This window comes from Alosa pseudoharengus, unplaced genomic scaffold (assembly GCF_046254945.1).
Source record: "Alosa pseudoharengus isolate Yale_2024_CS ecotype anadromous, Long Island Sound unplaced genomic scaffold, YU_APseudo_1.1 YU_APseudo_1.1_scf_16, whole genome shotgun sequence".
NCBI lineage: Eukaryota > Metazoa > Chordata > Actinopteri > Clupeiformes > Clupeidae > Alosa > Alosa pseudoharengus.
This window is the reverse complement of record NW_027468630.1, coordinates 31,220,890-31,292,978: the sequence shown is the minus strand read 5'-3', so window position 1 is coordinate 31,292,978 and position 72,089 is coordinate 31,220,890. Positions and strand designations below refer to the sequence as shown.

At 39.9% G+C, this 72,089-nt stretch overlaps 1 protein-coding gene and 3 long non-coding RNA genes across 4 annotated transcripts; 3 read left to right on the top strand and 1 right to left on the bottom strand.

Annotated features, from left to right (window-relative positions):
- Positions 1 to 7,531: 7,531 nt before the first annotated feature.
- On the bottom strand, positions 7,532 to 9,009 carry LOC143126325 (uncharacterized). Its single transcript, XR_012987459.1, has 3 exons — positions 8,842 to 9,009; positions 7,933 to 8,013; positions 7,532 to 7,638 (listed from the first exon to the last, which is right to left on the bottom strand). It is a non-coding gene; the product is annotated as an uncharacterized LOC143126325 (long non-coding RNA).
- A 12,274-nt stretch (positions 9,010 to 21,283) lies between these two features.
- Positions 21,284 to 23,376, top strand: uqcrfs1 (ubiquinol-cytochrome c reductase, Rieske iron-sulfur polypeptide 1). Its single transcript, XM_076287721.1, has 2 exons — positions 21,284 to 21,558; positions 22,623 to 23,376. Exons 1-2 carry the CDS (start codon positions 21,348 to 21,350, stop codon positions 23,231 to 23,233), a joined length of 822 nt encoding a protein of 273 aa, XP_076143836.1. The 5' UTR covers positions 21,284 to 21,347; the 3' UTR covers positions 23,234 to 23,376.
- Positions 23,377 to 36,881: 13,505 nt separating this feature from the next.
- On the top strand, positions 36,882 to 41,568 carry LOC143126324 (uncharacterized). The gene is made up of 5 exons (XR_012987458.1): positions 36,882 to 37,092; positions 38,171 to 38,249; positions 38,869 to 38,937; positions 39,060 to 39,168; positions 41,504 to 41,568. It is a non-coding gene; the product is annotated as an uncharacterized LOC143126324 (long non-coding RNA).
- Positions 41,569 to 56,395: 14,827 nt separating this feature from the next.
- Positions 56,396 to 58,135, top strand: LOC143126323 (uncharacterized). The gene is made up of 3 exons (XR_012987457.1): positions 56,396 to 56,702; positions 57,147 to 57,236; positions 57,965 to 58,135. It is a non-coding gene; the product is annotated as an uncharacterized LOC143126323 (long non-coding RNA).
- Positions 58,136 to 72,089: the final 13,954 nt, after the last annotated feature.

Sequence of the window (72,089 nt, the reverse complement as noted above, 5' to 3'; positions counted from 1 at the left end):
GGCGACTGGTTGCTCCTCTATTTCAGATTCTTCCTCTGATTCAGGGTCAAATATGCTGTTCAACACCTATGTCTCCATAGTATTTCCACCTTGGCTGTTTCAGTGAGTGCTGTCGGCCATGTTTGCGTCTTTGCTCGGGAGCTTCGCTCGTTGTAAACCAACCAATCAGCACGCAGTTCATCTAAATATTCATGAGCATACCATACAAGGAAGAAAACCTCTCGTTTCATTCTAGGGCTTTCAACCAGGCTTGCATTAGGGCACATAGAACAGCACATATGCCATTTTCAGCCCAACCAATGTTACACACCCTATTCAGAGACCTTAAGGACCAGCACAAAATACCCTATATCATCATTCTATCACCCCTTTAAGCCTAGGAGCGTCGTAAAGTCCCTCTTACGAACGTCTTAAGATTTGCAGACTGTTTCCCAAAACCATTGTAGCTTAAGAGCGTCGTGAAAACACTCGTAGATCTTAGAGTGCTCCAGAGTTATCGTAAGAGCGTCTTAACAGTACTTCTCACTGAGGTCACCAACAGGACATACAGAGGAATTACAACTTAGAATACATAATCCAATTTACGTTCCCATTCTTTATTGTGTTTACCTGTGATGAATCAGATTTTAGCGTGCAAAATAGCATAGCCTACGTTTAATGGTCATAATAATGTGATGAAAAGCGGACAAAAATGCAATCAAGTTATGAAACGAGACGTTGCCAGAATAGTTTGACATTGTCTTTGCTAAGTGAAGGTTATATTTTATTAGGCCTATGAGGTAAAAAGCAGAGAAGGCAACATGTGGTTTAGTCTGTACTGCATCAAAATCTAAGCCTACACATTTCCTCACTTTCTCGACTTCTAACTACAATTCGACTCCTAATTACAATTATTTATGTCTGTGTGGTATATAACCTATACTTGGGATGCTTACATGCAGATGTCAAAGTGTTTCTATTTTCGTATTGATGTGAATTAATGTGTAGATCCGAAGTTTAAATGGTAGGCCTATAGCTGTGACGTGCAGTCACCTGACATCACCGTCAAATTAGAGGATATTTCAGAACTATTAACGTGGACAGCTCCCCTTAAGAGCATCTTAAGAGAAGTGCACGCGCGTTCACGCTACGAGCATGTTCGGGAAACAGTCGGAAAAAACAAACGAACGATCTTAAGATGAATCGTAGAAAACCCTCTTAAGAGCGTGTCCCCGTCGTTATCGGGAAACTGGGCCCTGACATGTAGTTTGTTAGAATTCAAAATGGCGGAATCTCATTAGTACCCTGCTGATTATGTAAAGGTCAAGGATATTGGTAATTTGATCATTTTATGGTGAGATTTACCTTTACATATTTATCAATATTTTAAGATAAAAAATGACTTTGTTCAAAAAACGTAACATTTCCGAAAATTGTAAAATGTAGTTTGGTGTAAAATCGAGCAAAAAATGTTTGTATCACAATTGATACAGCAGGTATTTAGTGGTAAATCTTTCAATGGACATAGTTATTTTTTTCTGGATGTTATATTTATATTATGTCTTCTATAGTCCATAATACAGTGTTTTAATGAATCAATTACACAATTTACAGATTGAAATGTGATATTCACAACAAATAATTAATAACTCTTATTCATAATTCATAAATATCTATGCTATGGCTAATTTATAGATGGCTAAAAGGAAAAAAGGCTAAAAGGAAGTTCTCTACTGAATATGTCCTGAACTTCCTTGATGGCAAGTTGAGCGACATACAGGGCCTTGTAGAGACAGATGATGAAGTGGAAGATAGAAATTGGACTTTTGGATATCACTCCCCAAGGTCAGGTGAAACACTGGGATCGGAAGACATATACGTTATGGTTCCCAGACCAACCATTGTGGAGACCTACGACAAATTTATGGGTGGTGTGGAGTTTTTGGATATGCTCTCTGCCCTGTACTAATACAGCATGAAAACCAGAAGATGGTACTTGTATATTTGGTGGCATAGTGTCACAATGGCTCTGATCAATGCCTGGATCCTGTACCGAAGAGACTTGCGGGCACAAGACCAGGAGAAAGATGCCATGCCCCTGAGAAGGTTTCAGGCCTCAGTTGGCTCTTGCCTGATAAGAGCAGGAAAAGGCAAAGTCAGGCTCTGTAGGCCACTGTCCTCTCCATCACATTCCCCTTCGCCACACTCCTCACCATCACAAACACATACCCCACCACGGAAAAGGCCACTATGCAGTGTTCCTCCAGATGTTAGGAGAGATGGGGTTGACCACTTCCCATCCTGGGCACGACAAAGGTGCAAGCACTGCAAAGAAACTCCTCACTTCTCCTATGTGTTCGGTGTAAAATGCAATGTCCACCTCTGCCTAAAAAAGAATAGGAACTGTTTCCTTGCTTACCATTTGGCAAAGTAAAGGAAAGAAAAGACTGTCGTTTCAACGTTCAAAGATGCAGATGTTATACAAAGAAAGAGTTTTTGAAGTTCAAAATGAAAGAAAAGGATGGAAAAAGCCAGCTGTTTAAAGAAAGATTTGAATGTTATGGATATCCAAAGATCCCACAGATTGCAAAGTTCTTGTTATTGCCCAAATTGTGTGTAATGCGCAAAGTATCAAATATGATACAAACAAAAAACACACTTGCAAATTATTTTTGTTATTTATTTTTTTATATTTTGTTAAAGGGCCTAATAGAGACTTCAGATTTAAAAAAATAGAATTTTCTGTCCATTATTTCTTGGTTTAGGCATTAAAGGGGAACACTTCAAACCGCTGAGTTGGAAGCCTGGGCTTTTGCTTGGCGCAGTGGTTAGAGCGTTTGTCTCCCATGCCGGTGTGTGTGTCAAGGTGGCGGGTTCGAGGCCCGTGAGCGGCGAACGCACCGACATTGTGACACTTGCATAGTTATATTTTTTAAAAACATTATTTTATTACATTAAAAAGGAAAGCAACAAAACATTGCTCATGGCATAATTTTGTGAAACCATTGAGCCTTCTTGAAGTGTCACGGGCCTAATAAACACAGATGAAAGAAAATGCCCAGTGCCCACAACAACAAATGCTCAAAGAGGTGGTTTGATTATGTTAGGGAATAAATACTATGAGTGTTTTTGTCACAGCACTAATCTTTCTATATTTGCCATTGGAAAACATCTCAGTATGGGTGGTTATGGTAACTTGCTCCTGGTATTGTAGCACATGTTCTTCCCACTGAGTGCCTATAAGGTATCTCATCCCAGTTTCTACTCTCAGTCTGACTTGTAAAGTGAGATCTCTGATTAGAGTAGAGGGCAGTGGATTGTTGAAGGAGTTGTAACACAGTGATCATGGAGTTGTAAGGAGTTGTAACACACCTAATCACTGTGTGAGGTCCACCAGCACAAGGAGTTCATCCAACATTTTGCATTCATGGTACACTACACTGTAAAAAAAAAAATCGTAAAAAAACGGTAATTTTCTGGCAGCTGGGGTGCCAGAAAAATACTGTGAAATAACAGATAATTACTTTCTCATAAAAATACGGTTATTTTCCATAATTAAAATACAGTTTGTAGTTGTAATTTTAACAAGATTTTGCCTTATTTTCATGTTGTTTTTAATGTTTAATTAGAAACAGTCACATTTTTAAACAATGAAATTACACTGCTTAAATTGAAAGAAATGTGCTGTTCTTAGCTGGTTTTTAATGGAAAAAGGTTGTATAATAATTTATATTTGATGTAATATAACAGTAAATGGACATAAAATAATGTGATTCATCTTTCAAAACATGTAAAAAAAATGTTGAAAAACATTGTCTTGGGTTTACAATTGCAATAATTTACTTTTATTTTTAGATCACATCAAATGCATATTTAGTTATTTTACATTTGTTTTTAACATTTACTTAAACATTTTGTTTTAAAACAATGAAATTACCCATAAAGATGGTAAATTAACATTGTAATATGAATAATAATGCTTAAATTTACAGAAATGCGCTATTAGTTGGTTTTAATGGCTTTATTTTATGTAAAAAGGCTGTTTATTACTTTATATTAGATGTAAAGTAACAGTATACAACAATAATTTGCAAACAAACAAAAAAAAGTAAAGAAAAAGAAAAAGTTGAGTTACCAATTTACAGTAACATTTCTATCCAAGGCATCCATAACTTGGTCACCATAGTCACCATACATGGATTACAAACTTACATTAAACCTCACTGAAATGAATCCATACTCTATCCAAGGCATCCATAACTTGGCCAAGTAATCCACAAAATTGATAACGCTACATAATAGCTTACATGAAACCTCACTGGATATTAATCCATAACAGTCTGTAACTTGGACAAAGTATCCATAATTTGTGAGCACTTCTTATTCCCTACACTCTTAGTCTGCAATTCTGGTGATCAGTGTGAGAACCTTTGGACTGACTGCAAGTTTTCTTTTGGTGGCGTTCCGCTCCACTTTTGATCCCTTGTCCGGATTTATCTTGAAGAGGCACCTGTCAAATGAAAAAAAAAAACTTTAGTCACTGTGGACTGTACTGTAATTTAATGTTTTCATACATTTGCAATAAGGTTACACAACAGTGTAGACAGAGCTTGCTTGTGAAAGAGTGTTTGGACATACAGGGAACTGTGGAATTCAAAGATATCAATAATACATTGTCCTACTCCGTGTATGGGTCGATCTTTCATCATTTCATAACTCAATCAGAAAAAAAGAGAAAACAAGGTTGTTTTTCTTCTTACAATAAAATCAGAACATTAAAATGAAGTTTTTGATATTATTTTGTTATGTGATATTTGGATAAATACAGGAATTGCTTGGAAGATTTGTGGAAGTGCAGGTGCTTTACTTTCAGCCTACATGCACAGCAGAAAAGCCTGACCGGAGATCTGCCTGCCGACTGCAAGACATGTCTCCTAGACCGGGGAGGAGCCAGCACCATCTTCAGTAATGTCCCTTCAGGTCCATCTCGGCAGCTCCATGCTGCTTTTCTCCGCGACCCAACTCCACCTCCTAGTGGGGCCTCCTTAGTGGCAGTGCTGGTTCCTGTCTGGTCTGAGTGACTCCTAGCATGAGTGTTCATGAGCAGCAGGCTGTCAGGCTTCCCTGCTGTGAATTTACGCTGAAGGTAAAGCACCTGCACCTCCACAAATCCGCTCAGGTTAAGGTTAGTACTGAATGTTTTATCTTTAATTATTAACATTTAAAAAAAAAGTGCACTGAAAACTCGCATTATTTGGCCTCTGTACTGTTAAAGGAACACGCCACCCAATGTCAGTAGTAATATATGTTCTTACCTTAACTTTCACGAGTTGAGTCATACCTCTCCCGTGTCGGTACGTGCACTGAAGCGATCTGGTGCGTGGCGCGAATGTGTTAGCATGTTGCTATGCTAGCGGGCTCAGACGTAGCCATAGAGGGAGGAAGATAGCAGTAATCAAAAACATCCACGTTTTCCCTACTTAAATACAGTTGCACGAGAAGTTGATAACAACATGACAACATGAAACGTGGCGATTTTCCAGGCGAATAAACAGGAGAACTACAATGTGTGGCGCAATAGCACTTGGGGGTACTTAGCCCTAGCGTAGTAATATTAGTGAACACCTAATTGTAGATCCTATCCACCACAGAGCTGCATCGACCCCTCAGCCTCCCCCTCCGAGGTCCAGGTAGTGGTTAAGTAGATTGTGAACAATCATGGTTATAACATGCATTGTGAAGGGTTGTGATAACAAGCAGAAGTATTATAGTGATTTCATGTTTCATAGAATTCCGCTTCGCTGCAAACGGTGGATAGGATCTACAATTAGGTGTTAATTAATATTACCACGCTAGGTAGAAGTACTCCCAAGTGCTATTGCGCCACACATTGTAGTTCTCCTGTTTATTTGCTTGGAAAATCGCCACATTTCATGTTGTGTGACCTTACACATTTTTTTATCAACTACTCGTGCAACTGTATTTAAGTAGGGAAAACGTGGATGTTTTTGATAACTGCCATCTTCCTCCATCTATGGTTACGTCTGAGCCTGCTAGCATAGCAACATGCTAACACATTCGCGCCGCGCACCAGAGCGTTTGAGTGCACGTACCGACACGGGAGAGGTATGACTCAACTCGTGAAAGTTAAGGTAAGAACATATATTACTACTGACATTGGGTGGCGTGTTCCTTTAATGAGGGCAGAGGTGGGCTGCAAAAAAAGAGATTTTCAAGTGGGCCCTGAGTTGACAAAGTTTGGGAACCTTTGTACTTATCATTTCAGCACTTGAGCAGTGCTCAGTTGTACAGTATGTGCATTATATAATATATATAAAATCTCTCGATGGGCAGCACCCGTCGCTCATAGTGCCCCCCACCTCCCCCCAGACACCAAAAATGAACCTACCTCCATAGTAATGTCATATACCAGCTGAAAGCTGAGGTTCTCAACAATCGATACAGGTAAAGCTTTCCATGCAAAAAATAATATTTATTAGATCTAAAAATGTCTTTAAATACCCTACCCCCATATGAAGTTCGTAAGAATCCATAGATGTAAAATATCGGCATTGTTTTGTTGACAATATATCGAGAAATCGTACAAGCCAGCACAAACAAAAAAGATGCATAACGAAAAAACAAAACTTTAACTTTTTTTTCTGAGGGAAAACAGCGATTTGAGTATGATGTCCATTGTTGTTGCTGGCTTCACAGTAGTCTATGTGACCAGGAGACCATTCCGCATAGTTTGACACCACCCATGTCTCTGTAGGACCAACGGGAGTCGAGAAAAATATATTCTAAGCCAATGAGGCACGCGAGCCATGAATCTGTCATCCAACGTTGATGGGCCAATAGCGTTGCTTCTGAGTGAGCTTCCGAGGCGGGACTTACATGTCCGTGTAGCCAATGAGCAGACGATTTCAAGGATATGCAACACATCCCCGCCATCCCAATTCCTTCCCGCGTTATGCGCAAAGAGGCTTGTAATTTCTTCATAAAAGTGATTCTGTGCAACAGATGCATATACTCACCAGAAAGGTGCATCTCGTCAGACTGTGTTACTGGACTTGTACTGGTACTGCCTCTGCTGAACTGTTGGTTGCTCTGGTTGCTTGGAGGACTGTCCAAGACATCTTGTTGGCCTTAATAAAGGGCAGATAGTAGTAATACTTAACCATACAGACATCACATAGCTCAATCTGGGTATATTAATACCCAACATAATTATATACTCAGTAGCCAATTGACACATTTCAAACTGTTCCTTTCTCAATATAATGCAGTACAGTACACCACCACTAACACCCACTATGAAATCAATGATGAACAAGGTATAGTTTAGTGATCACCTTTTCAAAAACATCAACAAAAATGTAGAGAAGATTCTTTGAAGTATAATTCATAGTAGAACTTCTGTATTGGAATGCATTCATTTGAACAGGTGTACCTAATGAGTTTGACTATGCACATTTTTCTAATGTCAAAGTTGATTGTACAAATTGAAACACATACTTGACTTTTTGAGCAGTGACAGACGTTTCCTGGCTTCAATTGGTCTCAGGAAAGAAAGGAGGTCACTCTCCTGCAGGTAGCTCAGGTCTTCCAGGTCTCCTAAACCTTGCAGACGCTCCAGCAAAGGCAGAAGTGGGCTCTCTATATCCATGATATCCAAACATTAGTGTCAGATTTTAACTTTTAACTTACTCTGAGTCAACAATGCTATGCTTAAGTGAAATTACCCTTGTCCCAAAAGCTTGTACACAGGCAAAGGATAGTAATCTAGTTTCTGCTCAGGCTTCCAACATTTCATGCTCTGCCTTGCTTGCTTTACTTCATACAATGCAAATGCTGGCATATAAGACACGTCATGAGGTGTAACAATAAAGTACACATGCTGGTCCTGAATCACAAGCATGAGCTCAATCTGTCGGAATTCAAGTGCCTCACCTTGGTTTAAACACAGAAAGAGTCCCTTTTTGTACTGAGAGCCTTTCCACTGCACCTTGTTAGCTGACTCAACATTGGGTTCTGTAGAAAAGGCAAGAGGGGTAATAATCGATTATTGTTCATTGTTGCAGCTCTAAACAAATGTTCGTCTTTCTCTCCGTCTCTGTCAGTTAGATCACAAATGCAAACGTAATGGCTCACTGTTAAGTGGTAAGCTAACGTTAGTGGCTGGTCGTGACAACGTTGATGAAACAAAACTAAGCATCTAAACATCTTTTTTTTTTAAAAATTAAACTTCGCGTAGGAGAATGAGAGAGGGAGAGTGCGCAGGGCATAGCAAGAAAGGCTGCATTAGTTAAGTAATTAACGTAGGTCTATTAGAAATAGCGGGGACATAGGCTATTTGAGATATTGAAAATGTGACGGAGGCGCACTGGTGCGACCAGAGAAAAAAAAATAGTCGCACTAAGCAGATTTTTGGTTGCACACTGGAGCCCTGAATAAACTATCCGAACATATTTTTGCTAAAACTAGTAGACTACCACACCGTGGCTGAACGTGTTATTTCAGCTTTCAGCAAAGTTCAACCAAAGTCCTATACCTAGCTAGTGAACAGAACTAGCAGTTCCATTCACGTTTAGTTTACTGTGCTAACGTTAGCTAGCTAGCTGGCTAGCTAGCGAAGTTAACGGGCGAAAATAAATAATGTATTCTGTGCCCAAGAGAGTGTTTCATTGGCATCGCACACTAACAATGATACCGGTAATAAAAATAGCACACAATATATAATTACACAACGTGAAGACGCCGACAGGCATGCTTTTGTCATCATAGTTAGCTAACATGAGTAAACTCGGAGGCATGGTGGTAAATAAACCTAATGCTACTCAGCTTCAGTTTGATACTTACCTTCTAGCTTCGTCCTTCCTCCAGCCTTGACATCACTTCGAAGTCGACCAAACGGGAACCGCCGCGCGATGTTGTTGGGTTGACACCGGTTTAGTGTTAGTTCAGCGTAACTTCAAAGACTGATGTTCCCAACAGCCTTCTCAAACAGATCCTGTTGACCAACCCAAACGGGACCCGCGCTTTTCAAAGCACGTACTCCAATGACATGTCGCGTTTTTGTCGTCACGTTGTTCCGGTTCAGGTGCCGTGAGATGTTTTTTTGTTGTTTTTTGGTGTACGTGTGTGTGCAGGCAGACGTTGCATATTAATGATCTGTCATAAGATCTGTTCTGACAGAATGTAATGCTTTTAAATGGTAGGGTAGGTTAAAGGAGAATTCCGGTGTGATTTTGACCTAAAGTGTTTTGAAACATGATACCGAGTGTGAACGTATGTCTCATAGCCCATCTCGGCTTGTCCCCTGCACTCCGAAATCTGGCGCTAGTTAGCCGATGCTACCAACAAGGCGGTCAATGGTTGTGCCTCGGCATCGGCATAGCCATGCAAATAAATAACTGTTTTACACCATTTACGAGGCTCAATGTATCTCCACACTTCATTGGCAGACTTCCAAGGGCCCTGACATTTAAAACGAGACATTGAGAACTTTGAAAAAGCACTGGTAGTTTACTTACAAGACGATATATACAGACAGTATCTTCTCGAAGTTTAGCGTTTGCAGCCATCTTGAATTTAGTCACGATAAGTCGAGCGACGAGTAAGAATGAACAGGTATGATAAGGGATCAGATTCCAAAAATAATTCCGTGGAAATGCATGGATTCCAGTTGCTGCTACTGGAAGAAACTGTAATCCATGCATTTCCACAGAATTATTTTTGGAATCTGATCCCTTATCATCAGGGCCTGAAGTTAACTTTTTTGGCCACCAGCCACTGTGGCAGGTGAATTTTGAAATCCACCTGCCACAGTGGTTTTTTACCAGCCAAAATTATTTTGTGCCCAAAATAAAGGTGAACGACTCAGAAAATGCATAAGAATGGTTCTTGAACTTGTACAGAATACACATTACAGTACTCAAGTAAAAGTAAAAAAGTACTTTGTTAATAAATTACTCAAGTAGGTCTAACAAGTTACTTTTTTGTAGGCCTACATTTTTATATTTTTGATGGACCTTTAAAGGGATACAAAAGTATCCTTTATGCCTATTTGCTTTTCTCCTCTGTAGGCTAATCATATAGTCAAACATATTTTAAAAGCCCAATTGAAATATATTTTATTTAATATACTTTGTCATAGCCAGAATAAGCATTACGTGGCTATGGATTGAAAAGCAGTCTTCCAATACATTGCAGCTGATTCTTCTGCTTTGCATTGCTAGAAGTCTGGTTATAACTCCACCATACAGACAATGTAACCTAAAAACAATGGCTATATTATGGGTAGACCTATATTTAGGCTATAATAGCCTAGGCATATCCACTCGGGCAGAACGACAGAGCAGGCTATCTGTTTTCTCAGCCGACCGTCTCATGTCATGTCCTGCAACATAAATGAATGCTAGGCTTTTTCTAACTTGTATGCTCGATTTCCAGTGCATTTGATTTGCTTGTAAATTAAGTTGTAGGCCTACTTTCCTTGTCCAATGTGATTGTTGAACGATGCTTGCCAGAAATGAATATACGTGAAAGTTTCCGTGTCATGTCATAGCCTACCTCTAGTCTCGTTGCTCTGGCAGCCTCGCCAGAAGATGCAGCAACTGTACCTCATTGTGTTAACTGAGCTGTTAGCTAGGCCAGGCATTACTTTTATAATCGTGGTCTAACGCATTCTGAAGCCCTGTTTCTTTTCTCCTGGGAGAGGTGCGCTTTTCCCTCTTCGAGATACTTTCTCCAATAATAAACTTGTACTCGTAATGTAAGGCAATTGAAATGTAGCGGAGTAAAAGAGTAGATTATTGGCTCAAAAATGTACTTGAGTAAGAGTAGAAGTAGGCTACCGTTTTGAAAAAGGAAAGTCGTTTGCCGTTCCTCGAAAAAAAAATGTAACGCGTTAGGCTACTACCCACCCCTGCAAATGGGTTTGATCTCGCTTTCTCCGAGCCTACAAACGGCAATCTGGACAGTGCATCTCCTTGCTCAGTGTTGTGTTGTCTTATTGGCTACCCGCCAACGTGGCAGGTACATTGACAGTTTCACCCGCCAATCACAAAAGTTACCCGCATTTGGCGTGTGGGCGGGTGCCAATTTCATGCCCTGCTTATCATACCTGTTCATTCTTACTCGTCGCTCTACTTATCTTGACTAAATTCAAGATGGCTGCAAACGCTAAACTTCGAGAAGATACTGTCTGTATAAATCGTCTTGTAAGTAAACTACCAGTGCTTTTTCAAAGTTCTCAATGTCTCGTTTTAAATCTCAGGGCCCTTGGAAGTCTACCAATGAAGTGTGGAGATACATTGAGCCTCGTAAATGGTGTAAAACAGTGATTTATTTGCATGGCTATGCCGATGCCGAGGCACAACCATTGACCGCCTTGTTGGTAGCATCGGCTAACTAGCGCCAGATTTCGGAGTGCAGGGGACAAGCCGAGATGGGCTATGAGACATACGTTCACACTCGGTATCATGTTTCAAAACACTTTAGGTCAAAATCACACCGGAATTCTCCTTTAAGGAAACAGATGAAAAGCATACAGCCTAGTTGATGTGGTTTTATCCTGGTATTGGCCTCCTTCACTTTCCCTATGTCTGTTTAGGGAATATAAATGTTTCAATATAAATGTTAATAGCCTATAATGTTAATAAAATTAATGTTACCATCTAGGAAATTACAGTAATTTTAGTTATTTTCAACGAAAACATTAGTCACTTAACAAAGAAATTATAGTAAAATTCCTAATTAAATAGTTATTTACTTTTAATTTCTCAGTAACTTTAAATTATTTTCTACTTTTTTTTAGAGTTTTAAAGTTGAATTTTACAGTTTATTCCCTTAAATAACAGACAAATATTTGTGAAATTACGATATATTTGTGAACGTATTTTAACAATAAATATATGGATTTCTAATAGGATTTTTTTGTAAAAGAACAGGAATATTGTGTGTTTTCACAGTTACAGTGATTTCATGTTAGTTTACATTTGACATGTAAAATCACAGTCTCTTTTTGTAAATTAAATGGTATTTTAAAAATACAGAAAAAAATCTATAAAATAAACAGTAAAATTCTGTTATATTACAATTTTTTTTTACAGTGTATGCAAGAATTTCACCTTAATATAACCTTTACGAAACCAATTTGATAGTAAACTAACTTGTAATAGGTGAATCGTGCACCTAGCATAGTTATCATAGACGTAGCTACCGAGAAAACCAGCCATGCAACTTCAAGAACGGTGGCCTGACAAATCTCGCGAGAATTGTGAAACATTACCTTGTCAGTAGATATAGGAGATAGTAGATATTGCCAATGTTGATAATCCTTCACCTCTACAACAAAAGCATTTTCATTGTGTAGCCTATAGGGAGAACAAGTCATGAGAGATTTGCTATTTACAACACCAGAGTAAAATATTGTAGCGTCAGTGGATGTACATGTCTGATTTTGAATGAGTGTCTCCCAGAATGCAGTGTGAGTGAATGCTATAATGTGTAATGTCGGTTATAATAGTTGGGGGCCAAGCAGCGAAGCTGCGAGGCAACCCATAGTGATTCTACGTATTCTTATTATTATTATAACGAAACACTCATTTGCCATTGAACCATACAGTAAAAAGTTGAGAAATTTGGCACATTGATTCGTTACGGTCATATGTTTAATTTATCAAAGTTTCAAGTCTGCACCTGGAGTGCTCTAGCGCCACCAACGTTTCAAATGTTGAATTGCATCTATGCATTTACCGTACATCACATTTTGAACATTAAGGTATATTTGGAATCCTTGGATGAGACCAAACTCGACGCACCCCATGACGTCAATTTCCGCCATGTTGGATCTTCCGCCATATTGTATTTCATCAAAAACACTTAAAAGTCATCAAAGGTTATAAAGTTTGTCCGATTTTCACGAAACTTGACGCAGATGATCTTCAGACCATGACTCACAAATGCATTGCTTTTTGGAGCCATATTCAAAACCCATCGCCCGTCGTGACCAATCAAGTTTGGCGGCAAAGCCGCCAAACAGGAAGTGAAGTGATCTGAGCAAGGCTTTCGCGTATCAACACCAAACTCAGTACAGGGTCTCAGGACCCAATTAGGAGGAGGCTCAATACATTTGATGACTTTTGACCTATAGGTGGCGCTATAATTAGCAAAATTACGTTTTAGCCTGTAACGGGTCATGTGTTTGGAATTAAAGCATATTAGTGATATCTGTTAATACCTTGAAAGGTCCTTAGGCCGACACATGCCAACATGTGACATCAACATAATTGATTCGACCGCCATATTGGATGTCATCAAAAACACTTAAAAGGCATCAAAGGTCACAAAGTTTCTCCGATTTTCACGAAACTTGACGCAGATGATCGCCAGACCATGACTCATAAACGCATTGCTTTTTGGAGACATATTCAAAACCGGTTGCCTGTGACGACCAATCAAGTTTGGCAGGAAGTGAAGTGATCTCAGCAAGGCTTTTGCGTATCAACACCAAACTCAGTAGAGGGTCTCAGGACCCAATTAGGAGGAGGCTCAATACATTTGATGACTTTTGACCTATAGGTGGCGCTATCTATATATATATATATATATGCTATATGTGCTTTCACATATTGAAACCAAACTTAGTGTATGGACTTGGGACCTCATCCTGAGGACAGACAATAATTTTAGCAACCTTTGACCACTAGGGGTGCTATAATTTGCATCACTTTCTCGTATCAACACCAAACTTGGTATGTGGACTCGTGACTACAACCTGAGGACGCACAATACATTTGGTGACTTTTGACCACTAGGGGTGCTATAATTATCAACACTTTCTCGTATCGACACTAAACTTGGTATGTGGACAAATGACTACAACCTGACTACGCACAATACATTTGGTGATGTTTGAGGTATGCGTATGTGTTGGGGGTTATTGGGGTGTGTGGGAGAGGAGGTTTATCTGTGTATATGTGTGTGTATGGGACAGGGGGTTAATTGGGTGTGTGTATAATGTAACAACATTGTGTTGCCATGACAACTCCTGCTCAACTGCTTGGCCCCCACATTGCTGCTTGCAGCTATATTTGTAGTTGCGTTTACCATGTTGTGTATTTGTTAGTGTGTTAGTCTCTTCGGTTGTAGCTAGACTTGGGTATCGAATATCGCGGATCCTTAAATAGTCTTAAATACAACTGAATTTTCGAAAGAGAGGTATTAAATGTGCGTATGGTACCGCCAGCGAGGGCAAGAGAGCGAGTGATGTCTCAATCCAGTTTCGTGTAGGCTATTTAAAACGCAATTGTATAAGTGAATAGGCTATTAGGCTACGGGAGGAAGTGTAGTGGTTGCAGAGTGAAGATGTTTTTCACGGATAAATGTGGTTTATGTGTGGTTAAATGTGTGAGAACGGTAATAATACAGTAGGCCTATGTAGCCTACAAAATAATATGCCTGACGTTTTCGTGGTGTAGCTGAGGCCAGAGAGATATACAGGTAGCCTACGTGGAATAAGGAAGCCTACGGTAGAATGAGCGGAAGAAAGAGCGATAGGTTGGCCATACGTTCGAATTTAGGCCGGACATATGGATTTTAAAAGCCCTGTCAGGCGTCCGGCGCAGCCTCAAACCGGACACTCATTAGTTGTCCTTTTTGGATTTGCGCTTGGCATCTAAAATCGTTGCTCGACGCAGCATTGTACGCGAAGACTGCTGGTCAAATTATGTGCAGTGCTTCACAATCAGGAGGAAATACTGTATGTTAAAGGAGAATTCCGGTGTGATATTGACCTAAAGTGTGTTGAAACATGATACCGAGTGTGAACGTATGTCTCATAGCCCATCTCGGCTTGTCCCCTGCACTCCAAAATCTGGCGCTAATTAGCCGATGCTACCAACAGCTTTTTCAGTTGTGGTGCTTCGGCATCGGGCTAGCCATGCAAATAAATCACTGTTTTACACCATTTACGAGGCTCAATGTATCTCCACACTTCATTGGTAGACTACCGAAGGCCCTGACATTTAAAACGAGACATTGAGAACTTTTAAAAAGCACTGGTAGTTTACTTACTAAAGGGCTTTTAAAATCCATATGTCCGGCCTAAATTCGAACGTATGGCCAACCTATCGCTCTTTCTTCCGCTCATTCTACCGTAGGCTTCCTTATTCCACGTAGGCTACCTGTATATCTCTCTGGCCTCAGTTAATTCCAAAAATAATTCAGTGGAAATGCATGGATTCCAGTTTCTTCCAGTAGCAGCAACTGGAATCCATGCATTTCCACAGAATTATTTTTGGAATCTGATCCCTTATCATACCTGTTCATTCTTACTCGTCGCTCTACTTATCGTGACTAAATTCAAGATGGCTGCAAACGCTAAACTTCGTGAAGATACTGTCTGTATAAATCGTCTTGTAAGTAAACTACCAGTGCTTTTTAAAAGTTCTCAATGTCTCGTTTTAAATGTCAGGGCCTTCGGTAGTCTACCAATGAAGTGTGGAGATACATTGAGCCTCGTAAATGGTGTAAAACAGTTATTTATTTGCATGGCTAGCCCGATGCCGAAGCACCACAACTGAAAAAGCTGTTGGTAGCATCGGCTAACTAGCACCAGATTTTGGAGTGCAGGGGACAAGCCGAGATGGGCTATGAGACATACGTTCACACTCGGTATCATGTTTCAACACACTTTAGGTCAATATCACACCGGAATTCTCCTTTAAGTTGTTCTGTTTGCATCTTTCCAGCGTGTGTTGCTGGCCTAGCCCAGGGAAGAAAATATCTGTCTAAGTTATAATAGCCCACCTGTAATATCTGCCAGCAGCTTGCTTGCCAGCGTTTCCCAGTAGGCTAGGCCTACTTCGCAAAAGTTGTGAACTATAACCGCATATTTTTTGAATGTCGGCGACTGGCTACATAAAAAAAAACGTGCGTTCATAATACGTGCGTGCTTGAGATGAAACCAGCAGTTTTCAGCAGGATCATGCGAGGAGGACCTGTCTCTTAATTCATTTAAAACAAGTCAATGGTTTTACAATGTTTTAGTCAAGCTTTGGTTGGTTTAGATACAACTGGTATGCAAAATGTAAAGTAGTGGATTAACTTTAATTTGCTGTGCTGCATATTAGACAATAGTTGCACATCGTAAATTATATAAAGTAGGCTTATTAAAATATGTAAATAGCTTAGTCTAACTTTGAAAAAAATATTGAAGGGAATCCAGTCCAGTGCACATGTCTTTGGCAAGTAGCCTAGGCTACTACAGACACAGGTGCTGTCAGCCTCAGCAGTAAGCAAAACCAAATATGTACAGCCAGCTTCAAAAGCAAGCAGCCCAGACCCTAAAATTGGGCATTAATAGCTTTGAGGGTAATTCACACACAATTATTTTTCTTTCGCCAAAATATATTTGGTAACTTCTGTAGACATCCAAAATGGGGTGGGGGTTAAAATTAGTAGGAAAAAAAAAACTATTGCATAAACAGTCATATATATCTTTTTGCCGTGGTATAGTCTTAAGTTTCATTTAGATGTCTTGAAAAGGTCTTAAAAGTCTTTACATTTGCACTTGGAAAATGTGCAGATACCCTGAGAAAGACCGTTGGTTAGCTAGCTCATTTAAAATATCCTAAACTTTTTTTGACCCTGCCTCTTAAAAAAATCGGAATCGAGAATCGTTAGGAACCGGAATCGAAATAAGAAATCGGAATTGGAATCGGAATCGTTCAAATTCAAACGATACCCAACCCTAGTTGTAGCCTACCTCATGTGTTAAACCCTTGTGTTGATGTGTGTGGTAAACCCTTATTGTGTGTTACATGTGCGGCTGAAACTACCCCCGTGTTGCCCTATGAAATTGTCTGTGTTTTGTATTGATGCCTGTTCCAATAAATTACCATCCTGGCCAAAGGTGATTCTTGTCTGCGGGTGAGATTGCTACAATATAAATATATTGCGACTCTAGAGGGGCTCTACAGAAGCCAAAAATACCTAAACCGGCATAGTGTACCTTTAATGGATTTCCCTTCCAAACTAAAGTAATTCTATTCCAGTTAATGCACGAGTGTAGACAAAAAAGAAACCCAAAACTATTCACAAAAAAATCTGAAGCAAGACATTAGGCTGAGGCCTACACATGATGCAACACAAGTGTAGGTCTACTTATTTTATCCCTTGAAAGTTTAATTAGGGTTGAGCAATGAATCAGAACATTTTTATTTCATTCGTAGAACAAAATAATAGTGATCATACAGTAGACTATAGTCTTTACAACTTAAAATAAACTATAGTATGCCTAACCTGAGCCGAGCAGATTATGTTTGTTACAGTTACTGCAGCAATTAAATCTGCAGTAGCCTAGTTATTTTTCAACAGGAGAAATACACTTGACATCACAACACAGTTGATATTGTTTTCATTACGGCTGTCTGTTTAATTGCGCTTAGACTGGCCTTGGTGTCGTGAGTTTTTAGAGGGGGTGGTGTTTTTAAGTGTAGCTGGACTAAGTAGATTGTTAACGTTAGCTTTACTGAACTCAACTGGTTTTTTTCTGGAGCTGCGTCCGCACTTGCTGTAAGTTTTAATTGTATGGGAGTCTCGTGTTGTTAAGGGATTTGTTTATGTAGTTGTCATAGTTACAAGTTGGTAAACTAGTTATTAGCCGTAGTGGTAGTTGATATTGTTTTCATTACGGCTGTCTGTTTAATTGCGCTTAGACTGGCCTTGGTGTCGTGAGTTTTTAGAGGGGGTGGTTTTCCGCGTGATCAATTAGGACTAGCATTTAAAGTGGTTATTGTGCTGGAGCGTCAGCGGAGGCGTCAGCGCTCGTGTGCAGCCGTCCTCGTGTGAAGACTTACTCGTGTCAAGACGAATCGAGTCTACCTGCGACGAGTCCACCGAGCAAGGACACAAGCAAGGCACCTCTCAGATAAGTTTCACTCTTGTCTCACCTTGTCTTGTTAGCTGACAATCCTTCTAATAATGTGCCTTCAACATATCCCTGTATCCGGTCAGGTTAATAAGCGTACTGGTGTTGAAAGGCAACAATCAGTTCAGCAGGCTTGTCCTACTTTTTCTGTAGGGTTGTGGAATTGCCAATCTGCAGTGAATAAAGCGGACTTCATTCCTGCTCTGGCCTCACAGTTATCTCTTCAATTGCTTGCGCTTACAGAGACGTGGATTAGGCCGGAGAATACTGCCACGCCTGCAGCGTTGTCGACCAGTTATGCTTTTTCGCATACCAGTCGTTCGTCTGGTAGAGGAGGCGGGACAGGCTTTCTCGTCTCTGATGATTGGAGGTTTACACAGTTGCTGCCTGCTCAGGTCCACAACTCGTTTGAATATCATGCCATCATGATAACTGAACCATACAAATTATACTTGGTGGTTATTTATCGCCCTCCAGGACAACTTGGGAACTTTGTGAACGAGTTGGACATTCTACTGTCTGCTATTCCAATGGATGCATGGCAATTATTAATCCTTGGCGATTTTAATATTCATTTGGATAACTCGTCTGCAATTGACTTCCTGTCCTTACTCTCCTCATTTAATATCACACGTGTCCACAGTCCTCCTACTCACAAGGCTGGTAAAGATCGATCTTGATTTAATTCTGGTACGTAACTGTAATACAGACAACGTTTTGGTTAATCCATTACATGTATCGGATCATCACTTTATCAGATTCTCTGTGCGTCTCCTGGATAACCCAGCAGCTCCTCCTCCGATAATTTCGTTCCGGCGTAATCTCAGAAGCCTCTCAAGTGACCATTTTGCAACATTAGTAACATCTGCTTTACCTACTCCTAGCTCATTCTTGACACTTGAGGTTAATGACGCTACAAAGACTCTCTGCTCTACACTGGCATCTTGTCTGAATGCAGCATGTCCTCTTTCCTCAAGACCTACTCGTTCTAAACCTCGCCATCCATGGCTGACGAACAGTATAGTCTCAGTACGAAAGGAACTTAGAGCTGCTGAGAGGAAATGGCGTAAATCCAAAGATGGAAATGATCTTAGTAACTACCAGTCTTTGCTGTCATCCTTTTCATCCACTGTTACACTTGCAAAAAAGGCATTCTATCAAAGCAAGATTGAGAGCGCCACTGACAGTAGACAACTTTTTTCTACTTTCAAATCTCTCCTCAATCCTCCACCACCACCATCAACTACTTCACTGTCAGCAAATGACTTTGCAACATTTTTCACTGAAAAAGTTGCTAAAATAAGTGCTCAGTTTGATGCTCCTATAAGGAGGGCTTTGCCTTGTGTTAGTATGACCCCATCATTTGACTCTTTCTCTCCTCTTGATGAGGAAGCAGTCTCTCAATTGCTTCAGCGATGTCGTCCAACAACATGCCCATTAGATCCTGTCCCGTCCACTCTTCTACAGTCTATCTCACCCGCTGTTCTACCAGCAGTCACACATGTATTTAATGCTTCTCTCAGTTCTGGAATAGTTCCTTATTCTTTTAAACAGGCTAGGGTTACACCTCTGCTAAAGAAAAGTACACTTAATCCAACTGAGGTGAAGAACTACAGACCTGTCTCCCTTCTTCCTTTCTTGTCAAAGGTTTTGGAGAAAGTGGTCTTCAAGCAAGTTTGTGACTTTCTTCATCAGAATAATCTACTAGACCCTATGCAGTCTGGTTTCAAGAGTGGTCATTCTACTGAAACTGCTCTTCTGTCTGTGACTGAAGCATTGAGAGTAGCTAAGTCCTCTGCTCAGTCATCAGTATTAATTCTACTAGATTTATCTGCAGCCTTTGATACTGTTAACCATGACATTCTCCTATCTATACTATCTGAACTGGGAATTTCTGGAAAAGCTCTTGACTGGTTTGAATCTTACCTTAAAGGGCGTTCTTTCAACGTGTCTTGGCAGGGACAGGTATCTAAGTCTCATGCCCTCACCACAGGTGTGCCTCAGGGATCAGTATTAGGACCCTTGCTTTTCTCTATTTACACCACTTCCTTAGGTGATACCATTCGCTCCCATGGATTTGACTATCACTGTTATGCAGACGACACTCAACTTTACCTGTCTTTCCCACCTGATGACTCTAGTGTTTCCCACCGGATTTCTGCATGCCTTAAGGATATTTCAGCCTGGATGAAAGATCGGCACCTTCAGCTTAATCTCTCAAAAACAGAGTTTTTGGTGTTTCCAGCTAAAACAGCTATTCCCCAACAGATTAACATCCAGCTTGACTCAACTTCACTGACCCCAACTAGATCGGCACGAAACTTGGGCGTTGTAATTGATGACCGACTTAACTTCTCTGAGCATATAGCTTCTATTGCAAAATCATGCCGGTTTATGCTTTACAACATTAGGAAGATCAGACCTTATCTGACACAAGATTCCACACAACTTCTTGTTCAGACCATGGTCATCTCTAAGCTGGACTATTGTAATTCACTATTAGCTGGCTTACCCGCTTGTGTAACAAGATCATTACAGCTGATTCAAAATGCTGGAGCACGCCTGGTCTTCAATCAGCCAAAGAGGACACATGTAACTCCTCTCCTAGTTACTCTCCATTGGCTCCCTATAGTAGCCAGAATTAAATTTAAATCTCTCACTTTGGCCTATAGGACACTAACTAGATCTGCTCCTAGTTATTTTAATTCAATAATCAAGCCTTACATCCCCAACCGCCCACTGCGGTCTTCTGGTGAGCGTATGTTGTGTCGACCAGTCATAAAAACTGGGTCTAATTCCAGACTCTTTTCTTCAGTGGTTCCATGTTGGTGGAATGAACTGCCCAGTGCTCTCCGTTCCTGTGGTAGTTTTGGGTCGTTTAAGAGGGGTCTAAAGACATTCCTATTCAACATATACTTAGTTGTTTAAGCGCTTATGTGTTATGGTTTATATAATGTTGTTTTATTTTAATTGGGCTGTTAATTAATTTGACATTATTGTTTATTATTGATATTCTCCTTAATGTAGTCTTAGCATGTTATTGTTTTTATATTATTGATTGAATTGACATTATTGTTTTATTATTGCCTTTCCCCTTTTTTACATTGCTTTTTTTATTAGGCTATTGATTGAATTGATATTATTGTGTACTACAACTATTCTCCTTACTATATTTGACCTAGATTTTAATCTGTTCCCTGTTCATTTTTAAATATTATTATGTTGTTTTGTATTTATATGTCGCTTTGGACAAAGGCGTCTGCTAAATCCATAACCATAACCATAACACACATTTCTAAATATCATATCTGAAATGACGTCACGAGAAACGCCCCGACGTAACGTGTACAGCTGCGCAACCGTCCAGGAAGGAAAGAGGAAAGAAGCAAGAAGAGCAAGACCGACGGCGACGCGCTTTTCGGCGAGAAAGATGATGTCCCTTGCCGCTCGTTCGGGGGCCTTTTCCCCATACTTGCAGGCGACGAATTTTGCTGTGGCTGGACCACTCAAAGCCCTTGTACCTGGAGTTATTGTGAAAAGCGAGCATGTGCAATTAGATCTTAAAAAGTCGTTTCTCACCCGCGAATCCTTAAATGGCCAAAGTCCCACGACTGGGCCTGCTATCTCAGTCAGCATCAATGGTGAGTCACCGGGCACCTACAATCAAGCGAGCACCCTGGCGTCATTATAGGGCCTACATTTACAGTGAAGGACATCTACATTAAGGATGGTCTATAATGCTTCCTCTACCCAGTAAATCTTAAATTACCGATGTTTGTTGTGATATACAAGTTATTGTGTATTGGTGGAGGCGTCAGCATACTAGCTTAATATATTTAAAACACGAATTCCGTAATACTAGATGGAACCGCTAACATGCTATGAACTAGCAGCTAATGTGCTAGGATCATAGGCTGGTAACATTACAAGTTGTTAGCTATTAGCTATTGTCGCGAGACACACCGCAGAGTTAGCAACTCTATACGTATGGCTAAGGACACGACCTTACTCAGCTTGTGTTTGGTTCAGAGAAGAACATTTGCTATGAGCGATAACCCCACGAAGTTTTTTTGCAAGACCAGTTAAAGTATTATGTAATAGATAAACAAAGTATGAAATCTCGGAACATGCACGTTACCAGATATTAACGTTAGCAGTCTCTGTTAACGGTAGCTAGCTAACTAGCTTGGCATGAACCGTGCAGTAACGTTAACGGTATGCTGTCAAACACTTGGCTTCATTATAGCTGACACTTGCCTGCCAAACCAACTTATTAAATGCCGAGCTGATAAAAGGTGTGACCGCAAAACGGACTGGTTCTGACAAGGTAAACTGCCAGCATTGATACCTGGTAGCGATGATTCTCATCAGTCTCATAATCTAATATCTTAATTATTGACACTTAGTAGTTGCATTTTTTTATTGTGAGCCGCGAAATCATTATTCTGCTGCAATTTTAAAGTTGCCACAGTGTAATTAGGTAACATAGGGCCTTGCCTTGACCATTGTGCATGTAGGAATAGGACCTGCTTACTATTGGTGTGCACCATTTTTCCTTTCAATACAGATCTTTTTGGTTGTAGTGATGTGAATTTCTTAGTGATAGCCAATGCCTTGTTAAAAATGATCATTTCTTATATGTAATCATGCTTTGTTTGCCTGTGATGTTGTTATGAGTCTAACCTTGTGCATGTTTTATTTTTAGCCCGGGCTGGAGTTCGCTTTGCTCACACAGACATCAAGATCCCTGACTTCTCAGATTACCGCCGTCCTGATGTGATGGATCCAAACAAATCCTCCCAGGAGAGCAGTGAATCCCGGCGAGTCTTCTCCTACATCCTCACTGGGTCCACGGCTGTGGTGGGAGTCTATGCTGCCAAAACTGTTGTCACCCAGTTTGTCTCCTCCATGAGTGCCTCAGCTGACGTCTTGGCGTTGTCAAAGATTGAGGTCAAACTCGGAGACATCCCAGAGGGCAAGAACATGACCTTCAAGTGGAGAGGAAAGCCTCTGTTTGTCCGCCATCGTACAGAAAAGGAGATCGCCACCGAGGCTGCTGTGGATCTGTCTCAGCTCCGAGACCCTCAGCATGACAAGGACCGTGTGCAAAATCCATCTTGGGTTATCGTCCTCGGTGTGTGCACTCACCTCGGCTGTGTGCCCATTGCTAACGCTGGTGAATTTGGGGGCTACTACTGTCCCTGCCATGGTTCCCACTATGACGCATCAGGCCGCATTAGAAAGGGCCCTGCTCCACTCAACCTAGAGGTCCCTTACTACGAGTTCCCAGATGAAGAGACAGTTATTGTTGGATAAAATGTTGGACTGTTGATTTCTCCTGTGAGCAGTTTATCTGATCTGTCTTGTTTTTCTCTGTTCTGATACTATCTTTTACAGATAAATTCAGGGAATGGGAGTGGGTGGCTGATTTCCTGTAATAAATGTACATTTTACCCATATGAATGCCTGATTTAAGTTATTCACTCAGAACATTGTTTTTTTCCAATCACTGTAATCCAGCATTGCTACTAGAATATTTTTTCAGAAGTTACTCTCTCTGAATTGGGACAGGATTTCAAACATTAAAAGTTATTGCTGCACAGGGGTAGAGCGGAAAATGAAAGTTGCTCCGAAGAATTTTAACTGTACCTATGAAACGCATAGTACATGTCAGTCAGGTCAGATTGCGTGGCAGATGATGATCAGAGTAGACAGAATGTGAAATAGTCAAATAATGCCCTATAGCCTTGACCGATTTCACCATAGATGAACACTTTGAGATGCCAGAGATGCAAGGGAATGCTTTTGAGTTGATTGGGGTCTTTTTAACTGTTGAAGGCTGAATGAGCCAGTGGGTACATAAGTATTGAGGAGCCCTTATCCTCAAACCACAGTGTGAACACAGATTTATTTTTTCTATTCAAATGTTGCCCATACACATGCAGTGTCAACTATGTAAATCAAATAAAGGAGACAAAAATAAAGAAAAAATACGTTTTGTGTGATTTTAGGTTGTCCCATGTTTGCACATCACCTCGCGCATCACCATAGTACAGGGCGTGCTTTTATGATACTGCAGAGACGGCAGCACACACTCCAAACATTAATGTTACTACAGTGTGCTCTGTGCACATATTGGAAGCGTATCTCTGTTATTACATTGTAGAAGATTATGAGTTTCCCTGTATGTCCCTTATAGTTCGCCTGATGTTGTCATACTCAGTTCTAGTCAGAATTTGAGTCTGACACTGCTCCATTGGGATGTGATTATGGTGCATGTTTCAACCGGTATAGGGGTTCTACACAAATGCCGCCGCCTTCTCCACAAATGCCTTAACATTGTTTTCTGGTTATTGCGCTGTCAATATCTTGTACAACAGACGTGATGGCGAAATCTAAATGTCTACCTTTTAAAAACAGACATCGTACTGAAAGCTAATATTGTGTAACTAGCAACCTACATCTGTCCTCTGTCAAACCCAGTTGGATTTTCAGCTCTGAACAAAACCGTTCAGGAGTTCTGGTCTGAACCATGACTTCGAACAGCTCTGGTTCGGAGTAGGTGCTCCACAGCGGAAGAAGTCCAGATCGAACTTCCCGACCTCAAATGTTGTGGGCAGGGCTAAGTTCGACTGGCATCCAGGCTACCTTATAGTACAAAAAAACGGTCTTTACCAGAGCAAAATTACGGAGCCCAGGAGGTGTCATTGCAAGATATTTTTGTTTATTGAGAGAATGTGCACTCATTTTAATAAATTATAGACTCATTTTAATAAATTATGGTCTCATTTTACTAGATTGTGAGCACAATTTAGTATAGAGTGTACTCACTTTACTACATAGTGCTGTCATTATACTAAATTGTGGTCTCCTTTTATTATATTGTACGTTTAATTTAGTAAATCGTGCACAAATTAAAATGAGCATAATAATGTGTGCACGATTTAGTAAATTGTGCTCACAATTTAGTAAAATGTGCGCACGATTTACTAAATTGAGAGCACAATGTAGTAAAATGAGTGCACTATTTAGTAAAACGTGCGCACAATTTAGTAAAATGAAAGCATGTTTTCTGGATATACACCAAAAAATATTTTGCAATGACCCCTCCAGAGTTCCATACAACTTTGATGACTTCACCAAATCTGTACTTTCTTACAGATGAGACTGTGCATTCACTGCATAAGCGGAGGGAGCGGGGGGGGCAGGGGGGGCGGTCACTCCGGGCCCACGACCGCAAAGGGGGCCCACTTTTGGCCAAATCTATTTTGATTAATTGTTATATTTACCTGATGCTATTTGTACTGATTGCTGGGGGAAAATAATAATGAAAAATGTTAGGCCTACTAAAGATGCCACTGCGCTCACAATGGGAGTTCGTCTGTCATGCTGCAAATTAAATAGCCCGCACTCTCCCTCTCGCTACACTGTTGCGTTTTAAAAGTGAAACTGATGCCACGACCGGTCTGGGTTTGCCGAAGTAGTCTATGCTACAGGCTGCATTTATTACAGAAAATCAGCGACATAGCATGTAGGTCTAGTCTACACTGTGCCTATTTAGAGACAGGAGCATAGGCCTAAGCTTGCCGCGACAACAGCAGTCACTATCAGGCGCGCCAGTAGGAATGAATGTTAAGCGCACCATCTACCCCTCCGCGCGCAACAAAATATTGGTAAACAAAATGCCTTAGAGTGGGGGCAAAATTAGTATCAGTGAATTAATTTGCATAACTTTTAATGTAACCTCTGTCCTCTGAATACTGAGAAATCCTCAAATTTCATATAATCAATTTCATCCTAAGAATACAAGGCATATGGATGTGACATGAAATGGACACACTTTTGTGAGAGATTACAGGTTTTCTACAAACTCTGTGAATTTTGAAGGAAACTGCCGAAACTATGATATATGTAGCATGAAGGAGACTTGAATGAACACAAAAAGTGTGTTTTTGAAACTATGCGTCATTTTCGTAATGCATTATGTAGGAAAAACTGGCATTATGGATGTGACGGTTTCACGTTATGGATGTGACGTGTCTGAACCAGTCCTCGACAAACTACATAAAACACATAATTAAGTAGTGAATTTTGATATGAAACAATTGAAATAGTAATCATGAAAAACTAGCGATGAAATTATTGCTTCCTCAGTGCCCACTAAGATCCACAGGAAGAATCAGGACAAGTCATTTAAAATATAAAAAATAAATTAATTTTTTTCTTTTACCGTCATCAATTTTGGTCAGTGATTCCCGGGTTACTGAAACACCAGGGAACATGAAACTTGGTGGCCACTCCCCTAAATAACTAGCCCTACCTGAACCGTTGCACCCAAGATAACAAAATATTTATGGTATGTTAGTCTCAAGAGCCCGCATCAACCTAACCCATACCCACTCATTTGTGATTTGCACACATAAAGTACATGCACGCGCACGTGCACACACATGCGCACACACACGCACACTCGCACACATACAGACAGGCAAGCACGCACACACACACACAAATACACATGCACAAACACCCACCCACATGAATGCAGACACATAAACACACAGGCACGCATACGCATGTGCGCAAGCAAACACACACATGCACAGACACATAAACACACAAACACAGGCACGCATACGCACATGCACACACATAGACACACACACACAGACACAGACACACACACTCACACACACTCTTATAAACAAAAGCAAACTCACATATGCACACACTCATTTACATGCACATGAGTTGCAGGAGTAGGAGATGGAGACAAATTGACAAGCGTGATTTATTTTTGCGAAGAGAATATGCAGGACTGAGAGGCGGTCATATTTTGTACCGCTATGCGGTACATCTAGTTTATTGCTGCCCTTACTCATGTTACTCTGTGGGTATTAGCTACAGAGGACCTGACACTTCAAATGCTGTCATATCGCGTCACATTTAAAATTAAACTGTGTTAAGCAGACGTGAACGGCAGGCTGAACAGATCTGCAACAGAAGGAGGTTGCTATGTTAACTCCAGCTGAAAAGTCAGCCATCTTCACCAGCTAACACGATAATCCAGTTACTGTACAACAACAGTATGATAGTTACAGGAAGATAATTGCTCAGATTTTCGTTATTAGGCCACTTGAAAATAGGCTATGGCTAGGCTAATCACTGGAGGTATTTTAATATTATGTTTGTTTTGCTAATGGTTAGGCAAGGCCTCCCTGAGGTTTTGATCATCCTAATAATCTTTGAAATGTCAATTGTAAACACTAAGTTGAAATGCTTTGAAAGTGACATGCCACCAGAACAGACGTTTTATCGGCTTTGAGGTATAATAAAGTCCCCAGTCTTGTAAATTCACATTATGTAACATCCATAACGTCACATCCATAACGCACCATTAAAGGTTTTAAAAGTAAGAAAGGGGCACAATTTGGTCATCACACAATCACATTGATATAAATCAGCTTTGCACAGACACTATGGACATTGTCACATCAACACTGTATGTGTAGCATAAACTTTTCCTATAAAACGTTATGGATGTGACATGGCCATGGAACTTGCTGACTTAAAAACAAAAGCCTTGCAAATGTAAGGAGTTGTGCTCTTAAAGGCAAGCTGAGCATAGACATTGCTCTACCATTCCCTTGTCAATCTGGAATTTGTCAAATGACACAATTTGTTTGAACCTTGGGTCCATTTATCCACTTTTGAAATATGTATAATATTACCATGTGAAAAATGTTGTTTCTGTATGGTTGCACACCATATTTATGATGTAAAAAGAGTGTCATTTTCCATTAAATTCAATCAGATCAGTTACAAACAATAAAATATAGACCTAAATGAAGATTTTAACAACAGTTCTATTTGCGTATGCACAACTTTTTTTTTTCCATGGTAAGGATGACCTTTGCATGGAATTGCCATAAAGTTATCTTTAGTTTTGTTCAGGGCTCCAAACCGGTTCAAGGAACGAAAACGAAAACCGAAAACGAACGGAATTTTACGGAATTTTACGAGGAGCGGAAATGGAAACGAAAACAAAATGGTCTTCAACTGTTCCGGTGTTCCAGTTTAGATGGTGAGCAGTTTAACTGGTGATATTTGCATAAAATCAGTGAATATTCAACAAGACCCTGCCTACTTCTTAATCTGCTCTGCCTCCGATAGTGCAGGTTTATATTAGGCTACATTTTCACAAAGTGTTTGCAAGTGAGACAATATAACGGATATCGCTGAAAACATCACCAGTGTATGTCTAATACATGTCCGTTTAAGCATTATCCACAAATATGACACATACTGAATGAATGGAAAAAAATAAAACTAGCGATCTAGCTGGGATTTGAACCACGCATGGACAAGAAAGTTGATTGGATTAGCTTCTACATCATCTATACCACTACACTAAGAGCCGCTGAAATCAATGCCAGATTTCTATGTATATATTGAACTGTTAGTCAAAGTTAACACAGGTTAACATAAGTGAGAAATATACGCCCATGTTAACTGGTGCCATCACAATTTAACATGGGCATATGCAAGCCTCAAAACAACAAAATAGGTTCATCTTTGCCTCACATACCAAAACCTAACTGATGTACAACAAACTGGCATGTCCCATAACACTTTATTCCGTTTTGGGGGTTAATAATATGAAATACGTCAGTCATGTGCAAAAATTATCATAACTTAGTGTCATGTCTCGGTGAAGTTATGCAGTGAGCTGTCTAATGATTTGAAGTGAACACATGAAACTTATTTTCTCTGAGTTAAATATTATTTAATTTGTTGGTCCTAATTTGACGACACAAAATGGTTATCATGGTAGCATATATTACAAAACTTTGATGTAGCTAGAGAGTTTGATGACAGATGTTGCTGTTTCAGATTCCCACGTAGCCTAAATTAGAAAATAGTTTAGCCTACTTACTGCTCGTTCAGCAGCCTGTTGTAAAACATTCACTTAGCCTAGATGTTTGCTATAATGAATATCTTGATCAATTGACAAATAAGCTGTCACAAGACAACATAGACCTACATTCATTTAATAGGAACACCATGATATTGCATAGATACAAAATAATCAGTGGTGCAATTGGTTAGCAGCGTGGACTATTGCTGCTAGCTTGCTATTTTAGTGAGCAGTTCGAGGCCCAAGTGATCTTCATAATTTTTGCTTTCTGCACAAAAAACGAGCAACGTCTGATGGGGTCATTTGTTACTGTTTGTGATGCAAAATTACTGAGGCAAAATTAATCTGCATTATTCAAAGCATGCATTCGCTGTGTTTGCTCATGTTATAGGCTATCACCAGTTAACATGGACATCAGGATAGCTAGTAAGCTAGTAGACTAGTCTAATAGACTAATAACAAGTGTTGCTCTCTGTGGCGTAGTGGTGATAGTGCTTACTGCTTAGAACATTTTGCCTCAGTGAGACTCATGTTCGAAACCCAACAAAACCTTCGCTGATTTACTTTGAAACATTTCCTGTTTGCACAACATTTTGTGTGGATGCTTAAGCAGACATGCATTATAGGCTACATAGCGGTTCCCGCATGTTTTCGGCAAGATTTTGCTTCATATTCTGTCGTGCACTGCAGGCTTGTGAAATTGTGAATCTCCAGCACTGGAAGGGCGGAAGCAGAGCAAAGCGTTGTTAACAAGTAGGCATGCTTTTTTCACTACACGTTCTTCTCTCTAAACTTCGACGTTCGACGTCATCAGAAAGCGCATTTTGGGATGTCGCATCTGTGTTTTTTCTCTGTCTATGGAGTTTGTTTTTTAATTTAATGTTTAAACGTAAAAGTGTAATGCTACATGTGTGTGACATTACGCATCCTTATTTGTTCGAGTAAGCAGACATACTGCATCATGGTTTGAGTCTACATGAGCAAAAATCGTTTACTGTCTATGGCAAAAACAGAGATGCGACATCCCAAAATGCGCTTTCTGATGACATCGAACGTCGACGTTTAGAGATAAGAACGTGTAGTGAAATTAGTGAAATTGCTGTTTTAATTTCACTTCACTGTTTTAGATTTTCAATTTCAGGGATTGGATTATGTCGACTATAGCTGTTATTGTCTCCAGTTTCTAAAGCTGATAGAGGCGCAATCATGCCATATAACACATTTAACACGGCATGGAATTGGAATGAATAGAGACGCATTACCATTGACGTCATTGCCACCTAATCAGAAGCCTCGAATGCAAATAATGTAAAATGTGTGAATGTAAAATGGTAATGGTAGGCTACAGGAACAAATGAAACATGTTCTGAATGTATTCTAGTGATAGCAGAAAACTATTATAAAAATATTTTATATTTTATTTACCGAAGTATTATTGTTTGTTTAATCCAACGTGAAACTGCAATCGGTTCTGAATGCAGACCAGGCGTCTTCCCCCTTACTGGCGTGGGGGTGCACTCAGAACAACCAAAAACAACCAATAACAACTAAACGGGAACGTTGTGTGAAGGTACTGTGCAACCACAGGAGAACGTTTTGGTTGGTTGGTTCCCTTAACGTTTAGGAACGTTAAGAAACCCTTAGGTAACGTTCCCTAACCGTTAGTTTTTGGTTTGGTTCGAACTACCCTTTAGGGAACCATACACTAACGTTCCCGAACGTTCCCTTAACGTTTTGTGTTAGTGGGGCAGGGTCTTGTTGAATATTCACGGATTTTATGCAAATATCACAAGTTAACCTGCTCACCATCTAAACTGGAACACCGGAACAGAAACGTTATTCTGAAATCCACAAAACCGGTTAATAACGTTTTTTTTTCGTTCTCTATACGTTTTTATAAAATTTCACAAAAGCATATCCTAAGTGTTCTACTCATTTGATTGTAGGCGAACAGCCTAATAATTTGATTTCTGCAGTTTGAAAAAAAAAAAAAAAAGAATAAATGGACCTTTGGTCCAAATGTGTATATTTTGTCTTGCTGTTGTAATGTAACCTATCCGTCTGCCACTTTGGGTCTTAGGCCAGCTCGTAGCGTAGGCTACTGAAACTTATTTGGAAATTGTTTGTAGCCTATAGGGCTTATTCGCAAACACCGCCGCGGCCATATTGTTGATATGACATTCCAGTTCTATAGGCTATATTCTATGTGACAATCGCCTGTAGCGCGTAGATTTGAGCTGAGCAGAGCACAGTAGCCTAACGGCTTCATCTCGTCAATATAAGTAAATAAACGTATGGACCCATATCTAATAGCATTAAGTAAAGATCCGTCATTATTGTCAACTGTAAATTACCCCGATATTTATTTTTAGCCTAACTGTCTTGTTCATACATCGGCACACGTCGCAGCTGAAGGGGACAAGCGTTCAAGTCGCCTGAGTCAAGGTCGGCGAACTTATATTTGTTCCACCAACGACATCGTCTAACATTGCCATGATCGCAGAGAATAAAGTTGCATCTCATTGGACTGCAATTGTATCTTGCGTTTGCCTGTTGCTCACAACCTGCAGCCAAGGACTTTGCTAAGGTAGTTTAAAGTGGGTTAGCCAGTGATCGTTTTTGTCTGATAACTTCTACAGGAGGATCCATGATGCAACTACATGTCTGGCAGAAAGGGCTAACATATTCTCTGTAACATTTCCAAAATCCAAGTGAACAAAACACTATACAAATCAGAAGTATCTACTGATATCTTTCTCCGCTGAGTTTGTTCCTACTATTTGCCACTTGCCGTGCCACTAAGACAAGCTGAAAAGGGCGCATCATGAATAAATATATTAGCCTTTAGGCTACTGTAAACGTTGGCTAACATTGCCTACCTAGCAATGCTATGCAAATGCAATTATGTCCAAAGGTAATCTATGGTAGGCGACTACATCAGGCTACTGCTGATGTCTCCGCATTGCATAGGGGCAGCTGTCTGCGCTGTCTAAAACGTATTTAACTTAAGCCCACAGAGGACAATATAATATAGTATTAATAATACAAATATAATAATGGCGATGTGAGGAGTTGGCTGTAAGTTTAGCCTAGGCTATTTATCATATGTAGCCACAAGTCTCTCCTGCGCTGACTACTTCTCAGTCTCATTCTCTTCTCGTTTTCTGACCATGTCAACATTGAGCAACGAAAATAAGGGAGATTTTCCGGGTTACTCACCCAAAATACAGGGGAATTTCAACATTCGTCTTTCTGTTGCTATCCCTCTGCTGAGAGCAAGAAGTCGTAGGACTACAAAACTGCTGCACTAATTAAACGAGGTGTGAAGCTAAGCTAGGTCTAATGAGAATCAAATCGTGCTCTCTCCCACACTGTTCTGATCGATCACTCTCAAGCAAAACGATGCTTTAAAAACATATTTTCGCTGCAAGGGCAGGGGGTACAGGACAACAGTAAAGAGACGGCCAAGTCCGATGGGGCTAATGTTATGAAAGTAATAAAATATGGGATATTTTACGGGAAAATATTAAAACAGGAAGACACCTGGAAAAAAGTTGACAGGTAGGCTATGTTTCTGACAGTGGGTGAATCTAGGGCTATTTGCTGTTAGAACGGCCTGTATTGCTGTTGTTAGAACGGCCTGCACTGTAGCCTAGGCCTATTGCACAACATAGGCCTACCATCACGTTAAATTTTGTACAAATAAATAAATAGCCTACAGCGATCATACCGGTGCTGTCGCGCTTGTCAATTGACAGCTGCATTAAATAGACCCACCTATGCATTTTCTATATCAACAAAATGGCCGCTGCGAACGTTATTACCTGATTATTACGTAGATCGAATAAGCCTAATTAGGGGTTTGCACGGCGTGTCATCAGATCTGGACATCGCCATATTGGAGATACTTGCCTCATTAGAAAGCATTAGGCACTGAAGTAAATCCCTAACATCGTCAAGGAAAATGGTTAATTATTGCCGTGTTTTAGGTTGTACCAATAGGTCAGACTGAGAAAAACATCTGGTGTAGGTATCGACTTCCAAAAGTTATTAAAAAACCAGGGAGAAGGGACAATAATGACAGAAGTTATCAGAGGAAGGGGGGCGCTTGTGGTTGAACTTGGTAGGCCTACTTCGTCTCCCTCACCCAACTCTGCGCTGCCAATAATCCGTAATTTCTCGAAATATCACGCCTTTTCTTGTGGTCCAAGTCCTGCCCTATATGCCTTTGCATCTTAGACGCATTTTGATGAGCTTTTCTGTTGTTTAGACACGGCTACAATCACGTAAGATATCCAAAGTGCATAATACTCCATTGTACTTCATTCACTGAGTGCTGGGTTACCATAGTTACCGGCCAGAACGTGACGTCGGTGCAAACCCCTAATGCGTAAAAGCCTATTTTGCCTGTCCACGCCTTGTCGTTTTAAAGTCGAGATTTGAAATGTTTGTGCAATTATAGCCTATTCTATGTACTGTAGAGTTAAACAGGAAATTTGAGATTGTCAGCAACAGACAGGTTCGTTTATAAACAGGGTTGGAATTATAGCGCAAGCCTTTGAAGATCTCCATATGGATAAAACTTAGGCTACAACCAGGTAAGGGACTGGGGGGGGGGGGGGGGGGGCGGTCGCCAGACGATCGGGTTAAAAATGTTCTGCCTGGCCCTCCCCCCTGGTCAAATTGTTTTTTCCAGGGGCCTCCCCCCGGCTCAAAACAATTCTCCTAGGCCCTCCCCCCTACGTGAATCAAATAAAACTGGTCGAAAATTTTCGTTTACAAGGTTAAAACGGCCAGCAAATGTCATAAGCACACATAGCCTACACACACACGGGGCTACAAACCAGTGTTGCGCGGGTTTGGTCACAAGCGGCCCGCGGTCGCCCAATATTTTAATCAACCCGACCGCAACTCGGACCGCGAATATTAATTAGGACAAAATTATACCCGACCTGCGATCCGACCAGCTTATTTACAAAATGTGTGCTTTTGGTTATAGCCTGCATGCAGTAGTCCATTTCTGTAAAACAAACTAATTTATTTGCGAAACTTTATGCAGTACCCTGATAGCACAGGGGCATTGAATCACGTTGAATCAACCTCCGCCGCTTCAAACAAACGTGGATTCAACGTCCCTCAAAGCCCCTTTGCTATCTGGGTAGCCTAGAACTACACGCAGGCATGCAGGACATAATGTTTGCGCAGGAGAGAGAATGAGAATAACAACGCAAGCACGCACGCAACCACCAAGGATTAGAACACTAGGATAAGATTTGGCCATGGACATAGGCTACTTCTTTCGAAAATAGAAATGGGGAGGCAAGGTAGGCAAGATAGATACATTGCTGGTCAAAACGTTAAGGTAACTAGATGTACCGCAGAGCGGTACAAAATATGACCACCGCCCAGTCCAGCACATTTTTTCCACAAAAAGAAATCACGCTGAAAGGCCTATATGATTCTAACTCTCACTAAATTGCATTATCCACACTCAATTCTCACTGGTATCTGCTAGACAACAAGTACCAAAACATGATTAGTTCATAGATTTCACACACTCTAAAAACAGATTGGTTAAAAAAACGACTAATATCGTTGGTTAAGCATATATTAGTTAATTTAACAAACATATTGGTAATTATTAAACCAATACATTAGTTATTCATTAACCATCATCATTAGTTAAGCAAATATTGGTTAATTTAACTAAGACATAGGCTATCCATTAACCAATCTCATTTGTCCATGGATTTTTTTTCTCAACAACCAATTAAATTGGTCAGCACTCACTTTAAGAAAATGAAATAACTAATATTATTGTTTAACCAGCTATCTGTTAATTTAACCAAGAGTTATCGGTTTACATTGAATGTACCATATCCAGGGTTTCCGTGGGGTCTTTGAAGTAATTTAAAATATAAAATAGGCCTAGCCTATATTTGTGAAGCTTCAGGAGTTTTGTCTACACTTTACCTTTGTTAGGCTATATTGAAATTATTACAGAATTTTCTTGATTAGGGTAATGCCCCCTCTGTGAAATAGGCCTATAGGTCCTGTGTACATGGCTGCCATTTCTTAAAGGCGCTCAATGCCTTCAGCCCTTCCCCAGGGGGACCCTGCAGTTTGGACTGTGTCGTGCTCCCATCAAGCCCTTGACTGAAGCGGAGTGGTTCACAAACCAAATAGGCCTAGCCTATATTAAATAGCCTATATTAATTTAGGTCTTAAATTGGCAGATGCACCAGTGCGGTGCATTTTGTGCGGACCATGCCACTTGCTTGAATTGTGTCTTCTATTTGAGGGGAAGTGAACTTTTTTTCATGTGAAGTTGCAGCCTGTATAGGCTAGTCCTAAAAAAGTGTAGGCTATACCCTACCCAGCGGGCTCCTTGATGTCAATTTGATGTCAAGAATTAGTCAAGGCTTTGACCACCATGTTGAGCATAATTTCATACTATTTTAGCTTTACAAGCTGGCTTGCTTGTGATTGTAAAGAGGTCCAACAGGGACATGTAGCCTAGTCACTATAAAACTTGGGTCAATATGATTAATGTTAAATCAGTCAAATTGATCTGAAATTGACGTCACACCATAATATGAGAATCATAATAATCACAATAGTAGTAATAATAGCCCACTAGGCTAATGTTACTATTGTTTGTACACTTCTATCAATCTGTTTAGTAGCCATTTCAATGTAACAGTCTAAAATGGCAACAGTTAATCATTTTCACATAGGCTACGATTGTTTTTAATGTTCTTGATAAGCACGCGCACACACAGTAATTCCCATCCCCCACCTCTGATTGACATTTCAACTCCAGCCACCAGTGACTTCAACCAGAGCCCGTCTACGGAGAGCCTTGCCACTCCGTATTAAGTCCCATTGTACCGAATTTTGGTTGCAGTTCCACCAGAGTTCCACTGGGGGCGATCGCCATGAGTGCAGAATGAATGGGAGTCAATGGAGCTAGACGGCTAAATTTGCCTCTTTCACCTGATTGCCGTTGACAAATCTCAGATTTGATTGTAGTTTGTATAACTTCAACATGGGTTATAGGTCAAAAGTTGAATGAACGAGTACTTATGTCCTTTTGATTTCTTACAGGTTGGGTCGTTGTTGCCCATAACACGCTAGCATTGTGCTAATGAATGACGTCATTGACACGTTTGAAAGGCTTTTTAGAACAATTAAGTGACGTTAAAAAATATAATACTCAACCAAGTGTATTTTCTTTGCCTCCCCTTTCGAAAACAATATTCAAATTACTTGGAAAAAAATTATATCCCGAGAAAAGTGGATTTTGAGGGGTACAGCTCCATAGACCTCCATGCATTCTGCACTCGTGGACGAGCGCCCTCATGTGGAACCACAGAAGGAACTGCAACCAGTTCAGAACAGTTTAGAAACCGGAAGTTTTCCGAGAGTGGCAGTTCTCCCCTTATTAGACATTCTCTGCTTCAACCGTCACTTTTCTGTCATGCAGCTGACTGTAAGCCATAGACTGTATATATATACAGTCTATGGTGTAAGCTGTACAAACTCTGCCTGTCCTTATCATTCAAGGTAAGAATTACAGTACTTTTTATGTCAATTGAAAACGGGAATTTATTAGAAATATAGCTTTTATTGTTTTCATAATGGAATGTTAACCAAATATGTTAGAATTAGCTAGCAATTAGCTAGCGAGCTAACATCACTAACGTTAGCGATGTTAGCTGTGAATGTTAGCTTTTCCAGTAACTAACTTCACCATTATGTGGAATATCTGGAATGATAGTTAATATCATATCTAGCAATAATTCTGTCTGAGATGTCGTTATGAATGTAGAGTTTTAGTTTGTATGTAGAGTTTTAGTTTGTTTAGTTTAGTAGGTTAGCTCTAGCTAACTTAGCTAGCTGCTACATTTAAAGTGTCTGTTACCATGAAGGCTAACATTACAGACACCAGACACAGATGAAAGTTGTTAACGTTACCTTGCTAACTTGGGGGGTGTGTGTGTGTGTGGGGGTGGGGGGGGTACTTGCTCTGAGGCGTGTGTTTATTTAACATGCATGTGAGTGTAGTAGTGCTTCAGTGATGGTCTTTTCATGTTCTGTGTGTTTTTCCATTTATTAATCTTAGTCTCCTTCTGTTCCCTCTGTTTACAGACTGTGTGTTATGAGGACTGCTTCCCTGAGAATGCTGAGTGCATTCTGGAATATTCCAAATGTGTGCCACCTCCATACGGACGCCGCAAGAGAGTTCACTCATCAGGTAGAGACACACACACACATACACGTAGAATCGCATTAGGGCTGTAACGATATGCGATTTGAAACCGAAATCGCGATACTCATATCCACAAACTTGTGTCGTGGTGTGAAAAGGCAGAACCGCGACAAACCCTTTCTAGTGTTTCACACAGTGCTTTGCAGCTTATAAGCAACACACATCTCCCGCTTTACTTACCGGTAGCCTACCTTGTCCAAAAATACATAAATAAATCATAATTTCGCACCGCTCATTACTTTTATTGTAGACTATGCTTGCAACTTCCCCCTCTCCTTGCCCCGCTCTCTCTCAATGGACACGCGCGACTCAGCCTGCACAATCCAAATAAAGCATTCACAATCGTGAAAGCATGGATGCATACTGTAAAGACTAACTGACGACTAGGTAATTACTATTAAATTTATGCTCTGCTTAGCATCATTATGCTACACATATTTGTTTGAAACTCTTGCATTCAAGTTGACTGAGCATCCCAATACCAATGTTTCCCAAAAGTGCCTGTCCCAAGGAGAACAAGTATTACCTTGAAACTTAAACACACATGGGGAAACTGAACAGTCCAATCAGTAGACTATGATAAGCTAGCCAACTATGCTACTTTGTTTACAATATTTCCAGGCTTCAACCAGACAGCTGAATTAAAGAGGTAGAGTTGTAATAGAAATAGTAGGCCTAGGCTATAGGCTATTCTGCATAAAGTGTACTGTCATAAACAAATTTAGACAAATTTAGTATTCTCGCTTTTTATATCAGGATACATTTACAGATATCAGGATATATATATACAGATATGTTATATTATAGTATATTATATTATAATCCTCTGGTGTTCCAAGGTAGGCTATTGCACCCCCCCTTCAAAAAAAAAAAAAAGTCGAGGTTCGATCGAACTGTGGGTCAAAAATCGTAATGCAAACCGAATCGTGTGGTTGGTGTATCGTTACAGCCCTAAATCGCATATAACATTATAATATTTGAGGATGTATTTGTGTCTGTAACTGTGTTTAGTTTATCCCCTGTTTATGTGTCTGTTGCTATGTGTGCTCCATCAACTGTCTAGGTCAAAGTTGGTCTGTCCTGATGGCACTACCTACTACTTGATGATGTCTAGTAGCCATCGCTGCTGCCTTCAACGCGGTGTAAGTGTTTGTGTTTTGAATATATTTTTTTTCCATGGTGAGGGCTATGGGGTATGTTATTGTGCATGCTCTAATTTGTTTGACATATGTGCTATGTAATGCATTAAAGGTTGTATCAGCGATTTCAGGCCCAAAAAAGGCCCAAACATAAATTATCACATTCATCTAATCTTTCCTAATGATCCGCTAGCTGTCTGCCCCATAAGCAGGCCGTCAAAAAAACCGCGTCTCTGTAGGCAGCCTAGGCTCTGAGATCTGTACACAAAAACAATTGCTACCAACAAGGGTTGGCAAACTCTCAGGCAAAATAAAGTATTTCAACCAATAACCGACAAGATGCGCGTTTAGGAGAGTTTTAATTGAAAGGGAGTGAGGGGGAGGGAGTAGCGAGCTAGCTATCGCTGATACAACCTTTAATACAGAAACTAATCATGATTATTGCAGCTACTTAAAATGGTCTTGAATTTTGCAATTTAGTCACGTTTACCATTGTGTTGGTGGTAATGTGAGCGGTGAATATCTGCCAAACTGATCATAATCATTATTTCAAAAATTGTACAGCAACTCAATTTATTGTACAGCATGCATAATTTGGTTTAATCCTATCTTTTATTGACAGAGTCCTCACAAATAAACTGATATCAAGAATTAACATAGATGGTGATGGTGGCAAGTGTGCCTTCAGAAGGTATTTATAATTTATTTTTGTACACCAGATTGACTTACCTTTCCTTTTTTTTTAATGCTATGATTTTTATCTTAATCAACAATAACCAGATGTATGACAAATGGTGTTTTATTTTTTTTTAGGTGCCACCCAGCAGTCCCAGCCTGCTTTTGCAAGTCCGATGGGGGATGATCTATGTTAAGGTCCTGTAAGCAAGAAGGCAAGTGCTGCTGCAGGCAATGTTGCGATAAGGTATGATATCACACAGACATACTACTGCTCAGAAGTGTAGGGTCACTGTGAAATGTGACCCTGCAAGGCAAAACCAGTCGTTTTGGTAAAATTTACAAAATTAAGTTAATGTGCTCACATGAACGGCCATTGACTAAGCTTTCCAACGATATGTATATCAAGGGTATGGCAAAAAGTATCGCTAACATAACCGCATCCAAAGTTGGCATGGTTCTCCTGTCACAATACGCCAGAAGAAGAGAAAATCACCTTTTTAAGTAAATTGTCACGTGCGATAGTGTGAGGACACAGCAATTATTAGCCTTACGGTAGCGTGACTTTGAAGCGGATGACTGACTATGTCCAGTTTTATCAACCGAGTGAGTGTCTTTTTCTGCCCCCTAGTTAATACCTGGGACGGTCATACGGTGTCACTATAGAATAGAATTAATGTATTTTGGGGGAAGTAAGGGGAGAAGAAGTTCTGTGTACACAGATTGTGTAGGCTATAGGCCCACTTTTAAAATGTGCTACGTTAATGGAAAACTTTTCCTGGTCCGTAAAATGACGCCAGGATATTTCTAAAAGTTTGTGCTTTTGACCGTTAGTGCCCTGAAAGGCAAGTCTTTCACAGTCATATTCGGTTACATCTGCCAAGAACGATAGAGAGCTTACACATTGAGTAACGAGTAGCCTAATGAGTAAATTTTAGCTCTACTGTAAAACCTTATAGCGGTGTGAACAAATGGAATGGCTGCTAACTGTGTTGAATCTTCACCTAAATAAAGTCAGGGTTTAACAGTCAAAACGTATGTTTATCCGTGAAATTTGTTCACAATATGAAAGTGTAGACTGTATACTGTCAAATTATGCGAAAACGTGAAATTCAACATTTTAACCCGTACGTTTGTTTGTCGTGGATTTTCTCAAAATAGCAATGTGCGCAAAGTGACTGGTTTCGCCTTGCAGGGTCACATATAAAGTTTGGGGTACACAATGTCCGGTGCTTTTCTTTTGATGAAGAGGATATTTGTGACCCGGCAAGGCGAAACCAGTCGTCTTGCGCACTTTGCTATTTTGAGAAAATCCACGATAAACAGACGTACGGGTTAAAATGTTGAATTTCCCATTTTCACATAATTCGACAGTATACAGTCTACATTTTCATATTGTTAACAAATTTCACGGATGAACATACATTTACTGTTAAACCCTGACTTTATTTAGGTGAAGATTCAACACATTAGCTTATTCTCTTTGTCCACGCCGCTATAAGGTTTTACGGTATAGCTCAAATTTACTCATTACTCATTACTCAATGTGTGAGCTCTCTCCATCATTCTTGGCAGATGTAACCGAATATGAATGTGAAAGACTTGCCTTTCAGGGCACGAACGGTCAAAAGCACGAACTTTTAGAAATATCCTGGCGTCATTTTACATTAATTATATTATATAGTGACACCTTATGACCGTCTCAGGTATTAACTAGGGGGCAGAAAAAGACACTCACTCGGTTGATGAAACTGCACATAGTCAGTCATCCGCTTCAAAGTCACGCTACCGTAAGGCTAATACTAGCTGTGCCCTCACACTATCGCACGTGACAATTTACTTAAAAAGGTGATTTTCTCCTCTTCTGGCGTATCGTGACAGGAGAACCACGCCATCTTTGGATGCGGTTATCTTAGTGATACTTTTTGCAATACCATCGATATACATATTGTTGGAAAGCTTAGTTTATGATTGTTCATGTAAGCACAATAACTTAATTTTGTAAATTTTACTAAAGCGACTGGTCTCCCCTTGCAGGGTCACATATTCGTGGTGTGTATATAGTGCACATCTGCATTACTTCTAACTATCGCACCTGACTTCTACGCTGCTAGTGTGGGGTTGCTTTTATTTGTCACACAAGCTGAGTAGTTTGCATTAAAGGTGCTCTAAGCGATTTTGGGTAACGTCACTTCTGTTGACATTCAAAGGAAACAGAGAGCTAGCTCACCCCTCGCTCCCCCTCCCTCCAATGCAACTGAAACTCTCCTGAACGTGCATCTCATCCGTGGTTGGCTGGAACAATATGTTATGTTTTATGGTCCAGGCTGGACCAGGCTGTTTTTGTTGGCCGTGTTTGGAGCCTGGGCTGTCCAGAGACCGTGCTTTTTTTACAGTGTATTCAGGGGACAGGTAGCTAGTGGATGGTCAGGTGATATTTGTTTTATGTGACAAAAAATGTTTTCGCTTATAAACATCGCTTAGAGCACCTTAATTATATTCATGGACACGGTCAATTGTAATATATGCTTACTTTCTTTCATATTCATGTTTTGTTTTTTTGTTTTTTTCTGTCGCTCCAGCCTGCAACAGATATAGCCGGCCTTCTAAAATCCAAGAATGAGGAATGCCTGAAACAAGGAACAACTCGACAGTGTATGTGACCGTATTTACCTGTGTGTGTATGTGAGGGTATACGTGTGAGTATGTATGTGTGTGGGAGTGTATGAGTGGTGGGTGTGTGTGTGTGTACAACTTGTGCTCTGATTGTGCACCAATTTGCTCATGGTTATGTGTTAGCCTGTACACTTTTTGTTTTGTTTTAGGTGGGTGAATATTTATATACAGTATGTATGGGTGTGTGCTGTAATGTATGTGTTTGTGTGTAAATCCATTGAGTTCATATCAGATGAGGGCAACACCATGCCAGTTTGATCATGGTTATGCGTTTAAATGTATGTGACTGCACCTGTATGTATGCTTATGTATATTAGCCTGTATGCTTTTTGTTTCGTTTTAGGTGGGTGAATATGTGTATGGGTGGGTTGTTATGTTGCTGGTTGTCTTTAAACAGTAAACTTGTTTAAAATACCTTAAGTCATTGGTTATTTGTCAAGAAACTATTTAGTTATCAGTTAGTTGGTTAATACAGCATAGTTATATTGGTTAATTTTTCAACTGAGAAAAATTGGTTAAAAATTTAACCAATCTGCTTGACTAATATGTTAGTCGGACACATATTACACGATCTAATGGTTAAAACAACCTAGTTAGATTGGTTAATTTGTCAACTAATGAAAATTGGTTGAAAATTCAACCAATCTACTTGACTAATATGTTAGTCGGACACATATTACACGATCTAATGGTTAAAACAACCTAGTTAGATTGGTTAATTTGTCAACTAATGAAAATTGGTTGAAAATTTAACCAATCTACTTGACTAATATGTTAGTCGGACACATATTACACGATCTAATGGTTAAAACAACCTAGTTAGATTGGTTAATTTGTCAACTAATGAAAATTGGTTGAAAATTTAACCAATCTACTTGACTAATATGTTAGTCGGACACATATTACACGATCTAATGGTTAAAACAACCTAGCTAGATTGGTTAATTTGTCAACTAATAAAAATTGGTTAACATTTAACTAAGTCAGATTTGTCAATTTGACTAATAGTTAGTCGGACACTTAATACACAATCTCATTGGTTAGTGCAACCTAGTGAGATAGGTTAATTTGTCAACTGACGAAAATTGGTTAAAAACTTAACTGAAGTCCAATTTGTCAATCTAACTAATTTGTTATTCGGACACATATTACACGATGACATTGGTTAAAATTGATTGATTTCATGGTTAATACAACTAATCTGTTTTTAGAGTGCATGTAAAATGAATTTTATACAACCCCACCTCCATCTTGCCTGTTCATAATTCTGAGAAATTCTTGATTGTTTGTGTTATGTTTATGTTATGTGTGTGGGTGTGTGTGTGTGTGAGTGTGTGTGTGGGTGTGTGTGTGTGTGTGTGTGTGTGTGCGTGCGTGTGTGCCTGCGTATGTGCCCGTACATATGTCTACTGTGTGAGTATGTGTCATACGTATGATTACTGTGAATGTATGTGTGTGTGTGTGTGTGTGTGTGTGTGTATCTGTTTGTGCACATGTGTGCACATGAAATGGGTTAACATGACCCCTGGAGGCAAACATACGAAAAAAAATGGTCATCCTAGGCCCTACAGTTCTCAAGATATTCACAGAGAACTGTGTCTGCCCTACCCTCCTTTCGGGGGGTCCAGTCCAGCGACGGGGCTACAGATCAAAACGAAAAATGACGGTTCCATGCTATCCATGTGGGGGTACATGCCCACCAAGTTTTGTGTACCCCAGTCTTTCAGTGTCCCGGGAATCCTTGTTGGTGTACGTCACTAAATGTACACATAAATTATTTTATTGTAAGGCCCCCCATGAACGAAAGTACACAAAACTTGGCATGCATTCGGAGGGTGTCATAATGATCCTACACTTTTAATTTCGTGCAGTTTTGACCTTGTCAGCCAGAGATATTGTGATGAAAACACCTAATTTTTTGCTTTTTAATTTTTAACTAGGTGGCGCTATACATGAAATAAGTGGTAATGGGATGGGTTGACATGCCCCCTTAAGACCAACATACATAAAAAAGGTGGACCTCCTAGGCCCTACGGTTCTCGAGATATTCACAGAAAACTGTCTCCGGCCACCTACAGGCCAGTTGGTGTATAGTAACATAAATTAATTTATTGTGTGGCCCCCCATGAACGGAATTCCACTAAATTTGGCGTGCATACAGAGGGTGTCATAATGATCCTACACTTCCAATTTCGTGCAGTTTTGACTATGTTAGGTCACAGATACCTTCAATTACAACACCTAATTTTTACTTTTTTGTGTTTAACTAGGTGGCGCTATACATGAAATGAGTGGTTATGGAATGGGTTGACATGGCCCCTTGAGATCAACATACAAAAAAAAAATGGTCCTCCTAAACCCTACGGTTTTCGAGATATTCACAGAAAACTGTGTCTGCCCTACCCTCCTTTCGGGGGGTCCAGTCCAGCGGGGGGGCTACAGATCAAAACGAAAAACGATGGTTCCATGCTATCCATGTGGGGTTACATGCCCACCAAGTTTCGTGTACCCCGGTCTTTCAGTGTCCCGGGACTCATTGACGGAAATTTGGGCATGCGAAAAAGAAAAAAAAGAAGAAAAAAAATCTGACTAAACCTATATGACCGCCGCTTCGCTGCGCGGCGGTCATAATAACTGGTTTAAAATGCTGAATGAAGCACAAAGCTTTACTAAAGCACATCCACTGTTTAAAGTCACAAACACAACGAACTAAGGTAACTTTTATGCATGCGCGAACCTATACATACCGGTAGATATGGCTGTGTAGTCTGTGCCATAAGATTTATTCCTGTTGTCATACTTTTAAATGGCTTCGCAAGAAGTAGGCTACATAGACCATAACTTGTACTACTGTCATCTTCTTTAAGAACTTTTCCCAATATTTCCCAGCCTATATCGCTTTTCCTGAAGGGGTGTCTTTATTATTTTAACTCGCGTCTTCAGCTTCTTTACTGTTGACTTACTGTATTGATGCTTTACTGCATTGATGCTAGCCTTCTCGTGATATTTTAAGTAGGCCTATTTGTAGAAAATATATATTTAATTAATTTTAACTGACCCGCCCGCAAATGACCCGAATATCATTAAAATATTTGGTTTATGACTCATAACCGCGGGTCACCTGCAACGAGGGGAGTTGTGGGAGATTCAGGTAGGGTTGCGACTTTTTGGACTCGCCCACTCTGTCAAAGAGACGTGAATCATGTTTTGGCCTACAAACCTTTTAAAATATCGAAAACAGATCATTGATCAGGGGGAAAAAATATCATGAATCAGGAAAAAATAATTTTCCTCGGCCCTCCCCCCAGGCCCTTCCCCCCCCTGACGACCGGCCCTCCCCCCCGGTAAATATTGTACAGTCCCTAAGGAGTTTAGCACGTATCCAGAAATATTTTTGATAAGAAATTATTTATAGGCATAGGTTATATGAAGGTATATTGGGTGCAAAAGTGGCGAGCAGATTTAACTGCAGACCGGAAATAATGAGTATGTCTATTCTAAGGTAAAGTCCACAAAAATAGACTTGATAGGCCCGCCAAACACTGCCGGAACTTTAAGAACGAACGATATTTTGCGTTCCGAACCGGTTCAGGACCGATATGTTGGTGGCGGAACGCATGCAAGAACGAAAACGTTAAACAGGCCTACCTGAACCGTTCGGAACGGAACGTTTGAAAAATTATTTCGTTTTCAAGCCCTGGTTTTGTTCTAGTTTACCGTTGTGCATGGCTTTAAACAGCGTACGCACTTTAACATCAGTAAACATTATTCAGTATAATCCAGATGTAATGCTAACGCTTTGACAAGCATTTTGCCTACCTTGTTCATCTGAAATAACTCCTCTAGTTTTGCTGCCTCCATCCTTTGCTGCTGTACCTCCACCCTTTCATTGTTTCCAAAAAACGTTTTATATCCATGATAGCCTTGAAGTCTTGAGTTGAATTAGCTTAACATGTGTGTTGATAACAGGCAACCATAGCAAAAGAAAGTAGCCTAGCCCACAACTTCTGTAATTCCTGCGTGCGTTTGTTAGGCTATTATTCCCTCTCCCGCTCAAACAAAAGGTGCGTACATTAAAGTTGATTTTGACAACGTGTTTACAAATTTTAAAGAAAATTGTAAATAGCCTATTGTCGAGCCATTAATGGGATACTGCACAATTGTGAAGCAGTTGGGAAGTTATGGTGGGCTAATGTAACCCTTCCTGTGTAGATTTTACAGAGAGGGAGGAATTTACAGGGTCTTTCAATTTAATTGAATAATAAACAAATAAATTGGATAATATATCTGGTTTCAAGGTGTAAGAAAATATAGAATTTATTAAGAAGAGAGAGAGAGAGAGAGAGAGAGATATGTATATAGGTAATATTAAAATATAATTTATCCAGGTAGATAAGGCATGTGTTGGTTTACGTCATGTAATGTGTTTCACGGTATGAGTTGAGAGCCCTGCCTTGCTTATATTTTTGGTTAACTTAACTTGCCTGAAATCCGAAATATTTTCGAACAATGGATGATCCGCTTCGAGGGACAAGCTCTTGGCCTTCTGCTGTGCCACACATTTGATTTTTGATCGTCGTTTATTGTATAGTCTAACTAGCCTACTAATAGTTAACATAATGTCACTAGTCCAGTGCATCAGGCTGAGCAGTACAGGGAACAGGCTGCATGCAGGCACATGGTCAGACAGGTTTAAGGAGCACTTGATTTGTTTTGTAGCGGAGCGTTCTATGGGTTGCCGGGTTGGTTCTATGCACGCATTTGAAATATCGCTCGATCACGCAAATTTGATCGTGGGAAGCCAAAATCGTGATCGTGATTAAAATTCGATTAATTGTGCAGCCCTAGTACATAGCTACATAGAGTATATTCACACACAGAGACCCCAAACCCCTAGCCTACACTCTCTCTCTCTCTCTCTCTCTCTCTCTCTCTCTCACACACACACACACACACAGACCATTCATAATTGTAATACTTTCAAAGGTTTTTACTAATGTTTTTTGATTGTCATCTATGCCAATAAATATTTGTTGTATTTGAGTATGCCTCAGCGTACCATTATTACAGAAAAAAGTGTGTTTTAGTTTTAGGGTTGTGGTGTGTGTGTGTGGGGGGGGGGGGCTGGGGGGGGCCTCGGGATCTTTTGCCTTGGGCCTCAAAGTGTCCAGGTCCGCCCCTGCACAGACTAAACGGTAGGCTAGGTCATCAGGACATAAACAAAATGCCTCACCCTCTAATAAGCACAATATGAAGTGGACTAAATAAAAACATGATGTTGGGATAAACACCGACAGTATAGGGGCCCACTAAAGATCGTCGCACCCCCTATAGTGAAACATTAGCTCCGCCCCTGATTCACAGTAGCCTATGGGAAAGCTTGTGTCAGACTATCAAAGGCCTTCAGGTCTGGCTGCCTCGACTGAGCGTGGTGATAATGGGATGGAGTTGGGGGGGGGTAATGGCTCAACAACCCGTCTGGCATTCTCACACTTCATTGACTAATCACCAGCTAATAATAGAAGTGCTTGATGGCGGCTTCTCTTCAGGCCGCAATGAGACAAGTCACGCACGAGTGGCCTTCATTGTGTTATTTAATTTCCCCGCTCCAAGGATTCCTTGAGATTCAACGACTGCATGAAGGGCTGGTGTGAAAATTATCATTTTTAGGTCAGTGTTTACTAATGTTCACCTTAAGTACCAAACATGAAACATCTATGAATGTTGATTTGTGTGGTCTGATGCAATGTGCCCTTGGCCAACAATGCATTTTTGTTTTTAACTTTTAACTTTTCTTTTAAACTTTTTAAAACCATGCATGCACAATTCAATATTGTATTAATATATGGGCAGTGATGAATAACATATAATTTGTTTTATTCAGGTTGGCCATTTACATAATGGCTGACATAAAAGTGATTAAAGTAGTCTGTCTATTCTTAGAGACCTAGGGCTGTATTTTGCACACTGGCGCATGGCGTAAAACTAGTTTTACACCCGCGCAAAGTTTAATTCGGTATTTTGCACGTTTATTTTTTAAACAATGCGCCCAGGGGTGTGGCAATTAACAACCTAGGGAGGAGCCTGGCGCATTGTCAAAAAATCGCTATTGTACACCTGGTCAGAAGTCTATGGCGAGTTGTTTATATGTTATTTTAAGAGCGCATCGTCAACAGTCATATTGGCAGGTGCATGCACCATCCTTCTATCATTCATGAACGCACACCAGCGCACGTCCATGCAAAACATTACAAATTGCACGATTACAATGGGAAACATAATTAGAATAAAGATATTACGAAATACTGTACATCTCATGATGAGTAGTTATTTACCATCATTTGCAAATTCGTAATGACAGTTAAAAGTGATTAGGGGAGAAGCGAGAGACACGTATGGAGCACAGCTGAAGACGCACTGTCACGAGCAGCAACTCCTCTGCAGGATAAATGTTGTTTTATTCAGTCATTTAAGCAATATTAGGGTAAGTGTTGCTTTTTCCAGCCTATGTTTTCGATGGTAACCCATTGTCAGTCAATAGTGAAAGTAACTGCATATAACTGTCTTGTCGTTGACTGACACCTTGGTGAAGTTAGTTTCACTTTGCCAATGAGTTCAAATAATAGACGAGTGCAAATGCGTGAAAGCTATGCTAGGTTTTAGTAAAGCATGGTTTAGGAATGACTATTCCATATGCAAGCAGCCTCCTTCAAATGCGCCGTTGAATGCCAAAATACCGATGCATTTATTTGACATATCGCGCTTTGCGCCGTTAAAGGGAATGACAGATGATGATGTTACGCCCCAAACACACCAATATGACTGATTAAAAAACCTAGGAACACCTTATTGTGCCATGCGCTCCAAGTTTGATAACTAGTGACGATGCGGTTTAGAATGTCATGAGAGGGCCCCTAATGCAATATAAAGTGTTGTTGAATTCCATTTCCACATGTGAAAATCCAACAAGTGACTGCTTGCTAGATATCCTACCTGACCTGACTTTTTAATATGCATACATCCCAGATTGAAATGCAAATACCTATACCAGTTCTGCCGGTGTATTTTTAGTTGTGTTCCCTGCTAAGCCTGTGGCTCAGAGCATCTAATGTGTCCTCAGGTAAAATAGTTCACATGCTCCTGGGCAGCATTGTGTGACCTTAAGGGCGAAAGGAGAGAAAAGGGAGAGCACAGCATTAATTCACTGTGGCATATTTGTGTCATTTGGCAAAGGTGTGAAGCAGCTACTTAATGTGCAGTGCTCTATATAAACTCTATCTTAATCATATTCATATTTTTACTGGGTGCCGATCTGTTTTCCCCCCAGTTTTTTCTGTTTTAAAAAAGCTGCTTATGCACCTCAGACAGAATCATTTCAAATCATCAGGCCATATTGACTTAGTGACAATCTACTGACTTTGCTTCTGTTCAGCGGCTGTGACAGCTGGTTGAACTCTGCTAGTGTATTTTAATATATTTAATGCATTTTTTTCCATTCCGGTCTTCTGACCTCTCCTCGCCATTTCCGGTGGCCTGGGGTGCCCGCTGTTGCTGTCATGCCACCTGCCCTGTCAGGGAGCCATTGAGCGCTCGCCAGCAGTGCCACCAGGTGCCCCACACCACTCAGGGCTGACTGATAGAATGATGGTATCACAGCAGATGTCAGGACACTACATCAATCTGACATTCGGGAGTGAGATCCTTGGCCCCACCACACAGTTTTATGTCCCAAAATCTCTTTATTTGAGCAGTGGGCAGAGTGTCCATTTGTTCCTTGATGACGTGATTTCAAAGATTCTTCAAACTTTTGTTTTTAAAAAAAAATAAAAAATTCCCTCACCTAAGAAGTGACACCTCTGTTGCTAAAATATCAGTTCAGATTCTGAGTGAGATCCACATTATCTCAAATGGATTGCACTGCACAGCTGCAATTTAAAATACTCTGTAACATTAAATATGTAAATGACCTTCAGATTGGGAAGCTCCCTCAGTGATAGTCTGTTCTGCTCAGACACATGTACATGAGTTTTGACAGACTGGTGCAAGACACCAGAAATATGTGTTAAGAGAGACCTCGTCTGTTTTTAATAGCATTGGCAATCATGTTTGAGATTTTTGAAGTATGCCATAGGGTGCAACTTCAGACTAAAGTGGAAATATGTGGGAACACTAAATAAAGCTGAGGGAAATTCAATGTATGATTTTAATCTCTGTCTTTTTGTAAATTCCTTCAAACATATCATAATTTAGGCTGTTTAAATGTGATTGTTATTTGCTCTTGCGGATGCCAAACAGACACACATCAGTGAAAAGCTGAAGTATGCCTGAAGTTTAGTTCATTTTGGTATGTACTGTAACTAAAAATAAGGAATTGCTTTGACCAAACCCTTTTGCCTTTTGATAATTCTGTGATTTCATGTATGCCCTTTGGTTTATATGATGAAAGGAGGGCCCTGAGTCTTAAACTACATGCACTTTGTGGTTACATTTGATGAAACTATTCCATGAGGAACCCCCCTACAAATTATCCCAAAAAAGGAAGCCAACTACAGTAGGATTAACTGGTCTTTGAGATTTAAAGAAGTTACAGTGTGTCTTCTGAACCACAACTAAGGGAATGAAAAAGAACATGTTGACAGATAAGGACTATCGTATGTTTCTGCTCTGCATATCCCCCCCTACAGAAATAAGCCCTATTTTTGTATTAGAGCTGTGAACATGAACTCCTCAAAGCAGCACAAGTCAAATGTTGACTGTAATGGTGCAATCCTTATCTTTGATGGTAATATCTTACTGCTCTTCTCTGGAAGTGGTACAAGAACACTAAAACAATTAGCTTTAAAACTCTGTTTGATTTGCTATTTCCCTATCTGATGTGTCACATTAACATATTAATCCTCCATTTTTCTCTGGGGTGATCAGATTACGATGAAAGATTTATTAGGATCTTGCGATTCATTTGAACTTGTTTCACATAATTTTGCATAGTAATGAGAAACCCTAACAAAGCCCCATTGTGAATCATGGCTCACAGTGCCTTTCCAAACAATAAATCTGTTTTAGTGTTATATTGTTTTGTCAGCTCATTCTGGCTTTCCTAATGAAAAGTGCTGTAATGTCATTTACTTGTGATTAAACAATTTCAGCATTTTACAAAATATAACACAGGAGCTGTTTTAGTCTTGCTCACATCCTTTTGGCACCTTTATACATTTTTTGGGTCAATCATCTTTGAGTATTAAAAACTTTATCTTTGTATATGCATAGTACACATTAAGTGAATCAAAAACTAATTGTTGATATTTAATACTATGTTGGGCTTGTACTTGTTAGGGAAATTAATTAAAATGCAAAAATATGGCTTACACATCAAACTGCTCATATCTTTTATCTACATTAATGATAGACTCACAACTTTAACTCATAAAATGAAACAGAATTATCTGAAAATGTAGCACTTTGGATTTCTTAAGTAGACAATAAAGCCCCCCAAACCTTATTGTTGTCTTTCAAGTTAATGCATGGCTTTCATTTCCAAACTTGATCTGCTAAAATTGAGTATAGACCGGTTTCAGGTCCCTAACAACCGTAGTCAAGAACGAACTCGGAGGACAAGCACTAGTTGTTTACACCAAAGATTCTAGAGCGCTACGCGCTACGCTACGCTCTAGAATCTTTGGTTTACACTGACAGCGCATAGAAAACAAGCTGGCTGAACTTGATATAAGATGAAGAATAAAAACATATTGCCGAAATATTTCGGTGTAGCCGAGTCTGGATTGTTTTCATCTAGAGGTGTAGCGGATTTACCTATGAAAAAGCAACGGATTTTACGGAAGGTAAACATGTGGCCAGTCACTGTAAAGTTAGGTTAGGCTTAAGCTAATGTTAGCGTTAACGTTAGGGCTTCGACTGCACAAACAATTAGTTTAGATTTAGTGAGAACATTACTTACTCAAAGGGTACATAATGACAGGGGTGGACAATCATTTCCCCCTGAGGTCAGAGGATAATTACTTTGATAAAGTAGCCTATGCTGGCCACACATTGAACAATTGACTGAAATAACGTTACAATGCACAAAATGCATTGTGCTGGATGTTAACTGACAGGACAGGAGCCTATGACGGATTAGCTATAAGTTAGGCTACCTTATAGTAGGCCTATGCAATAACGTTACTTGCAAGCCCATGACTTCTTTTTTAAAACAAACAACTCAAATGGAGTGTCAACTTTAACTTTAGGCTAGAACTTAAGCTAGAAGCTACCCTGCATATTGTCATTTGCGTGAAATATAGGCTAACGTTAGCCTCCGTTCTCATGGATCATAAGTCTCTCATTAAAATGATATGCTGAGGAATATGATTAAAAAAAAACACTTTGTTAACGTCACTACCCTATGTTATTTAGCCTACATGACTTGAGTTTTTCCTCTTGAGCATGAAGATAACATTTGTGGCATAACTTCGTAGCTTCATAATGCATGCTTCGTATCCAAATGTCTAGCACCTAGGCCTGCCTACTTTATTGGCGTTTTAAACATTTTTAGCTTTGAACGGACACATCACAAAAAAATGAAATGTCTCCTGTACCACACAGTGGAATTTCCGCCTGCTTTTCTCTGCCAAAAGTTAACAATTTTCAAGCTCCTTGCGTCTTTCTCTCAATGTATTGCTATACGGCTCTGGGTTTGCTTGTCCTCCGAGTTCGTCCTTAACGACAGTTGTTAGGGACCTGAAACCGGTCTATTTTGAGGCCTTTTAAAAGGACTTTCACACACACACACACACTTTCTTTCCTTCCTTCCCCTCTTTTTCTTTAACCTATATTGGATGTAACTATGTTAGTCTGATTCTGAAGTAGGCTACATCTTAATATCTCCAGAATGCCCCAAACGCACTGACTGCACACCTCAAAGTTTTAATATGCAGGGTAATGCATTCCATTGTGCTGTGCAATTTCAATATAATATCTCACCAATTGCTCTATGCACAAGACTTGAATAGGTGGAAATTGAGGCATCACATCCAAATAGTCAGGTCATTAGAGAAAATTGATTTCCTCTTTTCACTGAAGTCAGCCATGTTGCCTGCAGCTGGAACCTAGTAAAGCTCCTGCCGTACAATCTGACACGCTCCCTTCTCATTCTCTCCATGCTCTCACACGGCACTCAAAACGAGCCCAAACCCCACTCTCCCGTTCTGTGCCAAGCACGGGATGCTGATAAGGGGGAATGAGAGGATAATAAAGCCTAATAAAAGTTTCCTTCTATCCATCCTCTTTTTGCACTGAATGCCTTTGTGCTCTCACAAGCTGCCACTGATCTGCTTGTTGGGTTGTGCGCTTCTGTAAATGGTCCCATTAATCCCGTCAGTCAACAACAAACAACAGCTGAATCATCTTCTGAGAGCGATGGCGAGGTGGGAACAAACACGCCCCAAGTCACATGGAGGGGCGTGTCATAACTGAATGAGCAATCATGAGTTCCATCTTTCTATGTAATTATTTATTTATTTGCTTATTTATTTGGGAGGGGGAATTCTTTACATACCAAGATATATTTCACAGACTCAAAGTGGGAGACCTAAAAGATCTCGTATGTACAACAGGTAGATGTAGCCTATGTTCTCATGTAGGCCTACATTATTGTTTATATTTTGTGTACCACTCCAACACATACACACACAGTCTCTCTCTCTCTCTCTCTCTCTGTCTCTCACACACACACCTCTTTGCTTTATACTTTATTATTGCCACTCTATTTTAAAACATGTTTTATCTTTCTGTCTATTTCACTCTATCTCTCTCACTGCTGCGCCATACTTACCCTGTTCCTGCAGTTTCCATTTCCTAACATTGCAAGAAAGTGTTGCGCTGCATTGAGTGACAGGGACACGACTCTCAGCAGGACTCGTAATCTCGTTTATATCAGAGTAATTAACACTTCTTTGAACTCGTCGCAGTTGCCATATCCAATTACTTGCCCCTGCTCCTCTTCAAATAATACATAATGTCATTTTTTTCACCCCAACTCTTAAACAATAGATTCTCCGGATGCATTAGGAGAAGTTGGATGCATAATCCACTTTTGACTAACACAGGAAGGGAAGGGTGACGCATTGATGTGTCAGGCCTCTCCACAGGCGCACGACTGGATCTTTGATGCTTCGTTCAGATCTGAACACAGACATTGTTATTTATGTCCTGCTGGCTGGATTGTAAATGGGTCTCTGTGAGTGCACACAGTTTATGTAACAACTCATCTACAGAAGGGGGGCGAATTGGCTCAGCTGGAAAACTCACTGAGGTCCCAGTAGAACTCTACAGAAACGCTGAAGCAGAGAGAGAACTGTCTTAATGTGTTACAACTAAAATAGGCGCATTACGTGTGGAGCACATTAAGTCATGTCTCATACTCCTTAGTTTATCTATTACAGTTAACTGAATGTGATGGGTATATTGCCTTGAATGTGTAACTTGAACAATAAAAATGAAATTAAAAAAGCCGCAGTTGAAAAGGTGATGATGTATTACCTGTTGTGTGGGCAGCTTGAAGTTTTATTCACTAATAACATTAAGCCTTTGCTCAATGCTTGCTTATGAGCCTTTATTGGCGTAAAGCATAAAATCATTAATCATGTTGACTCATACATCTTGGACTGGAAGCAGGACTTATTGCATTTCATCATCAAGGACAAACTATAATGTTAGAGTATTGAATTTACTTTTCATTGTACACATTAGACAGCCTTTGAAAATCGGACTGGCAGAAGTTCCAATTACTCATTTTGAACGCAACACAGGCAATCAAACTGATCCTTAAACCTTAGTGCTGATTATTGGTTTCAAATATTTCCTGCATGAGAACTGGATATAATGTCTGTCTGTCTATCTGTCTGTCTGTCTGTCCATCTGTCTATCGATTCATCTCATTGATTTATCTCTCTCTCTTTCTTTCTCCCTCTCAGAGAGAGAGATGGATTGAGAGATGAATCAATAAAAAGATGGACAGCCAGACAGACAAACAGACAGACATTATATCCAGTTCTCATGCAGGAAATATTCTCATTGTGAAAGAGGTCAGTATCAGAGTTTCCGCTAGAAAAAAATGGTGCCGGTCAAAGTGACCGGCAGAGGTTTCGTTTTCCGGACATTTTGATGATATGCCGGTCAAATATCCTATTATCCCTTCTTAATTAGTCAAACTGAGGAAAACTGGAGACAGGCTATGTAGCTTAAATAATTACATAATCTGTATAGAATGCAACATGTTCATTAGCCTAACTTAAACATGCCTAACAAGATCTAGCCAGTATCTTTTCATGGACAAGAGTCCGCTTCGTTCGTTGTTTTAAAAAGGCTACGTTGTTTGTTGCTGCTACCCACGTTATCTCAGTGGTGACTGTTTAACTTGCACAGATGCGCACAAGAATGAGCGCTCACACCACTACCCCCTAATGCTATGCCTCTTTATTTGATAACAATAAATTAAGAAATGTTTCCTATTTCTTTCGGCCGCGGTTCAATGATATCGTTTAATTGTGCCAGAAATTATCCGCGGACCATTAATCGCCTCGTCGAGGAGGCCCTAACCCTGCAGATCATAGACAGAGAACGCATAAACCTACTGTATGCTTTGGGTAAAGAACACTTTGCATGTCCAATGTACACGGAGAATGACAGTGTCTTGGAGTGGCCGCACCCCCCGCAACTCCACTTCCAATGTCACTGATTCCGACAGATACGCCCGACACTTCTGCTTTTTATCTGGTGGTGGTGGAGTTGACCGGACATCTGAGGCTTCAGACGTTACCAATTTATTATCATCCATCGTGTCTGCACTGTAAAACCCAATGTTGCTTGTTTGTTTTCATAACTAATTTTTCCTTTTCAATACAACACAGATTTGTGCAAATAGTAATTTTAACTTAAAATAATCAATTGAAAACGTCTCAACTACATGGAAGTTCACTCAATGAAAAGCCATGTTATGTTAATAATAAATGTCAAGTTGAGTTGACTACTGCCAACTTGTGCAGCATCACGTGTAGCACGTTTTGCGTCTTGCGTCATCATGTAGTGGCTTACGCGCGTTCTTACGGTCGGTGCAGAGTGAAATGGATGGAAATTCGTGGAACAACACCACCAGAGACTGATACCCATCATCGTATTTTTACAAGGTGAGTGTAAATGTTAACTTGCAAGTAATATTTTACATGTTTTACTTGATGAAATTGTGTTGTCCCGTTTATTGAAAACGTAACAGCAAAACTTGCTGGCTGAAATTCACAGTATAGCTAGCAGCTAACAGCGTAGCAGACCGAGTTAGCTGCCCTAGACGTTATTCGTCGAACGATTTCGAAAGGAGAAATCATTAAGCCCAGGGCAGGACACCGTTTATTTAGTTTGTTTGCGGTTAGCTTTCTTTAGGACACGGCTAGCTAGCCCTGAAACATGACGCTCAGTGTACTTCAGAGTGGGTTAGCGGGACTCCTATTCGCCATGTGACATGCGTTTCAGCCACTTCACACGCTCAACCCTCAACCGATAGGGTCGCCTGCACTGTTGGCAAAGTTCACACTTCAGTTCAGTTCGTTCAAAAGAAAATTAACGAATTCACCTTCATATTTCACCAATTCAGTTTTGAACTAGTTCATGTTCAGTTCATTAACAGTTTTGTTTAGAAGCTGAGGAACTCTGGGAGTCAGTTCAAGTTCTTTAGTTAAAAATATATTAAGTTCAAAGTTAATAGAAAAATGAATTAGTTTATGCTCAACACTGGTCGCCTCCTAGTAGAAAGCATGGGGGTAATACAGTGCTATTTTGTTGTTTGCTTGAGGAAAATAACTGTGTTAAACAACAATTGCTAATATCTGCTGTCATGAAGACTTTAAAATGATAAATATCAGTGCTATTGAATCCCTCGGCTTGTTATTTGCTTCTTTTATGCCTACTAGATTGAAGCCGAGTTTGCTCGCCTCACCACTGTTGACCTGAAAGGCTGTCTCTTTGCTGGCCTTGACAAGTATCTGCAGAGGTTTATTGATCTCTACAGAGCCAAGTGTGGTGGAGCTGAAGAAGCTGTTGACAACACTGGATAGTGATGTAAGTAGGCTTGTGTGATATTTTAAACAATATGTTTTTCTGTTTAAACAAAAGTTATTATAGTAAATATTACTACATGGTGTTGGTTCAGTAACAGGGTTCTCCCAGTTCCTGTCTCTCTTTAATAAACAGCAAACGTATTTTCACACGGGTCAATGGTGTCATCCAACCAGGAAAAAAAACGCTTTATCAGTTTCAAATTTATAGTTTTCCAATTTTGTCTGCAGCTTTCTTTGTTTCATGACTTATAATTGCACTTGTTTATCCTGTATCTGTGTCTCTCTCTGGTTGGATGAAATGGGTATATTAGGAACATAGAGCTACAGTATTTAACACTTTCACACTCATACACACACACACACCTTTATTTACTGTTAAATACTCTCTTCTGATGCTATCTGATTGAAGCTGTTCCATTGATTGTGTATTGTCAATTGTTTTTAGTGTTCCAACCAATGGAAAAGGACCATCGTGCTGATGGGGCTCCCCCACTACCTCAAAGATGTTGCGTCCAACTTTTACAAGAAAGTTCAGGTATATTTTATATTTTGTCAATGCAGATAATCCCCCCCCCCCCCCATTCTTATGGATTTACCCTTACATGTACATATCCTGTATTTTAGGACCTAAACAGCGGGTTGGGACCAATCAGGAGTAAATAGCCCTATAGCGCTAACCGCTCCAACATGTGTGTATGTCCATACCAGCATGGCCTCAATGTCATTGTCCAGGCTTCAAATAACTTCTGTGGCACATAAATTAACTCAGTAGCCGGCTTCAGGTCGTCGAGCCAAGTGGCCTAACGTTTTGGGTGGGCCAGAATTCAGGGGTCTATAGCCCCAAGTGGCACCAGTTAGCACCCGCACCTAAAGGTGCGAAAGGAATTAGCCTTGGCACGGCCTGGCTAGCTTGGCTTTGGCCCTACGATCTGAAGGTGGCTAGCTTGGCTTTGGCCCTACGATCTGAAGGGGCCTAATGAAAGCACTGCTCATTTCACACTGGGTGTTATTTGTTTTTTGTTTTTTTAATAATTGCCTTTAAAAATAGGTTTTTAAGTATTCAATAGCTCACATTGTGCTTTTTTAAAAAAAAATTTTTTTATCAATATTGTGAAGTGTTGTGATCTTGCAGGTCAGCTATTTTCACTAGTTTGGGTTCCGGGGAGAATGTTTAGGAACCACTGGTGTCTTAATGCCGTTTTGGCCACAACAACAGAATCAATGAAGGTTTATTTTATCACATGTTTGTCCATTTTTTTTTAGGCCACAGTTGCTGAGGAGGACATGACGAGAGGAATGACTGTGGGCATCCTCGTGGTGGCAGACGGGAATGATACTGTTGGTTTCGCTGTGGTCATTGAGGAAGAAATCATCCTTCCGTCGCTCAGTGATTTTCCAACGGCTGTGGCACTTCTGATGGGTCTGCTCTACGCACTGAACATTGACTACCCCAAAGACACAAGGTACACATTTGAAGTCATTCAGAAGGTGCTCATGGACATTGGTGGAGGCCATTGCACTGCGTTGGTTCATGGCTTGAGAAACAGACTCTTGAGGAAAACCATGTAAGCTTAAAGCAGAGTTTAAGCTTTGCCCAAATGTGAACAAAATGTGAACTTGATTGAGAAATGGACTCTTGTTATTTTTGTTAGACGTCTTATAGATTGTGTACTGTTTGGGGGACACAGTAACACACACGGTATGGATTTATTTGGTGGACACAGTAACACACACGGTATGGATTTATTTGGGGGACACAGTAACACACACAGTGTGGATTTATTTGGGGGACACAGTAACACACTCGTGTGTATTAATTTTGAAGGACAGTAAAACACACAGTATGGATTTATTTGGGGGAAGGTAACACGAACTGGGGTTTTATCCACAGTGTGTATGTGATCAATCTTGTTATTTGTGATGCACTTTTTTATTCTTTGGTTAATTGCTCTATTATTTGTAACTGGCTGCACATTGTTTAATGCCAAAACATTTGTCATCAAAATTTAAAATGTTGCCTTAAATTTCTATAACTTACAATGCAAGATACATTTTAGTATTGGTGATTGCCTAAATAGGATGCATTAAATAATGGAAAACACCTAGTGAGATGGTACAAATGTTCCATTTTGATGACATCATGTGTTGGTACTGTTTTAAAGGAGTAGCTCACTCAAAAAATGACTTTTCTATCACTTACACACATCATGAAGCCTTCAATTCATTTATTTTTTATTTTTGTTGCATTACTAATTGAGACAATGTGAGTCTTCACTCTTGAATCAAATTATTGGCTCAATAATGCAAAAACAAACAATCTTCATGAATTCAAGCCTTCATGGGGTGTGTAACTGATAGAAAATAAGTATTTGTTCCAAAAAGTAATTGTATTTACTCATCTGTTTTTATTAAAGAGGCTTGAGTTGGATCTCAGTGTTTTTGGTTTATGAAGCTATATCTTCAATAAAACATATTGGGCAGTATTAATTGTTAAATTGTATTAGATGTGTGGGGTGAGAACTACATTACATTTATGTAGTTGGTGTATGTAACTCACTAGCATTGCAGTGAAATCATCCAAAGGCTTAAGTAGCTTAAGGATAAGTTATATCAACTAAAGCTACCAAGTGATGAAGTTATGTCAACTAAAGGTATGAAGTTATGTCAACTAAAGGTATCAAGTGCTGAAGTTAAATCAACTCAAGGTTTCAAGTTATATCAACTAAGGATATTAAGTGGTGTAGTTATGTCAACTAAAGTAATCAAGTTATATTAACTAAAGATATCAAGTGCTGAAGTTAAATGAACTAAAGATATGAAGTTATATCAACTAAAGCTATCTAGTCATACAAACTAGAGTTGAGTTGAGTCAAATAGCAAGTTTTATTTGAGTTAACTCCATTGTCTTTGTTGTCGTAACATAAAATTCTTTCGCAGCATGGTTACATAAATATTTAAGTTCAAACAGCAAGTTGGGTTTTACAGTGTGGCCTCTGAAAAAACGTTTAAGGCTAGTCTGCCTGGGCCTGGCCATGTTTGAACCGCCTCTCATTTGTTCGTTGTTTAACATGGACGTTTTAAGCGTGCGCTTCCTATTTGAAATGCAGCATAGGTTAAGCGTGTTGTTTAATAACTTTCAAACGGTAGAGCCTGTTCATTTAAAAACATAGCCAGAGGATGTATAATATAGGCTTAGGCCTACATATTAAGGCTTATTCTCAAATTCAGATTGCGTTAGGGGACGGGATTATTAGCCAATTTCAATCGGACAATTTGACCGGAGAGATTTAATTTTGTCGGACATTTCATTTTTTTCCGGCCAATGTCCGGTAATTACCGGACAACGGAAACCCTGCAGGGTCAATTATGACAACTTTGTTTTAGAGTTGGGTTTGGCTTCATGCAGTACCAGGCAGCATTGATGATGATTTGAGAAGTGCACCAAAGCAACTGAGCTGAACAAGCTAACATAAAAAAATACTTCTGTATGTGACTTACATGATTGTGCTTACACTTGCCTTAAATTATGGTCAAACCACTTGCCTGATTTTGGAGATCAGATCATGATTTAATTTCATTTTCTACTTGCACCCATTTTCTGCTTGTCTACTATCATCACAGACTCAATCATGAATGAATTTCACTGTAAATGGCAAAACACTGTGTCTAAGGTTAAAATGAAAACATAGACCAAGTTGGTCCTCATGCAGTAAACTTGCTTGCCTTCAAATTCTCAAAGAGAGTTAGTGATTCCTTACACATTTCATTGTGAAAGAGGTCAGTAGTCTTCCCAAATAGGCTACTAGGTAAAGGCAAACTAAAATGCACAGTACTACCAATACCTAATAATTTCATGTATGATTTGCGAGTGGGGATTTATTCTTTATGGTCCTATCTGGGTCCTGTGGTCCTAGAAGAATAGTAGCTAAAACCCATCCAGAATGAATCCATAAATGAAACATTTTAGAGGGGAAAGGGGAAAACATTAAAACAGCAAAAAATCAACGGGTCAAATACCCGTCAGATTCTTCTTTGAACTATAACATTCCTTTGGGAAATGAAATTCATAACCAAAACAGTTCCCTTCTTACCAGTAGGCCTAAAATGAATCAACTTTGTGCATTTAGACCTACAGTACTCCAAGGTCCCCAAGTCCCCTACAGCTGCCTGTACTCCAGACTCCGTAGGCCTTACTGATTTTAATGTTTCATGGCATAATGACGATTATCTTACCGAAGTGCTGCCAGTTCACATACACACACGCCGGGAGGTGCTGCTGCTGCCTTGGTGCGTTTAATTGCTACGAGGGCCTGCACTCATGCCCTCCCTCAAGTCACAGCGTCAGGACCCTAAAATACTCTTTCACCAATTTTGCTGTAAATTGTAACTGATTATTCCACTGCTTGGTTGAATTTCCCATTGTCCTACGTAATTTAGAACGACCATTAACCGTATGTTATTTGCACACCTATGAAGTAGATCCATTTTTTTGGCCGTATCACACTTCAATATTAATTCGCCGAATTCGTTGTTAAGTTTAAATGAACTGTCACATTGCATCCGAGCTGTAAAATGCAGACGTTCAGAACATGGCAACATTGTAGCATATGACGGAGATGGCTTTTAGCTAGATGGATGACAGCAGGCTAAGTAAAATAGCGATGTTTCAAAGCTAAAGTTCATCAGAATCTTGGGATACGCCCGCTTGACAACGGGAGAGATAGAACTAACGACTGGCCTTTGGCCGTAGCAACCATCCATTTAGAACTAGTAATGGCAGTTTGTCCTGCAAGTTGAGAAATTAGTTGATATGTGTCGGAAGAAATTAGTTCTACAAACAAGACAGTTTTAGCGATTAAAACATTAAAATTGTAACAGGAAATGAACACAACGCAAGTGGCAACAGTGGAATAATAAAATAAAAGCGGGATAATGGACTCCACGGTGGTCTTAATGCACTTATGAGGTTTAAACGGCCCTCCGCTTTGCGTCGGGGCCGTTTTACAACCTTGACCGTGCATTAACTTCTGTGAACAGACCACCGTGTTGTCCATTATCCCTTGCTTAAGCGAGGCTGTCAATTGAACTCCCTATTGTTTGTTTACCATTGGATACATGTATTGGAATGTAATGCAAAGTAACACGTCACTTTATACATTTGCACTTATTTCAATACATGAAGCTAAAGGCTAAAAATGGCAAGTGATGTACAGGCATTGGGTATGGGGTTGAGTGACATCTGCACCTTCTTTCTCTGAGCCTGTGTGGAGAGTTAAAAAAATAGCCATCCCTTTTTAATTAATTGAAATAGGTTGATCTAAACTGTAAAGTCAAAGTCCGACACTTCAAACTGGAATTTTGTCATGCACCCATCCATGAATTTATTTGAGGAAACTGTGGTTGATGCAGTCAGTCTTGAGCTGACTTTTTCCAAATAATACATTTATTCACTATATTAATTTATTCATTAAGATTATATTTTAGTCATTATTAGTGTATCCAATAACGTATTGTGTATCAAATAACATATTCTGATTTGGGTGCATCCATTCTCTAGGCTAGTGTGAGTATTGGGCTTCATGAAAGGAATGCATAAAATGATAAAGATAACAAGAAACTGGTCCGCTATATTGATCACATCCGTGGACCAAACTGAATTAAAAGCACTAAGCACACCATTGCGTTTTATTGTAAATGCATGTTTTTAACTGTCAGCAGTTTCCTGCACTATACAGGCATATTTCTAATGAAGTCACACATTACCTTATTAATGCTGAAGTGACACTTTTGAACTGCTTTCCCAACAAACCTCTAAAGAAGGCTCATTATAACATGGAAAATTGAACCAAACTGCCAAGCAACCAAATAGGCTCTTGGTGAGAAATTGATTTCTTAGGCTCCCTTTTGTGGCACACCTCCACGTATTTCTATGCACGCCAGTCAGCTTCAGAGGAAACCACATAAGTAATGCAAACAGGCAAAAAGTGTGTGTTTCTTTATAAGTGGTTTGTGGTGTGTGTGTGTGTGTGTGTGTGTGTGTGTCTCTGTGTGTGTGTGTGAAACAGAAAGAGTGTGTGTGTGAACATCTGAGAGAGAGAGAGAGAGAGAGAGAGAGAGAGAGAGAGAGAGCACAAATGTATACAGTACATGTACAAATTTAGTATACCTGTGTGTTTGAATCTATCTCTGTGTGTGTACAGTATACGTGTGTGTGCATATGTGTATGTGTATGTGTGCATGCATGTCCTTCAATTTGATGTCCTTCCTCAACAGAGCTTGACGTAGTCTCTTCTTAAATCTTAAATTGTTGTGCCAGAAGAATAGAAATCTAGTGTCCCATACTTGCTGCAGATCAGTCACATGGCCAAAGACAGTGTTTTGGTGTAGCTGGGGGTAGAGGAGGTGGCAGCATATGGTTGATCAGGGCAAGGAGGCCACTACATCTGTTGTTGATTCTGCAGCGCAGTGGTCAGGTTCAAATATCTCTCTGTATGGATGCTGGCAGGACCAATCTGGTTTCTATGATTCTCTGTGAAAGACTCCAGATTCATCAATGACGGGGTGGGTCTGCTCACGGCAACGCAGGCAGGGAGGTTTGTTTTACAGATCACACACACTGGCCACTCTGCTGACAGGACACAGGATGCTGGATGGAGCTGCTGAACTGTAACCTTACTGCTGATTCTCACCCTGAGCGCCAAGTCACAATCTTTCATTGTCTGGTCTTTCTCAGATATGTCACAATGCATAAATATGCCATACACTCTTGAACACGTTTGTTATGAATGAGTGAGTTTCATTATTTCCTGTGCGTCTCTGGAAAAGTTGCCAAGCTGTTAAGTCTCACCGTCAGGGGATAAAAATACATCCAATTACTCAGCAAGAATACACACAGCAGAGATCTCTAATGGCAATTAGAGACAAGCTTTCCATTTCAGGATGAGTTACAACTAGGATTTCCATTTTGAATCTTACACAGTCGGTTAGAGACACTTGTTTATCTGTTTAGCACTTCTACACACATCTTTTTCTTGCCAGAAAAAAGCCCACCACACTTTGGTGCATTAATTATTAATGATTTGGAGTGATGAAGCCATAGATAATTACAGGAATTGGCTTTCACACATCTTAGTCTTTTGCTTTTCAGTGGGTTTCACTAAAGCTCAAATTAACTGCAGATGGTGTAAAGCAGTGCTGTGCTGTGCTGGGCTATATTCCTCTGAGAAAGTAAAATGGTTGTCCACCCTCATCCAGTTACATACAAACAGACACTTACATGTGGACACATACTGTATGGCACCCAAATAACCTTTCAACATACATGCAATATTCGAATGTCCATATTTATGTAATAATTTCTTCATTTCCCAACAGATCAAATTAAAAAAGACACACTCTTACATCTTGCTAATTTCCTATTCATACCCAATGTAACCCTACTATTTGGGGGAATGAAAATGTAATTGCTAATATCATATTTTTGTTTTTAGTCATGCAAATGTTATAATTTTTATTACAGAAAATGCCAATAGAAATTTCCAAATGACAAATGTGAGGATATGACCTCTCCTAGCACACTTGACATTTTATCAATATTTCCATTCAATGAGGTACATTAGAATAATGCAATCTGCATTTATCTGCATTTTCCCATTTAGAACTGACTAATGAAGGATGGAATAACATAAAGCAGAAAATAACACAATACATTTTTTAACACATGCAATATAAAAATATGACATGGACACTTAATATGATAATATATTAAACTATTTTGTCACCAGATAATCAGCATGGCCAAGGGCAGAGCCATTGGGCCACTCACCATCACAGACAAATGACCAGGAATGAACCTCTCAGGAAGGCCTGCAATCCTTTTTTAACTTTTTAACCAATAGATATTGGCATGTTAGGACATGAGGTCTTCTCACCAAGCTGGTCAGCACATGCTGCCCTTAAACAGCTCTTTCTTGCTCCTGTAGACGGAAGTGGTGGTGGAGTGGAGAGGAGAGGTTAAGGCTCTCTCTGTCTGCCTCTCAGATAATGTCACTCAGGAGAGCACATCACCTCCAGCAATCAATAACTCTCCTACCTGGCTACAGCTGCTCCTGGAGAAAGAGAGAGAAGCTCACATGCAAACCCAAAGAGTAGGAAGAATTCCTTGGAAATTAGAAACATAAATAATTTAAAAAAAACTCTTACCCAATATCAAAGTCAAAGTCTGCTTTATTGTCAATTTCTTTACATGCCAAGACATACAAAGAGATCGAAATTACGTTTCTCACTATCCCACGGTGGAGACAAGACATATTCTACCAATTTAAGTCCACAGACAAACATAACATTCAAGTAAACAATAAAAAGTAAATAAGAAGGCACTTTGGGTTGAAATTGTGCAATTGTGCATAAACAGTCAATACAATAGTGCAAAGTCAGGCCAATAAATGGCTGAGGTAGTTCTGTTTGACCTTAGTAAGCAAGTGGCATAGTGGTGCAAGTTGCAAGAAGCTGTTGGTGAGTCTGGTGGTGCGGGAGTGCAGGCTTCTGTAGATCAAACAAATTGTGAGCGGGGTGACTTGCATCACTCACAATTGTGGTCGCCTTGCGGGTGAGGTGGGTGGTGTAAATGTCTTTCAGGGAGGGGAGTGAAGCACCAATAATCCTTCCAGCTGTGTTCACTATGCGCTGCAGGGCTTTCCTGTTGTATTCAGTGCAGCTTCCGCCCCAACAATATGCAATGTTATCCAATAATTCTGCCAGCAAATGCTTATTGTGGCATCTTTGCACTGGATTGAAATATTGCACATTGCACACTTTATAAAGTATTATAAACACATTCATAAAGGGTTATAAACCAGTCATAAAACATTAATTATTGATATTAAGTATAAATAACTATTTATGCGCATTCATGGCTGTGTTCATAAAGCATTATAATGTTACCGTATAGGCCTTTACAACTTGTATGTCGCAAAACATAAAACTTCTAATGACAATGATGGCATCGTTGTTATGAGGTTTTATAGCAGACTCTGTGAATTCGTCAAATACCCATATATAAACCATACCTCTTTTCAGTGATGGTCTCTTATAACATTTTATTAGTTATTGTGTGAACATCTCATTTGACCTAGAGTATGCACAGGGGGTTTGAAACTCTTAATTAGATGAGCAATAAAAACGACTATCAATGGAATATTAAATATGGGTATATATTAGTTGGTGAATGTTTCTGTTAGTATAATAATGTTTATACAATTGAGAGTTTAAATACATGTATTCAGCTTAAAGGTATATTTACTTTTAAATATTCCACCATTTGATTATGCAATGAAATGTAATGAAAGTTAAGTAAGGCATAATGTATAGAACGGCGGTCATTATTGGGAAAATAAGTCCCGACAGGGCGAACCGGATCTCGACGCGCAGCGGAGGGGTCTTGTTCCGCCCTGAAGGGACTTATTTTCCCAATAATGACCGCCGTTCTATACATTATCCTGATTATTACACGGCTACTTGCCAAAACGAAATAATAAACTCCCCACAATATGACTTTAGCCTACATAGCCTAGCCTATTTGTTACCGTTCATCAGGGCATTTGCTGAAACAAATAGTTTGCAACAACACACGCTGAACTTAAATCAAACATTCTTTAGAACACAGCTGATCAACCGTCTGCTTTCACTTTTGAATGAAGTACCAGTCCTTGAGTAGTGATATGAAATACCTGAATTGGAAGCACAAACTCCGTTGCCATTGACAGTGGTCATTATTTTTTTCAGAGGTCCTTTCCTTGGAACTTTAGAACTTTAGGAAATCCCATTCAAGTCAATGGGGCATTCTACTTGCCTTGTGAAGAGCTGTGTAATAAGTAGAGTTAATCCGTTAATCTGTCTATTGAGCATTTATTTGTATTATTTTTTGACTGTGTTACAGATACTAAATATTTCTACAAAAACACAGACACACTAACAGATACAGAAAAAAAGGTGGGGCGGGGCATGTGTTTCATGAGAATCATGCCTCAGACATTGGTACACTATTGTTTTCTACCGGTAACACTGGAATGGCGCAATGCTATGACAGATATGTGGGGATAATTAAAATATCAGTCATGTAACCACAAATTAAACGTCATTTTGATTTTGCACAGTGCCAGACACCCTAACACTAGGCATGGGGGCAATAATCAGAGGGTTGTTTCGTCAGGAACCATATCAGAGCCCTACTCTCTCAGCCTCCAAAAGACACTCTAATTAGTAAACCTTCTGTGCTTTCAAGATAAAACACAGGCAGGAAATGCTTACTGTTCTGCATGGATTCCCCCTTTTCCATCTCTCTCTCTCTCTCACCCTCTCTCTCTCTCTCTGTCTCTCTCTCACTAACTCACTCAATCAAGCGGCACATGTAAATTACTTATGTTTGCATTTTTCATCACTTTCAATTTTGCAAAATATTGCCACCCATCTTCTATCCTGTGGCTGCAAATAACCTATAGATTAAGGTATACTGCATTTCCTCTGTTGCACACAATTCTCAAGAATGAATACCGGTATGTATTAATAGTTTCTTAAGACCACCATGTGGCCACAGTCTTGAGGACAGTGTAAGCACCGTCTGTCTGAAACTTTCAAGTACATCTTGACCTTGTGTTGAATTGCATTGGTAGCCAACACTAACAAGTTTGGCCATCTTTCTGAAACCCACTCAAACCTCAAAAAGCACTCACCTTTAATGTGGTCTGTTTGAATCTGCACCAAGATTTTGAATTCTTCCCTCGGGAAGTCTGGGATTTATTCAGAACTCTCAAATGAATCATGGCAAATTATTTCCCCTCACCTTTTGGGCAGGGTCGGACTGGGAACAAAATTCGGTCATGGTGATTTTTGACTTAACCAGCCTCATTCTCCCCACTTACACAAGGCAATATCAGGCCATTCATATAGGCGTGGCTAAGCAATACTAAGCTGGCAACGCTGTGTGGCTGTATGCTGTAGAAAGTCCACTATAAACACCATGCTATAGGCTACTCCCATGGGCCCTATTTGACAATCTAAAGGATGATATGAAGCATATGGTTTAAGCGGATTTGGGCCCTATCATGACAGTCTAAAATGCATGGTCACTGGCGAAAAGCTTATTTAAATTTAGTGGGATGTCCAGTCAACATTGGGAGTGTTTTCAAACGTCGGGCAGATGGCGCAACAAGGCATTCCTAGGTTTCTTAAAGTGATGGTTCGGAGTAATTTCACCCTAGGGTCCTTTGCACCATGACCCCGAGCCAAACACCCTCCCAGAACTTGTTTTCCCTTGGTCGAACCCTGGTCGAGTAGTGCTGTCAGAAACTAATGAGTTTCTGCAGTCGTAATGGTACCAACTTTTATCTCGTAAATTACCCCACTAATAATGCCCTGAATGGTACGAAACTTCTACAGTAGTACAACTATTTTCTTTACTCATAAAGCGAGGTATTGAAAAGTTTGTAAATACACCAGGAGTTTATTTAAATAACACTTGCCTGATAGATGCTACTATCTGCTACTATACCGCTGCGTCGACATTACTTCCGTGATTTGGGAAAAGCCCATAAAAGTCCTGGCAGGAAGCGATTACATCAACGTTTTTTGGTATCAGTCATGGACGTGTTTTGGGCGTAACATCATTTAAACCAATGAGAATGACATCCAGGGGCGGAGTGGGGCACTAAAATCCACTGGGAAAATTCTGACGGCACCGGCCCACACAAAAATCAGCATGGGAGAGATGAGTGTGCAGGGTAACCATGAATGACATATAGACAGTGAACGAGTGGTATAAATATTGGTTGGACTTCTGAAACCTCTAAAGTATGGAGATTTTCGCGGTTAAAGCTTTATGGGCCGGCCCGAACCGCACACATTCCTCGACTGACCCGATCGTCCCGATTGCCACTATGTCCCTGATGATATCTGTCATTCAACAGATAGGGGCACAACTTTAAACAACGCAGGGGTCAGGGGCGCATTTGAAGGAATCTGCTTGCACGCCAGACTGGAACAGTTATTCCACTAAACCATGCTTTACTAAAACCTAGCAGAGTATAGCCTATACGCATTTGCACTCGTCTATTATTTGAACTCATTAGCAAAGTGAAACTAACCTCACCGTGGTGTCAGTCAACAACAAAACAGTTATACACAGTTAATTACTTTCACTATTGACAATGGGTTACCATCGAAAACATAGCCTGGATAAAGCAACACTTACCCCAATAATGTTCGAATGACTGAATAAACGTTTATCCTGCAGAGAAGTTGCTTATATTTCGTGACAGTGCATATTTGCCTCTCCGTCATTACCAATTTGCAAATGATTGGTGAATAACTCATTGTGGGATGTATTTCGTAATATCTTTATTCTAATTATGTTTCCCATTGTAATTGTATAATTTGCATGGATATGCGCCGGTGCACGCTTGGTGCGTTGTGCACCTGCCCATATCACTGTTGATAATACGTTCTTAAAATAACATATAAACAACTCGCCATGGACTTCTGACCAGGTTTCTCTTAATCAGTGGTGTAATGCGTTTTATGTAGTGTACAATAGCGATTTTTAGACAATGGGCCAGAACCCCTCCTTAGGTTGTTAATTGGCACATAACCAGTTGGCACATAACCAGTTTTCCGCCATGCGCCAGGGTGGAAAATAGGGCACTTAGTGTGTTCAGTCCGCTTATGCTAGCTTGATGGCGGAATAAGTGATCCTACACTCTAAAAAATGCTGGGTTGAAAACAACCCAAACTGGGTTTTTTTCAACCCAGCCGCTGAGTAAAATGTGGTCCAACACAGCATTGGGTTATCTTAACCAAGCAAATTGGGTTACTAAATTTAACCCAACAACTGGGTTGAAATTTAACCAATATGTTGGGTTATGTTGACACAACTGTTTAGTTAAAGTTACTTAATGTTTGGGTTATGTAACCAAATCCCCCAAAACTACTGGTTGATTTTTAAAATACTCTGCTTGTACAAACTTTTAATAACTCAAGGTTTGTATTTACTTACTTGAAAGTCACACCTTCTGTTAACAGCTTTAGGCCTGATATAAACAGTCTATATTAAATGGCCATCAAAAGCCATGCAATGAAATAAAACAGTTCGACACAATTATTTATTTGACAATTTTCTTTATTTTTGAATAGATAGCCTAGTATAAAATGCATGTGATACTTCCATGAAGGCAGGCAGATTCCAAAGTCCGTTTTGGGGGTCAGCCCTGTCAATCAAACAAAAAAAAGAGTGCATTTTAATCACTGTTAGCCTAACGTTACAGAACTTTATATCAAGACTTGCATGAACCATTACCAGTGAATGATATTGACAGACATAAAAATCCACCAGGAGACAAATTATTAGTGCAACACACTCGGAAACCATGACCACCTACTGTAATATTATGGAGTTGTTTTAAACATAATACCGGTAATAGCCTACAAAACGTGCGTTTATGTCAGATGAGCTTGATAACAACATTACCATTAGCCTAACATTAGGCTGACAAACATAAGTTCAGCAGTGCTAACGTTAGCTAGCTAATGTTAACACATTATTCAGTTAGTGAATCCAAGTTAATGTTACCACCAAGAACCACCCAGTAAGTTACATGGCTATAATATGAGGCTACCCTGAATGATTTAATACGATGTTGTTTGGCATGGTTATTATCTTAAGTTACGTGTTGTGAAGAGACTACTTCGACTGTGTTAGCTAGCTAGTTGACAAACGTTAGCCACGAAGCATATTTAATTAGCATAAAGTTTCCAAATCTGCTAACGTTACCTACCAGATGCTGGTATGCTAATTGTAGTTCGTTGTAAAAGTTTGTTTTGTTTCTGTTCAGCAGTTCCTACCCAGTGAATACAGAACTTTGTTTTTATGAGTCTGTATTTGTGTAGATTTAACATTAACAGTAGCTAATATTAGTGGAATGACACCTGCTAACCTGCTTGAAGCTGAACGAAATGGCAGGCAGAATATTCCTTGAGATCACGAAGGGTATGTCTCTGGGTGGACTTTTAAAATCCGTCTGGATAAAAATAAATAAATAAATAAATAAATAAAAGCAGATACATACCTTCCGAAATCACCTGATTTCCATTGCATGTTGACAGCTGCTGGACTTGACGGTTGAAAGAATATGCCTGCCTGCCTGACGATCCCCCCCCCCCTCAACCTTCAAATAACTATGCAGCTGTGTTGAAGTCACCCTGGTGCTGGGTAGTGTACTCCACGTCAGGTGGGGGACAGGAGGGAGCACAACCCTAAACTATCAACCCAGCAGTGATAAACTATCAACCCAGCAAGCTGGGTTACAGAAATGACCCAATATGAGTAAAAACAACCAAACAAAATGACCCAACAGCCTCAACCCAGCGTTTGGGTTGAAAAAATAACCCAGCATTTTTTAGAGTGTACGCCAGATGCACGGTTCAAAAAGGTTGTTCTTACGTTTCTCAATTAATCATGGGTGTGTTTAAAGGGAAACTTGGCAGGATTTCCCCCTCTGCTGGAGAATGTGTGCATTATGCTATTTCAAACTGTGGGAAAAGGTAACGATAAAGCACATGGATTTGTTTACAAGCTAGCGAACGGTTAGCATAAGTTTGGCAGAACTATGTGGATGTTACAAGGTAAGAAACACGATTTAAAACGAGTTTCTTGTTTCTCACTTCTCTTTCCGGGACGGTAGTCTCAATGTTGCAAGGTTGGTTTTCCGCCTGGGGACGCTAGGCGCAGAAAAATGATTTCTAAACGGGTTTATTACGTTGAAATAGTTTCCAAGTTCCTCTTTAATATCTGGGCCAGAGCTCATTTGAAAATGGACTGAGGCAAACTGGAAAACTGTCCTGTGGTTACACCAAACACAATTTGGAATTCTTTTTGAAAATCATGGACTGCATTCTCTGACATAAAGAAGAGAGTTCAACTTGTCATAGCGCACAGTTCAAAAGTGAGCATCTGTGATGTTATGGTAGTACATTAGTGCCTATGGCATGGGCAGCTTGCACATCTGGAAGTCAAATTAATGCTGCCATCCAGACAATATATTTTTCAGAGAAAACTTTGAATATTTCAAGAAAACAATGGCAAACATTCTGCACATATTACAATATGGCTTCATATTAGAAGTGCTAAAATGGAATGTCTACAGTCCAGACCTGTCCCACTAGATGCATCACAGAATGGTAAACATGACTGTTAGATCACCAGAGAAGACCCCAAGAATGGGATAACAATTTGTTCTCAAAACTCCAGGAGATGGTCTCCTCAGTTCTTTGTTCCAACAATTGATATGTTGTCTCTGCACTGTTTAAATTATATACTGTAATTATATAAAATTATATA

Coding starts and splice junctions, on each gene's coding strand:
- uqcrfs1 (XM_076287721.1), top strand. CDS start 21,348: ATGATGTCCCTTGCCGCTCGTTCGGGGGCCTTTTCCCCATACTTGCAG. Junction 21,559..22,622: donor TATCTCAGTCAGCATCAATG/GTGAGTCACCGG, acceptor TTTTATTTTTAG/CCCGGGCTGGAGTTCGCTTT.